This window comes from Agelaius tricolor, unplaced genomic scaffold (genome assembly GCF_023055355.1).
Source record: "Agelaius tricolor isolate 1412-34295 unplaced genomic scaffold, bAgeTri1.0.p SCAF_2, whole genome shotgun sequence".
Classification (NCBI taxonomy): domain Eukaryota; kingdom Metazoa; phylum Chordata; class Aves; order Passeriformes; family Icteridae; genus Agelaius; species Agelaius tricolor.
In genome coordinates, this window is record NW_027269262.1 from 37,783,082 (window position 1) to 37,855,170 (window position 72,089).

General features: G+C 36.9%; 1 long non-coding RNA gene across 1 annotated transcript; it reads left to right on the plus strand.

The window, feature by feature from the left end:
- Window positions 1-49,292: 49,292 nt before the first annotated feature.
- On the plus strand, window positions 49,293-58,570 carry LOC139600635 (uncharacterized). The gene is made up of 4 exons (XR_011682627.1): window positions 49,293-50,705; window positions 51,599-51,682; window positions 55,384-55,679; window positions 57,754-58,570. It is a non-coding gene; the product is annotated as an uncharacterized lncRNA (long non-coding RNA).
- Window positions 58,571-72,089: the final 13,519 nt, after the last annotated feature.

The following is a 72,089-nucleotide window of genomic DNA, read 5'->3' on the forward strand; positions in this document are numbered from 1 at the left end:
ATTTGGTGTTTGAACATTACTATTATTTCTCCACTTTGAGATCATTTGCCAGACAGAATGCAGCAGAGCTCCTGAAGACAGAGTTTGGTGATACTTCAGAGTATTTTGATTGGTTCTTGTTGAGAACTGTTCTATGTCCATGAAAAATTAGTAATACTTTTGAGATATTCATCAGAGAAATAAAAACATGATAGATGACTGTAAATTATCTGTAAACCAGTATTTCTAATACAAAACCACCTGAAATAATATTTTATCTTGAAATTTTTTTAACTGAGCTCTTTGCTTTCTGCAGCCTTCACCATTCCTTCATTCAAGAACTGGAAATCACCTCTCTCTTTTGGCCAGCTTCAGGTATTTCCTTCAGAATTCAATTTCTGGGAGTTTTGCATTCTCTTGTCGTCTTTGGAGTCTCAAGGTTAAAGGAGGTAAAAAAGATTGCAGGTAGAATGAGCTAAAAAAAAAGAGCTAAAAAAAAAGATTTTTTATTTTTTTTTAACTGCATAATTTAGGAAATCAGTGAAATCAGTAGGTGGCCAAGCAGAAAGGATTGTAAGCACGGGTAGGTAAGATAGATCATGCTGAGGTCAAAGCAAATACAAATTACTAGACATTTCCAATTTTTTATTACTAGAATCTTGATTGGTAGCTTAGCTATGTAAAATAAAAAAATATGTCTCTTATTTGAATAGAGAATCATAAATACTAGTGGTTGTGTACAGAAAGGTTAGTAAAATATGGCTTCTGTATGCTGTAAGAAACCCTTAGAGATATCAGTATTTATGGCATAAACACTCCAGCAGAGCAAATAGTCAGGAGACTTTATAGCAACGAAGGTTTCAAAGACTGCAGACCACCTTCATTAAAAAAGTTTCTTGGAGCTGCCGTGTGGATTCCCTTTCTGAGAATTTTCCACTTCAGAGGGTGTGAGACCTTGCATTTGTTGTCTTGTTGTTCATGAAGATTTCACCTTTCTCCACAGTATTGGCATTTCTCCACATAATTTAGGGAGGTGGTAACTGCCTAGTAGGTCAAGTCTTCTTTTATTATATTGTGTTAATACTTCTAACTGATCCAGAAATCCTGTTCCTTATCTAGAAGAAAAAAATCATCTTACAAATCAGATAAAAAACCAAATAAAAACTCACACTTACTGATGCCAAATGTGAGAAGAAATATGAGTTATAATTGAGTTTCTTCGCTATTCACATTATTTATAATCATGAGAGTATATCCTCCCTGCAGTAGCTGGAACAGACCAATGGAATTGAGATTCAAAGTGTTTTCTTCAAATTTTGTGTTTTTCTCATAATTACAGTACTTGTAGTTCTTTCTGCTGGCTGAAAAACAAAATCTACAAGCCCGGTAAGCCTGCAGCTGTTATCATACTAGTTTTCAGACACTGGTAAAATGTGTTGTGAAGACGGAAAATTCAAATCCTGATTATTTCTTGTGTAAGAGAAATGTCATTAAATAATTTTGTTGATATTTATTACTGAGAAAACATAGCATATTAGATTTAGACTTCTAAGATCTATTGGAAAAGGATTTAAGGGTGTTGAGATTGGGTATAATTTCCTGTTTGTATCACCAAGAACTATGCAGGACATTGGATAATAGTCGAAATGGTCTCCTTTGAGTCGTAGGAGACATAAAGGGTTTTAAAGAAGGAAGAATGTGGTGAGAGAAATAAAATTTACTAGTCAGGAGGCCCCCTGTCCTCTTAGAGAAATGTTTTCCTTTTGGCACAGCACTGAAATCTCCTTTGTGGACTTATTGTGTACACAACTGCAATAGATTGGTGCATTAATAGACAAGAGGATTTAAAGGCTTAAGAGACATGAAAACATTCCTACAAATACTGATATCTGATAAGCATGCAAGGTTGGGGGAAGAGTAGTAAAGCGGTTAAGGATGGTGAGCTAGGAGACAAAAAATTAATCTTGAGAAAAATTGGAGAAAAAATTTTCTTGGTGTGAAAATTATTTATAAAATACTATTATTTGAAGCCTCATGCTACAGGAAATTAATATATTGAAGATTTCAGCTCTAAGTTACTTTCTAATAGTAAACCCCCAAAAATTTATGTATGAAGATACGAAAATTAAAATTATACCATTTATCTAGGGATATCATAGGAAATAAAATGCATGCATTTGAAACTTTTGCCTGAAAGTCTTTTGATATTATTTCTTCCTTTGAGAAATTTTAAAGATCCTGTCCAAACACTGTTGGTAGTCAAGGTCTATATGAGACTTAAAAAGGGTCCATGCTTTTCTAGAATTGCTGAGATGGTACAGACCAAATGAAGATATTTTAAACTCTGCAACTTCTATTTCTCTAGATGGACACAGCTAAGCTTTTTACTTTGGAGGATTTAGAACCTTGGCTGACACTTGGCATTTTTTATTTTAAATGCATTGTCTTGTATATTAAGTCTGCTATAACATGAACTGTGGCTCTTGTGATTGAACTTAGATGGTTTGGTAAATGTGGTTTTCATTAAGTTTATAATTTGATCTCTATCACATTTGTTTTTAAGAATCTCTAATCACTAATTATAATGATACTTGGCCTGAAAACATGGCACCTCTTGAGCTTTTGAATTGCAGGCAGACAGTTTCTTCGAAGTCATCATTAAAGCTGTGTAAAAAAATTAGTTGGTATGTGGTCCTGACAAAGAAGAAAATAGATAAATGCTCAGTTTGAAAAATTGTTTGAAAAAAATTGTTTGAAAAAAATTTGAAAAATTATTAATGAAAAATAAATAGAAAAATATTTTTACCTTGACTGGTGTTAAGATAAAAAGGGACTTCTTTATCAGTTCAGATTAAGAAGGAATAAATGTATGTGACTTGATCAAGCTAGAATGATTTAAAATTCCTTTTGTACATATAAACCTGCTCATTCTCATCTCCCTTGATACTAAGGTTGCTGATTTGAGTCATCAGTCCTTCAGCAAAGGGGCTTGTGGAAGCACCAATGAGACCAATGATTCCTGTAAGCAGTCCATGGGTGTACCATGTTTTACCCCAGCTGGGTTTGAATTACCCACTATTACTGTGTTTGTGACTTCTGCAGTGAGAAGCATATGTTTTGCTCAGAGGCTGTAAAGGCCTCTTCAGCAAGCTTTTCTAGGCACTGTGTTTCCTTCTGGGCTGTTCTCTACCTAAGACAGGTCCTTGTCTAATTAAGAGAGGTCCTGTTTTCTTCTGTGGTAATGTTAGCCCAACTTTGGGCCTCTGTGTTCCATTGTCTGTTCGCACCATTTGATTGCACATTGGGGCCGAGCAGCAAGAAAACAAAGATTTCATATAAATCTCATGAATGCCACTGTTTTAAGGAGAAATCTGATGGCCACTGATGCAGCTGAGGAAAAACCCAGTCAGAGATCTAACTTGGTGAGACAGCAATGATTTATAAATTGTGCTGGGATAAACCCTGGAGTTGAAGCACTAGTTCTATATTTAGTTTAGAAACATATCCAAGAACAGTTTAAAACATATTAGTAGTGATACTGACAATAGTTTTGCCTTAATCATCAGGGTAGCAATTGGATAATTTCAGACTTTAAAGGTAATTCACTTGATTAAAGTAAACTGCTTATCTTTTCCCTTCTCCTGTACCTAGAGGAAAACAAATAAGCAATTAAATAAAGTATAATGAGAAATAATTCTTCTCGATTCTCCTTCTTTCCATTGACTTTGCTAAAAATTCCCCAAACTGTAATTCAGTTTGTGTCCATTGCCTGTGGTCCTGTTCACTGGGCTCCACTGAGAAGAGCCTGGCTCCATCTTCTTTGCAACCTCCTTTTGGGTCTCTGTATGCACTAATAGGATCTGTCACAGGAGTTCATGCCTCTGATCATCGTCCTCTGGGCCTGGCCATTGCTACCCACCTCCCTGTCCATTTGTCCGGTCCATACTCCAACAGCTTGTCTGTGAGCGTCTTACAGGAGACCTTTCTGAGGTCCAGATAGCCAATATCTACTGCTCTCTTCTCATCTACAAACCCAGACATTTTATTACAGAAGTTAATCAAATTGGCAAAGCATGGTTTCCCCTTGGGGGACATTCTCCTGCTGACTAGTCCTGATGACCTTTTTGTCTTTCATATATCTAGAAATATTTTCCAGGATTAGCAGCTCCATCACCTTTCCGGGGACTTAGGTGAGGCTGACTGGCCTGTAGTTCCCTTAATTGTCCTTCTTGCCCTCCTTAGCAATATGACAACTGGCTTTCCTCCAGTATTTAGATATTTCTTCCAGACAACATAATCAATAAGATTATAAAAAATGGCCTTGCAATGACATCTGCCAGCTTTTGCAGCACATATGGGTGCATCCCATTAGGACCCATGGACTTATGTATGTATACTGGAAAACATCTTTGAAAGGAACAGCTAACCCTGAACTCTCACTTTCCCACTCTCAGCAAGCTCTGTACCCAGCCAGGGACACAAAGCTGTCACTACCTTTCCAAGGTTATCTCCTTGCAGTGAGCAGGGAGGGTCATTTTTGACTAGATCAAGTTGCTCTTTTCAACCTGACCTTGAATTTTTCTAGTGCTGGGGCATTTACCACCTGTCTAGGCAACCTGCTCCAGTTTTCACCACTACCCTCACTGTAAAAAACTTCATTCTTATATATAATCTAAATAGGCCCTCCTTCACTCTGAAACCATTACCCCTTGTCCTATTGCAATAGGCCCTAATAAGTTTTTCCCCATAATTCATATTCTTAATAGAAGGTTAAAAAGCTGCAAAAAACAAAGCAATAAATATAATTCTGTGAAAGATATTACCCCAAAACTTGACTTCAGTAATTACATATAATTTTTTTTTGCAGATACAGAAGTTTCTTGTTTGAAACAGAAATTCAGGGGGCACTACTGAAACAGCCAGACTTCATCTTGTAAGTTTGGAGATGTTTGTTGTAAGAAAAAGCAGTATTGGAGGAATCCTGAAGTGCAAGACCCATTTTAGCATGAAGCAGAATTACAGACAGTGAGACAAGAATTTTAACATATCCCCCTGTGAAGTCACTTAGGGGAACTAAATGACAGTGTCATGGAAATGCTATTACAAGGAGGTAGTAGCTCTGTGTTCTGACTGACCTTACAAAGCCTCCGTGCTTCAAACACCTGAACCAAAAATAACTATTGTTTGAAAATGGCAGCAGCAACTAGAAAGGTCACTCACAAATTATTAACATCATTCCCCCCTTCTGCCACGTGTTGAAAAATATTATACAGAAATTTTGAAAAATTATTTTTTCTATTCACTATGGTAAACAATAGATAGATTTTAAAGTTTTTAGTTTATGTATTTTGGTGGAAAAAGGAAAGACATTTTAATTTAATTTATTCTTCTCTGACTTTCCAAGACTTAATTCAAGTCCTGTCATTTTGAGATGATAGGGCAAAAACTATGGAGTTTTGTAGTCAAAATTCGTGTTATGCAATCTGAGAGGTGCTGTGAGCTAAAAATATCTTGCTTGGAAGCTGGGCCACTTGGGCACTAGTCCTGCTGCCACTGAACTTGTAGCTTTTATAGAATGGATTAGCTTTCACAGCAGGAACTTGAGATCATCCTCTTTTAGCCAATAGTCAAGACACTTGGGCAGTGAAAAGTATGAGCTGTGAATTCTCCATCCCTCAGGCTGAGCAGTAAATAGGATCTTTGTCTCCAATAACCTGATATAAAACTATAATTTCCAAACCGTTAATTGCTTATTCATTGGGTAAAATAATTTCAAAAGGTAGGTTTGGTTTTTTAATGACTTGAACCTTATGGTATGTCTGGGTTGAAACAATGAGCCATTTCAAGTCAACTGTACTTTTGACAAATACACCACCCTGCCTCATAATATTTTATTTTTTTGAGGGAGGGAAGGGAGTGGTCTGGGACTTTGTTTTGACAACTTCTGGTACCAATATCTTTCTGTCTTGATGCTAGACAAAAAAAAAAGAGACATACCATTTTTCTTTTTAAGGGACTGGCAGAAGTCCAGATCCATGAGTAATACAGTCAGTGAGTCATGAGTTGAACCATTTCTATGGTTCCTTACCAAATACCTGTAATTTGTGTGAATTCACAAGTGAGGAAAAGGCTATAGATTTTATTCTACTGCATTAAAATGAGATGATGAGTTCAAGACATTTTGTATACTTGGACATTAGCATTTGTAAAATGGCTGATGCAATAAGCCAGCACAGAATCTGTATTTCTAGCAAAGTTACTACACTTTTCACTGTCATGGTACTGAGAGTGAAGAGACCTGTAGGCTATGAAGAGCTCAGCCTCTGGTCACCTGGGCTGCTCTCTGCTGCCCATCATGGGCTTTATCTCTGTCTCTCCATTGTTCTTCATAAGAAAATTAGTGAATCTTCAGTGATTTAGTTAAATGTTCTAAGTGGGTACTTTGAGACTTTTTTTGGTTAAAAAAATAATTACAGCATCTGATTTAGTTAAATGTTCATCTCTTTCTAAAAATATGGTCTTATAAGGAAAGATTGTCTATATTTCCATATTCATGGAAATCAGATGCAGAACTCCTGTCATACTGATGAAACTTCAGCTTCAATATTTTTCCTAGCTCAACTCTGAAAATGTATCTCTATGTCTCTCTCTGCTACTGATTCTTCTTCCTCCCACAAATAGATCCAATTAGAAAAGCCATCATATTGATGTAGTATGGGCAGACATAGATTTGCAATGACAACAAAAGTATAAAAGAGATGCCACTATTTTCAGCCCTTTTAAGAAGGAAAAATTGAAGTCAGTGAATCCAATTGTAGGGCTAAAAATGTAGCCCTCTGACAATAATTGGGATCCTTGGGATTCTACAAGAAGATAGGGGGATTATCTGCTACTTTAGTCATTGCAGGTATGCTGCTGAGTACACAACTGAAAACCAGAAAAAAGCATTATCATTAGTTCACAGCTCTCAGCAATCATGTCTTATCCAGCTTTTGTTTAATGCTCTTCTTATTTATTTGTCTGTGTGCTGTGTATGCAGCAGTCAAATTGCTGTAACAGATACTTTAAAAAAATGCAGGGCTACAGTAGAAGTTTGACCTTGCTATGCCTCATGATGGAAAATTCTGGTCACATATACAGAATATTTATGTAATTAGCAAACACAGGATATGATTTACCAGACAAAAATTACCTATAGTTAATTTTAGTATTTTTTCTGGAGTCCAGTACTGGCTTTAGTTCCTCTCTCTCTTTCTCTCTTTAATTTCTTTCTCTTCATTCATCCTAGCGGTTGTTCAAAATCCACCACCATGTGTTTATACCAGAAGACAAGGAACTAGTTTATTCCAATTTCCATTCTGTATGTATCATTTTCTAATAGAACTTTGTAACTTTTTGCAGACCCTGTGAGGTTATGACATTCCTTTTCAACTGTGGGTATCTAGGAATCCTCAGTACTCCCTTCCCCTCTGAGGTGGGATACCACAAGAACTCTGAAAGATTTTTTTATCTGGTGTTATTACTGGAGTCAACAGTAAAATGACATGTACAGAAAGAGATTTATGACTCCTTATATATAAGTTGCTGTAGAGATTATGGAATTTATTCTGTAAACTGAACTGCTTAATAATACAGCCATATCTTCACTGCTAAAGGCAGTTTCCTTTGATAAAGCCAACTGAAAACAGTTATCAAAGTATAAAATTCTAATTGAAGAAAACATGGGGGTGACTTTTCATCTTAGTCTTGCTTTTTATGATTGGCATAGGTCTCCCTGCCTGTTTTACCATTACTAAAAAAAAAACCTCCATAAACCCCCAAAACCTGTGATACTCTTTATGTTAAAAATTTTGGGAAAATTCAGTTAAATGCTTATAAAAGTAACTTAGACAAAAATCTCTTACAAATTAGTCAGTCGATATTCAACTGCTGACAAAATTTGAACCAACAATTAATGCTTTCATGTCACTTAAAGCAAGGTGTTTCTCAAGCTTTCTATTTATGAACTAGGTCTAAGCTCCAATAGTTTATATTTCAGGGTTTCGTATTTGTCCAGAAAAATCATCTATAAACATCCTGGGCTGGTTTGGGCTGGAGTAGAATTAAATTTTTCATAGTACCTACTTTGGGATTATGTTTTGGATTTGTGGTAGAAACCAATGAGTCTTCTCACGTCTGTGTTTCCAATTCTATTCTCCCATCCTGCTGGAGGGAGTGAGTGAGCAGCTGAGTGGTGCTTAGTTGACAGCTGGGGTTATACTGTGACAGATCCTTAAATAGAACCTGCCTAAGAAATAAAATCTAGTAAAGCTGATAGAGCGTGACTTCTGTCCGTAATACTTTTTACACCTTGCCTTGATTGTCTACGTGTATTTTTTGGGTTTGTGGTGTACATTGTCCATGATGGTTCATAGAAAAGCTACTTGGGAATGGAAAGAGGGCTGAATGGAGTGATTTTGTTTTATCACTTCCCTGTATGAAGAAAGTTATGGTACCCCTTTTTGGTTTGGAGCTCAGTAACGCAAAAAGGCTGAGAATGTGGTATTTTCTGTGTGAGTAGGGCTTGAGGATAAAGGACAACTATTATGTTGGTAGACTTGAGAGTGGTTTGAGATGTAGAAATGCTTTCCTTCATATGATAGAATACTGAGATGTTCTTGCACTAAAATAGTTTTACGCTGCTATTGCTTTTGAAATTCTATTTTCTGTATTCCCCTAAAATGTGTCCCTTTGATCAGCTTTGACATTACTGGCAAATTCTTTGCTTGCTAATTTGAAATAATATCTTCTGGAATAAAGGGATTGATTTCTGGAAGAGGGGTAATGAGGGATAGAAGGGTAGAGATTCAAGGTTTTTATGTTTAAATGTTAATATTCTTTCCAGTTGTATGCACCTATATTTGTTTATAGCTAGCTCAGTTACTGAAATAACATATAAAAGATTTAATCTAAATAAATTAATATGCTATTGAAGTAAAATAGCTCATGTTAGTGTGTCTTAGGTTGAGCTATTATTTTATTTGAATTGCCCTTCCTTTGACCCAGTTGATACTTCTTAGGCACAATAAAGCCAGTTCATTCTACCTATTTAATCTTTTTTTGTCCAGCTCCTTTTGTGTTTTTTTTTTGTCTCAGTTTTCTGGCAGGTTTTTTCTTCTTTAGACATTCAGCCCAGTTCAGGGATTAAGTTTCCTTTATTATTATTGTACCATTCACATTATTGCTAAATTTATGCACATTTTGCAGCTGTTTGGTTAGTGCTAATGAGGAGGAGGATGAAGCTCTTCTTCAAGAGCATGTGGTTCTCATTTATTCAACCAAGACCTCCATTGCCCCATATCCTCAGTAGACCATCCAGACATGAGAAGTCTGGTCTTGAAGTTTTCCTGCATTATTCATAGCATCAAGTGGTTGGTTGTTCAGATTGCAATTTACTATAATCAGTTCTCTGGGTCCTACATATCAAAAAGACTTTTAATTATTAAATAGAAGGTTATACACAGGCTTATCTCCCAGAAGAATTTTAAACCTCACTAACTTATTTAAATTCCCTTAGAAGCTATGAGACCTATGAGCAGGATTAAGCAGTTCTTCAATTACCAGCGTATATTACAAACACTTTTTTATTGTTTTCTCTTGAGTGGTAACCCCTTCTCTAGCTGTGCTTTTCCAAAAAAAGCAAGAGGTTCTCTCTGCTTTGCCTTTCTCCATCAGGACTGTAAAATGACAGGGTGCTGCCACTATCAGTCCAAAGCTGTGTGAGAGTCCCCATATTTCCTTTGCAGCTCTAACTGCGCAGTATGTTAGTTGTAGAGCATTTAAGTTTTACTGTTGAACTCTTGAACTCGAGACAGACACCAATTTTTTTTCCTTGTGAAAGGAGGTGGCTGGAATATGAATGCAATGCTTAGCCTGAGGGTGAGTTTGCCTTCTTTGCTGTAGCACTGGTCTGGATTTCTGAACTTAGGTGACAAAACCTGAGAGAGAACCATTCTTGCTGACCATTTATGACTCATTGTGGTGAAACTAGTGGAAACAGAAGCATCCACAAAAAAAAGCCCAAAACAAAACAATCCTTTGACAGCTTGTTCTTCCTTGTTGACTTGCACTTTCCCATTGATGCTTTCTCATTTTTTCCTTGGTCATTTGCTTTTTACTTTACAGACCACATCTGTTCCTTCAATTCCTTTCCAACCTGTCTTTGGCAACCCCAAATTCAGCCCTGATACCTGCATGCAAGACTCAGCTCAGTTCTGCTCAAGTGTAATGCACACAGGAGAGAGTTATGTAAAGCTTTCAAGAAAGATGTGATCCTATTTGACCCTTGAGCTCTTCTGCCAGAGGAGTGTTTTCCATATATGATTTCAAATTGCAAAATATCCTCAATACAGCACAGCTACTGTATATGTTATCTTTAAAATCTTATGTGACATTTGACAGGCCTGAGTATCACCAGTCACCCACTGTAAAGTAACACCACCAAAAACTGCAGTCACTTTTCCTGCAGCTGGAGGAATCCAGCTGTGGTAGTTCAAGACAAACAGCTCTCAGCTTAAAGCTACCATCTCCCTGGCAGGAGCAGCTGAAGTAATATGTATTCATTTTTCAGCTGCTCCAATTTAGAGCTGGCAGTGTTTGTGTGGCTGTGGTGACCTCTTATCCAGGTGGCAGTGCCCTACATGCTGGAGGCAACTGAGGCACTGGTGTGATCCCTTTTGCAAGGGACTGCTGGCAATTTGGTGAGAGGGAGCTGTACATTTTTAACTGCTGCTGCACCTGGAGCCTCCAGAGCTTCCAGTGTGCAGTTTATAATTGGGATTTATGAAAGTAGGAGTCAGAGGTCAGTATTCATTCAAACCATTAATGTAATTCTTGTGATTTTAGCATTATTACAGATATTGTATGTATGATTATTGCACATACTGTGTATGTGACACACTGAAGAAAGCTTAAATATTTTCAATTCAAATTTCACCTTCCCATTCTATATTATTGTATGCCTTGACTTTTTTAATAGTTTTTATTTAAGCTTTGGAATTTATCACCATAATTTTTAAACTAGTTGTCTTTTCAGGCACATAAAAATGCATATGTATATATATGCACATAAAAATGCATAAATATATAGAGCTTTATCTGTACATAGATGCAGATGAAAATACTTGGTTAAAACATAAGTAACATTGTAACTTGATTGCAGTAGAGCAAAGGCTTGTTGGAATATTTGTAATTCCTTTTGCCCAGTGCAGATTATGTAAAATTGCATTTCAAGGACTGATGGCTGAGTGATTAGCAGCAAAGTACACTGTAGTGGGAGGTCATAGAGGTTGAGTTCCCTCCCAGAAATCACTCAGTCTTGAAGGAAGTCTAAATGAGTTGAGCACTAATGCTTTAAAATCTCTTGGCTGGCCACCTGTCTGGGAAAGGGTAAGAACTGGTACTTGTCTGAGATTGGCTTGAAAATGGAATTGAGAGCCCAGAGTGATGCCCTTAAAAGAACGGAAAATAAATGTTGAATCAGGGGCAAGGCAGAATTAAATTTATTTGCCTATAATTCTACTTCCTTTAAAATACATTTTAGTTATGGAAAAAGTAAGATAGCAGTGGGTGTTGACAAAAACAACAACAACATCGAGCCAGCAAACACCCACACATCTTTAAAGCAGAGGAATCAAAAGGAAAGCAATGCTCACAGCAGATAAGCGTCATGCGGTCCGCAGCATGTAGCAGTGGCTGGTTGTAGCACCTACTTTGGCTTGGCTCCCAGTGCAATCCCTCATGGTTTGGCTTCATCAGAAGTGTAGCACCAGAGAAAATCCCTTGAAGTGATTCTAGCGAGGTCATTCAAAGAGCAGTGAGCTTAGATATTGAAATGTGTGCTAGAGGAAAATAACCTCAAGAGTCATACAGTAGGGTTTTTGAACTATACCTGTGACATTAGGGGGACAAGTTTCATGGATCTTTAATCTCTCATTTGTCATTGTCTTAGCAGCATCAGGAAATGTCTGTTTGCCTTGCTAGAGAAGAGTTCCTAAGGCAGAGCAAAATAAAAATGCTTTTGACAGCACACTTTCAGAGAGACATACAATGAACTATCTCCCTGAACCTACTCAGCTAGTTTATTTGAAACAGAAGAAAAATACAAAATTGAAACTAATGTAGTAACATTCCATAAGGGTTGGATCAGAGAGAATGGGATGAATGTGTGTGTAGTTGAACTTAAGCAATGCCTTGCTGCCTGAGGAAGGAGGAATCTTGCTTGTGTTTTTCCTCTCCCAGTTTTGGAGTCCTACCCTTACAAGATGCAGGAACCACAGAGGTTTCTTTTGGGATGTGGTCTGACTCACTAAGATGATAAAAAACACTTGTGGGTTTTTAAAAGTAGTTTTTATGTATTGCAATATGCCAAATCAGCTCGGAGGGAGGAGGGGAGAGAGATTTATGGGCTGGAACAGATGACCTCCAAAGGTCCCTTCCAAGTTTTCTGATTTTGGCAGAAGAGAATTTGATGCAGGAGGGGTGATCGGTTGTAAGGATGCGAGCTAAAAATTGTGGAGGAGAGCAGGTAGAGAAGGACTTTTTCCATTCAGCAGCAGTTAACTGATATTTGGGCTTCTACTGTTTTTTGAAATTGTACTTAATGTGTATCCTCACACCTCTTTGTTCTTCCATTTCCTTGTCCTGGTTTGTATAGCTATCAGCTGAGACTGGAGGCTCAGATCTTGTTACTCAGTCTCTCTGTAAACTACCATGGTAGCATGATTTTCTGTGTTTGGTGGGGTTTTTTTTGGTTTGTTTGTTTGGCTGGTATTTTTTTTTTTTTTTTGGTAGGGAGTTATTAAAACTTGCCTACTTTGGCCAACAGATGCCTTTTGAAAGAGTTAATATTTTGATATAATATTATTTTATTCCCTATTTATAACTATTAAATATTTCCTCATAGCTTCTGCATCTCAGCAGACAAAGAGAACAATTTTGTCTCTGAGCCTTTTCCAGTTTGCAGTGGTTGGCACGGGGCTGACCTCTATACATTGTCCGTGTTCTCTTGGGTATTTGAATTGAATAAGATGGAATTTCAAAGGGAATATGTTACTTCCTTTTCCTCTCCCACCTCCAATATTGTTCTGCTTTACCATAAATGCCTTCAGATTGGCAAGGTGACCTGCCTCACTTTCATCTAGTCACTTGAACCAAATGCCCTTTGTTAGAGTTGACAATTGTATAGTACTTGAGGGCAAGGCACACTGCATAATGCATAGCACACTCTTTTGATCTGTTATCCCTTGCATGCCCTAAAAATTTTGCTGATTTTTGAGACTTTCTGTGATATCTTTACTGCAGTGAGCAGTGAGGTTCTTTGCTTTTTGCATTTTCCTGCTCCATAGTGAGATATTTTAGGTACAGAATGAATGACTACTCTAAAAACCTGCCTGTCCAATATCTGGCCAGCACTACTTTGAGGAATGAAAACCATTATAGTGCAAATCATGGCTCATTTCTCTTGCCAACATCCCCAGTCCTCCTCCTGGCCTCCCCTTTTTAAAAGGTTAGAGAGAAGGTTACAGAAGGAAGTAATGGCGTCATCCTCTCCTTACATACTTAAGGAATAAGGACTGTGGGATATGAAGAGGAACATCAACTGAGTTTGGCATCCTATCTGTGAACACAGGGCTATGCCTTACATTTTGGGTGTATCCTTTTCCTACAAATGTACATTTCCTATATTCATAGAGGCAAGAGCAAAGCAACAGGAGTGCACCAAGTCTTCCCCAGAGATGATATCAGTGGTGATGTGTGTTGTATCCCAACCCCTTGCCTTTCTTTACACCCCCACTTTGGTGCTAGTATGCTAAAACCACAGAAAATTGTGATTGATTGATTTTAACTGCTCCTTCCTACGGAAACAAAGACTAAAAGAAAAGTCCCCTGGAGTACAAGTTAGATAACTGGTGACCTGAGACAGCATGCACAGCATGAAATACTTTTTTCAAGTAGGCATACAACTGTTCTTATTTTACCTTTTATAGCAGTGATGTCTCTAAAGGCTTGCAAAAACATTAAGAGCTGACTAGAAGAAAAGGAAATTCTCACTTCTCCTCTCTTCTCAGTCATCTTCAGGACTGTATGCGTAGTGTTGAAACCTTTTTGATCATAACAAAATGGGACAATGTGCAAACCAAAATACAATTGCTGCTGAAAGCAGCAATTAACCTTTTAACAGAATAAAAAGCATCTATTTGTACATTTACTTGCAAACCATCACTTAGCACTGTTGTGCATTTCGTTAATGGGACATTTTACACAAAGTTCCCACACAAAGCTATGATCACATCACAAACTCAGGAGCTGAACTGTGCATCAAGGCAGCAAAGAGTGATATGGAACAGATGGATTCTCAGATGTTCCCTGAGCCACAAGTCCTGCCTGAGTGTGTTTGTACCAAAGAGTTCATTAGAGCTAAGTGATGGGTGCAAGATGCAGAGAGCTGGGATGGCGTGAGAGGAAAGTTAAATATCTGTTGCGGAAGAGAGAGGTGAGAAAGCACTCTCCATAGGGAAGCTTCCAAAACATCCTTGTTAATATTTATACTGCCTAAAGGTGAATCTATAAAACAGTGGAGAAGCAACTGCTGTGTGCCTGGCTTTGCAGCCAACAGCTCTTTCTGGTTAAAGCAGCTGATGATTGCAGTGGGAGCAGTGTGGGCTTCTAAATATAAGCCTGTGGAAATGTTTGGATAATATGAGGCGAGAGTCAGGAGGAAACCCATGAGATTGAATCCTCACTGAAGTTTTTATCCAAAAAACCGGTTCAAAATGAGCCTGGTTACACCCCCAGGTAGCAGCCAGGACTTCCAGTAGCTGCAATGTCTGATTGCATAAGCATGAGTGGCTAGAGAAACTGTTCACAGGAGTGCAGTCCACACTTGTGGGGGAAATTTTGATTGAAACATACAAAAAACCTTCAAACAAAAGAAGATTAATAAAGGAGGATTATTAAAGGGGAAAAAATTCATCTACAAAATGGAACAAAAACCCACCAACATGCATAACTGCTGCAATAGCTCTTATATGTGCTCATTTGTTGCTATAAGAATGGCTATATATCAGAGCATGCTAATAGCAGGCAAGTAATTGTCTCCTGCCATAAGCTGATGCATCTACAATAAGTAAAACTTGGAGATTTTGTAGTTGTTTGTTTTTTAATGACTTTGTTCTGTTCCAGTCAGTCAATGAATAATGTGTGCTGTTTGAGAGAAGATGTACTGAATACAATGGAATAAAGGTAAGCCACAAATTACTTTTACTAAAAGCAACAGCTCTGATTGCAGTGTGATTTCCATTTCTGTCCCTAGGCCTGGGAATTTTTTTGGATAGGCATGTCACAACACCTCTGCCTACCCATAGGAACGCCAAGGACACAGCCACAAGGGGAATGGACTGTGTGGCTCCTAACTAGTTCTAGCAGATTCCATACTTCCAGAATATTAGGCGGATTCAATTATGTTATGGTGTATTAAAAATTCGGTAGTGACTATTTAGATGAGGAGTAACTTACAGCACTAACAAGTGTATTTCTTGAATGAAAAAAAAACCAAAATGGATTTTTAAATCTGGCATAATTAGAATTTATACCTAATTTTTAGATATAATGCTGATTTGATCTAAAAAAAGCTTGCTGGTTAACAGGATCAAGGTGTTTTGAGCAGCTCAGAGCACTTCCTAGAAATCCTTGTAAAAACAGCTTCAGGAGGCATGCAGCCTTCTTAGAAACTACATGAGAGCTCTGATGAATTAACATTGTCTTTTGCTGTGACGGAAAGACTTGTAAATGGTATTCAGAAGAATGATAAGGGTAATAGAAGTAGGTCAGCTTGGCAAATAAATAGCCTGACTTACCCACAGGCCTTGATTTGCTGGCGCTTTGAGATTCCAGGCCAGCTATGTTCCAAATCTGCTCATCCCATATCATATTTAATCCATACCATTTTTTTGTGGCTTGTCAAAGATTTATTTGATATACTGTGTGTATAAAAACTAATATTCCAGTGCTGAATTTTTTAGTGGCTAGTTTAACTTGATTCAATGTGACATTCCCATGTGTAATGACATCTTAGCTACCAGTTTCACATCATTAATTATGATATTGCTCCGTACTGTGACAAGAGGCCTAAATTAAAACTGGTTTCAAAATATATAAACCGACAGTTTTGCAGGGTCATTTGTTTCATGAAGTAATAGATATTGCAGGGATGAAGGAAATATCACTCCAAATTCTGTGTTTTCCTAACAATCTTTATGGAGCAATAGCTATTGGATAAACAGAAACAAAATTGATGTGAAGACCTTTTTTTCTTTTTCCTGTTCACCCCAAGCCAATGTTTCAAAAGCATCAGAGTTGTAAAAAGATTTTATACCTTTCATTGAAGAATTCTACTGAATGTGACCTTATATTATCCATTTAAGCATATGGCTATAAAGGGTGTTCCAAGAGTTTTTCAGCAGGAATTTAGGCAGATGCAGGCTTAGGAATTTAATCTAAATTGTTTAGGATTAACTAAAAAATAATCATGATCATTTTATCCAGTGAATAAAGGATTTCCTTAATCTGATTAGAAAACTGGATGCAGCAGCAGTACTTCCTGTGTTTTGGCATAAAGCGAAAAGGGACTGTAAGAAAAAGTGTTCTGATTGTGTGATTTTACCTTTCCTATGTTGGTTTCATGGTTTACCATATTATTCTGGGCACACAGTTTGAGAGAAATGACAATTTCTTGCTTCTTTTGCATTTCAGCACTGCAGGTATCTAATAACTCTTTGCTCCTTTTCTGCAGTGGGACATGCATTTGGTTTGTTAGCAGATGGTCTTTTTTCTCTACAGTGCTAATCAAACTTTGATACATTTGGATTTGCACAAGGGAAAAGCTGACAGGGCTGACTGAGCGCATCTGCTTGGCTGTTTCTTACAGTTCCTGAGACATGACTCAATATTCACTTAAGACTGAAATGCTGCAATTGGAGCATCAATGTGGTGGCAAAAGCTTCCTTTTTTGTAATCAACTAGGGCAGAGCTGCTGCTCACACATCTCCAAGTAACACTCAGGCTGACGGCACCAACTCCTTTTAATTGATGAATTGCAACATTACTCTTTAGCAGCATCTGAGCAACATCCTGTTTGTGAAAACCTGAGTAACCAGGGAATTCCACTTGGCTGTTCTGAAGTGGGCTGTTTTAGAAACAAGGCAGTCTCAAGCCCTGTTCTTCAAACCATGTTTTGACATGTTTGGTTCTGCATATATAGAGAGCTTTCAGAATTGAGGATTGAATCAAACTCCTGGTATTGAAATTGATACAGCAAGAATGTGCAGAAAGGGTGGTCCAGTAGTGTTTCTATGTGAATAAATACTATTTTGGTTGTTTCTTGTTTTGTTTGCTGCTTTTGTTTTTTAAACTTAGTGCCTGTGTCAGCAACATATATGATACCTGAGCTGCAGCCAGTAGCTCTATTTTTTTGCTAGTTAGACTCCTCTCTGCATCCTAATGTTGTGATTTTGGATGCTTGTACTGTGAAAAGTCAAGCTTTTATCTTTTCACATTTTTTCCTTTCTTCCCAGTGTATCAACATGTGAGAGACAATGAGTTCCAAGAATTTATGCTGAGCATACACAAAATTGTTATGCAGCTCTATCTTTTCACTTGTAAAAATAGAAATTCAGACTCATCTGTGGCAAAATAACATGAATGAACTCTCTGGTGACCATGTTCTTTGGCAGCACTGCTTGACAGAAATGCACATCCCAGCACAGAGGAAGGTCAAAACTCTGATAGGGAAGTTCAGTTCTGTGTAGCATTGAAAAACAGTTAAGGAACACAGTGATGAAAACTGTTCCCTTAGTCCCTGCAGTGCATCCATCATTTGGGGCTTCTTTAGCATATCTTTTGTGACTGTTCCAGAAAAGAGGCTTGTAGGAGGACATATGTTAATAAATACCACCTATTCTTTTGTTAACTGAAGACTCTCATATGATTTCCAATGTGTTTCATTTAAATCTCTAGATTCTGTCCCACAAGTGAGTAGCTCTGCTTACAAAGTTGTTGATGACTAGGAAATGTTTTAATACTCTAATGGTTAGCGAGAACATAGAAATAATCTGAAAAGAAGATGTAAAAAATGAAGAGAATGAATATGATAAGAAAAGACAGCATCAGAATGTGCGGTGGTTGTAAAGGCTCTCCTATTTCCAGTGAAAGGAACTCCAAGTAAATAGTTTGCTTTGTAATGGGCCCATAAATATTTCATTGTGTTTAAACTGATATCTCTAAATCAGCAATTTAAAAATTAATTTATTTGGGCTACACCAGATAATAAAGTTTTTATTTTTCAGTGAGGGAATTTAACTTGATAATGATGGATTGCCTGTTAGTTGGATTTAAGAAAGTAGAGTTTGGCTTGCTTACTTGCTTGGTTCACTTTCTTCCTTCTCAATTTGTGTTCCCTGTGAATGAACAATTCCAAACAAGTATGTGAAGAAGATGTATTTTGCGAGTCAGAAATAATTTGATGAGTATCATCAGAATATGGTAAATCATTCTTGAAATGACAAAAGAAGGATGGTTTGGTGCTTATCTGTAGACCATTCTTATGCATGTCTTGAAACTGCAGTTTTACCTGGAGTTTCTAGAGTATAAGAGAAGGCAAAGACTGATTTTTGAGACAATTTTTGGTTTTGATGCTTAACTGTATTTTCAGAGTGAGATAAGAGGAACATTTAGTTACTTTAAGTTGTGGTTAAGTTAAAAAATAAACAGACAACGTTGGCAGAAATTGCTCACACTGGCTAGATGCCATTGGCTTGGGCATCTAGCTGCATTCTGGGGTTATTTTCTCAAGTGAGCTGTGCTATAATGTTTTTCTCTATCCTAGAAAATACTTCATATACAACATACTAACAATAGATGAAGTTCTTTTGTTTCCTTGAGGTGGCTCATTTTTTCTTTTTAATTTCAGTGCAACATTCACAACTCAAATCATTACTTGAATAATTTTTGGTCCACTTTTATTCATACCAATTCTGATTTCTGTGCAGTCATCTTACAGGTAAGTATTATTGGAATATTCTGTATATATTAATTCATCAAGATGGCTGTATCTGTACTGATAAGTGAAAATAAAAATTGGTAAATCTTTAATAAGGCATTTTCTTTCTCTTTTAATACTAAGCCCTCCTATCAATCCAAAATTAATTTATAGTACTTTAAATTTATTTATTATTTATTTATATTTTGTTTGTTTTGGTTTTGTTTGATTTTGTTGTGTGTTTTTTGTATAGAAAATTATTCTGCAACATCTTAGAACAGGGAAGATATTCTTCACTTCTTAGTGTATACACATTTCAATGTGTATATGTATTTTATGTCTTATATAATCTTACATAAATTTATCTTATATTATCTTATATTCCAACATTTAACTTCTACTTGAAGTGGTATGAAGAAGAGCACTTAAACAGAGAAATAATTACTCTTTCAGATTACGTGTTTTCTCTGTTGCAGAGGAATACCATTACTTAGGATGGGATCTTTTGGAAGACAGTGTAGTTTAATCCCTCACTACTCATCAGAGACTCAGAAATTCTGTATCTGTAAGTGAGAATTATCCTTTCTGTACATGGCAATTGTGATGTTTCCCTGTTTCCACTTACATCACTTTGTTTGTCATATAATGTTATGATAAAATGAAATTTTCCTTATAGTGATTGTACACACTGCTGGATTTCAAGCTAGAGGATTTGGCTTATAGGACAGCCCAATAGTATCAGTGGAGTAATAAAAGGAAAGAATTTTGCTTTTTTTTTGCTAGCATGGAATATAAAAAATGAAGTTAAAAGACAGCGGTGAACCATCTGTGTTATCTAGAGCCTATGGCAAGCATTCCCTTGAGACCTGAGTTCAAGCATTTCATCATTTTGCTGTTATACATCAATGGTGACACGTAATTTTCCATGTTAAACTATTCTTTAATATAAGTCATAATATCTGAGTTGGATTGTCAGATATATGGTAATTTTAGGATGCACCAATATCTCTCTTTTCTTATAAATGTCCAGATTGATCCATATTTCCGCAGTTGATACAATTGGAAAGTTCTCAGATCAAAAAACAATTAGAGTTTCAGCCAAGTTTATTTTTTATATTTGAAGTAGAGCTGACAATGACAAGTTTTGTCACATCACTTAGGATTGTGCTATACAGTGAGATTCCCATCGATGATCACAGAATCATAGGATGGTTTGTGTCAGAAGGGATCTTAAAGATGAAGTAAAGCTGATGTTACTTCTCAGGGCATTAATTATAGATAATAATGCCGCACATAACTTTTTCTCCCTACAATTGTAGTTTGTTCTAGAGATCTTCTTTAACTAAGACTAAATTCATGTGCAAAGATGTACTTTGTGTTGTCTCAACAGTTATTGTTTGACCTCAGAGGTGTTTGCCCATCAGGGCCTGGGAAATGGTTTCGATTTCTTTTAATCTTTTGCACACTTCCTACACACAAGTCTTGGAAGAAAAATGAGAGTTCAAATCTGCAGGTGAATTTCTTATAAGTAATACTGAAATATGCAGTAAATTTGACCAAATACCGAAAAAAAAGATGTCTGACAGCTAAGGAGGCTAAGGAGTGTGGTTTTTGAGCAGTGAAGGAGAAATGAGATGGAAGAAGCAAGTGTATCCAGCCTCCTCCTTCACAGCATCTTTACTTGGATACTTTGTACTGCACAGACTTAGGCAGTAAGTACGGGGTGTGACTGCAAAGCAAATCTTTTTATGAGACATGACTGATTTCATTATGGGTTGGCAGAGTCTTCCTTGGTTACCTTGATATTTGGACCATAGTTTTCCATGTCTGTAAAGGCTTATGAAAACTTTTTAGGAGCTGGCTAGAAGAAAAAAGCATAGGAAATTCTTCTTCCTCCTCCTTCTCAGTAGTCTACAGGAGAATGAGTAGTGTCTAGGTTGATGTCCTTGTGCTCTGCTGCAGGGGTGGAAAACACAAAGTTGCCTGTGATCTTTAGTGGCATATTCCTGTAGCACATGTCTATTTGTCATCTGTTATAAATTTTATGCTATTTTTGAATGATGGAAAGAGTTATGGAGATGAAAGAGGTTCTCCATAGCCTCTAAATACTAAAACTCAATATCATGCCTGTGATTTGGAGCCCTGAGATTAATGTCTCACGTCCTTCTTTCATGTTCCCTCGCTTTGGATTAATGGACATCATAGCAAATAGAAGAAGTACACATAGAAATACATAGGTATACATAGATCAAATACAAATCTGCTACAGAAACTGTTGGTTTATAATGTTCCTGTTTAAAGAAAGACTTGGAATGTACATTTCTTAGTGCTTATCTTTAAATAATCTTGCTGGGACTTTTGAAATGTTGAATTAAACCTATGATGTGCTATGTGGTCATATTTTAGTATCTGAAAACCTCCTCAGCTAACAATTAGTATGTAAGCTGGAAAGGAATGGACTCAGAATCACCTGAACAATCACAGATTTTCCTCACAATTCCAGCTGATGCCAATATCTGAAAAAAAATCTACCTACTTGCTTCTCACCCACTGGGACAATTTGGGACGATAACATGGTTCGTGTCTGTCCATTATTCCGACACGTGCATTGGCCATATCTATAAACTCTGTGTATCTGTATGTGGGAGCCCATATTTGTAGATGGAAAAGGTGGTAGTTAAAATGCAGTCCAGATTCATACCTATTGTAAGAATGTATCACATCCAAGCATTTCAGTTCTAAAATTCTTCTGCACAGTCCAACAGAATATTAGGACCTTGAAAACTTTAGAGGATGTTCTGAGATAGGATTAGAAGAATAAGTGAGCCTTACTTATAGCTTTTCAAAGACCCTGGCCTAACAGTGTGAAGATGCATGTTCCTTGTGGAAATGGAAACCATGTTCTTTGTTTAAGAAGAAATTATGAGACCCTATTTGTTAGAATCCCATTACCTGTTCAACAATAGTTTCCTGAATGCAAGGTGCAGCAGTCTTAAAAGGCATGGAGATTACTTGTATACCCTCAGGTTAGCTGAAGAAGCATAATGACTGTATGAAAAGAACTAGCCTTGAAAAACTGCCTTTGTAGGTCTCTGCAATGAAATTATGTTGCCTCCATTTGACAGACAAGGGGAACTGACATGAAGGAAACGTTAAAGCAAGTACCTATCTTTAAGCAGCTTTCTGAGCTTATCTTTCAAGAGCTTGCAATGTAATTGACTGAAAATCTATAGCACTGATGACCGTTGAAGCACATTTCCTGATCATGTTCCTGTTTCCTATCTTAGTAGAAAGTCTGTCGTCTCCATATCTGCAATTTCTTAACACAGCCTGACTTATCCTGAGGCATCTGGAGCCAAAAGTGAAGTGGTTGTGAAGATCAACAAAGAAAACATTTGTGAAGTGTAACTCAGCAGCATGTGCTGCTGGATCTGTAACACCTCTGGTATTTGAATAGAACCTTAGATCAGAATTTTGGAGATTGTGTGAGAAAGATCCAGGAAGATGTGTTGTCCATTCAGTTCTTTTTGTCAAATATTTTTTTCATGTTTGCATGAAGAAAAAAAATCTTTGAAACCTATCAGCTTATCAATCAAACCATGACTTTGAGGATCAGGAAAACATTGCCTTATCTGGACTCTGGCAGCAGTATATCTATGTTATTGTTTCTGATATTAAGTTAGAAGCTGTGTGGAAGAATCAGGGACAAGGACTGCTCAATGAGCTTGTTTTTCACAGTAACACCTCTCATAAATTTGGAAAAAGGGAATTTATGTTAATTATCTCTAGAATAGTATAAGTGGATTTATTAAAAAATATTAAAACTTTGAGGAACATACTACAACCACAATGAATATATTTATCATAATGAATATGCAATCAGCAGCTGAAATGGGACTTCAGGAGTGCTGTTTGGAATGTTTTAAAGCATCGGTGTCACATAAAAATATATGTATCTTTCCATATTAATCTTTTGTTCCAGTATGCTGCTTTGAAGTGCTGGGGACTCTGGGAGAAGGCAGCAATTGCAGATGACTGACAAGAAAGTCTGCTATTGCTCAGAGGCATAGTGTGAAGAAAGACTATATCTGAAAAACAACAACTAAGAACTCAATAGCAATAAGGATCAGCTCCCTAAAGCACTTTCTCTTACTTCCCTTCATATAAGTGATTGGGGCAGTGGGATGGCTTCCCTCTGGTAACTGGGGGTTGTCAAGACCCTGTGTTCTAGAAACTTCACAGCTCTTAAAGTGGTGAAGCTGGAATTCAAACAAAATTCTCATCTAGGCTTATGCACACAAAACCACAATGGGAACATGGAGAATCTGAAGCCCAGGTTGGATATCTACCACTTTTAATTTGTTATCCTAATTTTACTCAGATCATACTTCGGGATATTAAGCAATTAATCACATTTTAATGCCTCAAGCTGAACATCCATAAAATCATGTGCTGTTACTGACCACGTGGGAAAAATCCAGAATAAGTGACCTCCTTATCTGGTCCATTAAAATGCTGCAACAATGGAATCCACATCTTTTTCATCCTGTTTCACCTTGGGATTGCCACTGTTACTTGCAACACTTTTCTTTATGTCTCCATACTTCTGTGTAATGCTAGGGTAAAAATCCTGTAGATAAAAGTCTCAATTTGTGGTATTGATCAAATGCAAAACTAAGGAGAAAGAGCACTCCTGTTGTCACATGTTTAAAGGCTGATAAGTTACTACAGGATGATTTTTCAGCCAAAGAAAAGTGTAGCTGGGGGATGTGTTAGCTTAGTGTGGGAGAGGAATCTGGGAGCACTTCTAAACTCCAGATTTGGAAGGTGTTTCAATGGCAGTAAACTACAAAAAGCTGCCTGAAGTGCTCCAGCATGTGTTTTTCCTTATCCACTGGCAAAACTTTTATCTTGTCCTTCAAGTGGATGTCTTTTGTCCATGACCTGCTCTGCCCTTGGCAGTGATAGTGCTGCATGAGGAGGAATAGAGAGGAGATGCATTTGAATATTGCAGGATCTAAAATCCCTGCTGTCTGGGCCGTTTTCCCCATAATGATGTGGAACTCTGCTTGTACTTTCCAAGGCCATTCTGGATTTTATGTTCCATTCCCATATACACCTTTTCATAAAAAGAGTTTCTCACGGTACAGGACCATCTTATTTTAGATTGAGCAATTTGATTACCTCTCTGCAGCTGTTACAGGCTATTCAGAGCATGACTTTTAAGAAGAGCAATGACAGGATGATTCTTATAGCAGCAATTTTAGGTCATTCCACTCGCTTGTCTGCTGGTTTGAATTTGGGCTTTCTCCACTTGGCTGCATGTACATATCACTTCGAGTACCAATAGGGTGTTACTTCAGTGAGATTTGTGGAGTTTTGTTTTTGGTTTTCATACACAAACATGTATGAAATGTTTGTGTTTATATATATTTTGTGCTGAAACCCTCCACAATTCTCTGTAATGATCTTTACAGGATGATAGGAAAGTGATTCCAGCTTTCAAGTAATTTGATAGGCTCTGTGTACATGCATAAGTGCTGTCATTAACAGGAATGAAAGGAAGTGGTTTCATGGAACAGAGACATGGAAGCAAATGGCACCAGTGTGACTGGTGCTACATGTGGTTATTTTGCTGCACGTGGCCAATTTTGTCTGCTTTGATGTTGCTACAGAAGGAAATGCTGCCTCACTGATGTATGTGAAACTGTAAACGTATTGGGGGCTAGGCTTTAACTGATCCAGATGAGTTACTTGAAAAGATGTTTTTTATCTTCAAAGTCTACATTTACATGTTTCTTCTTCATAATAACATTTATAGCCCTTTACCTTCTGATTTCTTTCCCAGTTTTTATGAAAAATCTTTTCTTGGTAATAAGATTTTTACATAGCAATAGCATTGAATATCTGTACTTTAAATATTTTTATTGATGTGATGTTATCTAAGAGATTTTAGCATGATTATCTTCAAGGAGAGCTTTGAGGAAAAATTAGCATTTTGTTTTGTTCATATAATTTCTCCTGGTTTGAATCTGAACTGTTTTGAGGCATTTTACTTAAAAATATCTAGACCTTATTATATAGGACACACCTGTGCCACTCTATTACTGCAGAGTTTACTAAACAGAGAGGTGGACACACCAGAGGCTGGTGACTTCATTGATTGTAAAGAAGAAACTTAACAGTTTAAGCTACTTTTTAGTCCTTTTTTCAGTAGCTGTGGTCCAACAAGATTCTGGAGTGTTGTTCTAAGCTAAAAGCAAAGTAGTGTCCAGTGCATTTTCTGTTTTTACAGACCAAGAAAAAGAACTCGAGCTGCAGGCTGTCATCTGTCTGGGGTCAGCAGCAGCAAAGATTGCCTTGGTAAGTCTTTTGGTTAGAGCTTCTGGAAACTCTTTGGGCTTGGTTTGATTTACTGCTTTTCCTCTATTTCTCTGAGTAAAGGTTCTTTAAGGTGAATGAAAAGGCCCTAAAATTGCCTTCTCTGCAACAGGCATTGCTGCTGAGTTCACTACCAGCTGAAGGTATGTACAGCTGAGCTAAGCTCATGATTCCTCGCAGCCAAAAGGGACAATCCCACTCCCTTCCAGTGACAACTCGCTGACAGCTCTTCTTTGAACCAGTTCAGTTTGTTTCCCTTTCCTTAGGGAAAATGAGTTTGCTGAGTTTAATTGAATTAACTTGGCAATGGGCAGTATGTTCAATGTGCACCTGAAGTGTCATGAGAGGCAGCAGCACATGATATAGGGTAATGTGTCAGGTAATGTGCAAAATTGTGACTTGGAAAGATGTCTGGGAAGCTATTGGTTTACAGCAGGAGCATACTGAGTTCTGAACAGGCTTACCAAATGTAGTACAGAGCTGACTAAATGCTCTTCTACTCCTTTCCTTACTCAGCCTCCAGTGTAGTGGTAGATCATAAGAGAATCAATTGCATGAAGTTATTTTTCTCAGGGCTGATTTAGAAAAACACACTGCCTTTAATTTCCACTCTTCCACAGGAGGGTCCACCTTTGCTTTTTACACTTTCCTTCTCATAAAAACCTATCATTTTTAATCTCTTCTGTGGATTAGAGCTTTGGCCATGGGCGTGTGATAAGGGTCACAGTTTGCATATCCCTTGGGTCACAGAAACAGCAGTATTTTGGCTTTTTAAAACTGGAGTTCTAGGTTTTTCTTTCCTGTTTACCAATGTACATTATTGGGCTTTATTAGTGTGACTTCTGTTCCCACAGTGGGTACTACAAAACTCAACCTGAATCCCTGAAAGTGCCTTTAGAAATTACTTTTCTTATTGCACCATATACTGCCTTATAAAGGAAAATTCTCCGACCTGGGGACTGCCTCTTGGCAGAGAAACAACATTGTCTAATTTTCCTTCTCTGCTTTCCCTATTTGCAGATATTTGAGAGAAATCAGGACTTTGAGAGAAATCAGGACTTTGAAAGAACTAGTTGAATTTGAACTCTCCCTGTCACTCATTTTGTGTCTTCTTAGCTTTGTTGCACTTCACTGAGCAAGTAAACAACATAAAATCAAAATAAGAAATCCAGTATTATCTATGTATCCCATTACATTTTTCATTGTAGCAAAAGCTGTCATGACTAGTGAGAGCTGATAGGAGGTTACACTGCTGCCTGTGTTTTCCCATCTTTGTTATTAGTCTGCCTTCCAGTGGTACACAGACATCCTGATTGAAGTTGCTCAACAGACAATTTGCCAAAGAAAAAAAACTTTCAAAGTGGAGTCCTTTATTTTCCATAGAATCAAAAAGTCACAGGGCCATTCTTATTATTAACCACTCATTAAATAGAAAAGGATCTAATTAACAGAGTTGTCTGTTAACCATTTAATTGTGCACAGTACTCATATCCCCTCTAAAGATAACCAATGATATTGGCCTTTATACTGCAAAACATCAGAGAAAGAATGTCATTAAACCACTGTTTGTACAATTGTGAACCATATGAACAGAAAATCTTTTTGGACTACACCTTTTAGATTTTTTATAAGGTTGAATTTTCCAATTTGATTTTTCTCCTCAGGGAGCATATTATGAACTGCTTAAATTTATACTGTGCACATATTGTATCAATTTTGTTCTCTAACTGAGCTACTTCTAATTACCTATAATCTAGGAAATTTGATTTTCTTGATTCTCTAACTTCTGTTCCTGTAATTGTAAGCAAGTGATTTTCTATTTGATCATTATACCTTAAAAACAAGCACTTATCTTAATGTTGTCTCTTAATCAGAATCTTTTTTTGTGGTTTCTTTTTGTTTGTCTCTAGTTCAAAGTATTTACATAACACATGGTAATGAATATCTAAGGACCCTTCTCACTCCTGGAATATTAACTGGCCAACCTGGGCCTTCCTGGCTGCTGTCCCTGATGCCAAATGTGAGCAGGAGCTTTTTGTAATGAGACCAGGACTTCTGTTTCAAGAAGTAGTGTTAAACACAATTGCAACAGGTTGTCAGCAGGTTTTCTGGGCGGTAGAGGGAGGAAAAGTAAAAGGTTAACAACAGAAGATCATCCTGTCTCAGTAATAACATGTTTCTCTTTTCTTGGGTGGTTTGATTTTGATGACTTTCTTGGCAGTGTTTATTCCTAGCCATTAAAAGGCATTTCCTTCCTCTGGTTTTCTCATTCTGTCAAGTTCTACATGTGTATAAATTACTGTCAATATTATTTCTCCCCAGCATTTCCTCTCCTTTCACTATACAAATAATTTTGCATAAGAAATATAAAATGGAATTTCATTTCCCACTGACATTTTACTTGACAGTCTCCTCAATATATTTCCAGCATTCTAACTTTTCCAGTTTCCTTCATAATAATATTTCTCTTCTTTATGTTAACATCAGTGTTCTATCTAGCAGGAACTAAATGCATGCAGTTAGGGGGGTCATTTCACACCTGTCATAACTGGTTGATTTAGTTTTGCTTAGAAATAGAAATTCACTTGATTCTGATTTGATAAATTTATGTGTCTTGACTGTAGTTTGTCAGTTGCAGAGGCTTATATATCAGTCACATTAAAATAAATTTATTTTCTTTTAAACAAAATTTACATTAATGTTTTTCTCCCTCCATTTTTTTATGCATTTTCTTACCCCTTTTACATTCCTTTCCAGGAAGATAAAGTAATTTGTAGCTTAATGATGTAATTTGCTTTTATATGCCCAGGAGTCTTTTGTAGCTGAAAAAAACAGTGATATCAAGAACAGGTTGCTCTACAGTTTAAGGGATATTGTGAGAATGGGTCAGAGCTGTTTGCTGTGCCAGTCTGCTATTCTTTTGCAGCTGGAAAATATCCTCTTGGCTTGTGAAAGCCCCTAGGAGGGTCTCAGCAGGCAGGCAACTGGAGTGGCTCAGCTTCACAGGCATCCTGGGGGCTGCTTAGCACATCAGAGTTGAATGTTACCTCTGACAGAGGGAGACCACACTAGAGCCACACACTAGAACCTCTGTTTTTTTCACAGTCAGTGCTTCTGTGTCCCAAAGCTGGCAAAACTTCTTTTGCTGGTAGTTTGATGGCGCTTTGTGAGCTGTGATAGTTTCAGTAGTTGTAAATCTGTTTAATTTCATAAACACATGAAGGGAAGAATGGATACAGATGACAGTCTAATGATTAACTGTACAGGCAACATTTCAATTTATATGCTAAAGTAAGTTAAGTTAAATTGGATTTATTATTCCCCTCTATGTTATGCTTGTCATGGAAGTAAAACCACAATTTTCTCGATGTCTCTAGTTATCTCACAAATAAGACATTAGAGCTAAAACAGAAAGAAGGGGAAAATGGAAAATATTGTTTATAAATATATGATCAGCTTTATTGCAAGCAGAAAATGCTGCAAATTTGCACCATTAGTTCCATAGTCTCTTGCAGAGTGAATGCTTAACAATTGCTTTAACCTAACATGCAGTCATCAGTATGACTCTCCTGCTGATGAGAGTATAGTTCAGTTTATTGATGCTGGAGACTGTTTTGGCAGGATAACCTATCTCAGGACAGATTTGATAAAGTTTGAAAACTAAATTTAATCAAGGTAACACCAGCTGTTTACAAACTAAACTAAATTGGAGAATTCTTTTGTTTCACTTTCAGACAGATATTGCATGGTCAATACTGTATATATGGTGAATAGTCCATTCAGATATTTTGGCAAATTCACTTGGACTTGATAGAAAAAGGCACCAAAATCTTCAGAGAGAATTTATTATGGATATTATTTGGAGTGTATTGGTTGTCCAGTTTGATTAGTTTTTATTTTCATTTTACTACTGATGAACATTTCAATCCTTTGCATGGTGAAGAGGGCTAATGTACTCCATTACACCAGAAAAATGTGACTTTTGTCTACAGAGTGTCTTCAGATCTTGCTAAAGCTCATGGGAGTGCAAAGTAAATAATTAATAGGAGACCTGGAGACAATAGAAGCTATTCTTTGCTATGCTAGGAACTAGAATTTTAAAAAATGGCCTAAAATGCTAATGTATTAGACACTATCCACACTTAAGGTATTGTTTGAAAGGCAAAGGAAGGACAAAATCCCAAGTGAGGGAGCTGGGCCTTTTCAGTCATGAGAAGAGACGACTGAGGAGGGATCTCATCAATGTGTACAAGTATATGAAGGGAGGGTGCCAAAAGGATGGGTCCAGGCTCTTGGTGGTGCCAAGCAATAGGACAACGGAAAATGGAAAAAAACTGATGCAGAGGAATTTCCACCTGAATATGAGGAAGAACTTCTTTACTGTGTGATGTGAGTGACTGAGCACTGGAACAGATTTTTCAGAGATTTTGTGGAGTCTCCCTCGCTGGAGATATTCAAGAACCATCTGAATTCAATCCTGTGCTCTAGGATGACCCTGCTTAAGCAAGGAAGTTAGACCAGATGACCCACTGCGACCAACCCACTTCCAACCTTACCCATTCTGTGATCCTGTGAACCCAGATTCACAAACAGCACTGTGGTATTTGAAAGGCTCAGAAAAACAATCATAAAATCCTGAATGCTGGGCAAAAAGCCAGAGAAAATGCCAAGTGCAAGAGTATGTCTCAAAGCTCCTTTCCCTCCAGATGTCACAAACTTATCTGCTTTGAGGTACGGAAACTAAAATCCATCCTAAGACACACTTTGGCATTAGTTTTGAAAGAATGGAGCAGATCTTCCTTCTATCCATCAAGACAGACTTAGGCAATGCAACCATTCTGCCAATGTGGTGTGTTTTATCTAATGATCTGTAGGAAGTGCAGAAGGGAGGAGAGTAGGACTGGCTGTGTAGTCCAGCAGTTAGGACCCTTACTTTGTGGGGAATGATGGTGGGGAATCTTGTCTATCAGTTCTGCTTTCACAATCATTTATGGAGATTGTTCTGTAAGCACAAATCTGAATCAGGGCTTCCTCATCCTATGTTGATATTCAGTTGGTGTCCCAGCTATGACAACTTGGACTGGGTTTACTCATTCTAGTGTTTTAGTTCTAGGCCTATTTATCTTCCTTTTTCATTTGTTTTTATTTTTGTTTGTTTGTTTTGGGTTTGGGTGGATTTTTTTTTGTTTTGATTGGGTTTTTTTGGTTGTTTTTTTGGTTTCATGCGGTTTTTTGTTTTGTTTCACTTTTTTTTTTTTTTTCCCTTTGTGAGAGACCCAGTTCAAAATGGAAAGTGAATTCACCAGACTTAAACTGATGGCCTTGGCAGGTGGTGACCTTTTTCCTAAGAGATAGAAGATGAGCAAGACATGAAATCAAACTTCACCATTCTGGGTAAATATTTGACTAGCCAAAGTATTATCTATTATCTAAAAGCATTTAAAATAAAGATAAAAATAAACCATTTTCTGAGGGGCCTGGTTTTTTTGATCTGTGTAAGGGCCATGTAAGATCAGTCACCACATTCCTCTCTGCCTCTCACTGCTGGCCATTTCCTGGCCCATGGACACCATTGCCCTGATCCTCTGGCAGCCCATTCCCACAGCTCCCCAGTCAGGACCTCCAAATACATCACCACAGGGGTTCAACTTCTGAAGCAACTGGTGGATATCTGAGCAGAAATCCCACCTGCAAGGTTTCAGGCCAGAAAGGAACAGTTGTGAGTTATGCAGGGAGGTGTGTAGGCTGAAAGGCATCTTTGAAACTGAAACTTTGAAGTAGGGTTATTTCCTAAGTCTTCCGTTGCTTAAGGAAACAAGGATTCCTCTTTGTTCTTTGAAAATAAGATGTTTTTGGTAAAATCCTATTTGTATCATCAAGTTATTTCTCTGGCTTCAGGAGGGTCCTGAGTACAGATCAGGCTTGGAGGCAAAAGGGCCTTTGTGAGATGTACAATGTGTGTTATTTAATTTTTTAATAAACAACCGATTGTTTGCAATATAGGCAATTTTTTATGTTATGTTTGACACACACAGTTATATAATGATGACAGAAGAGTTTCCATGACAAACCATGAAAACACAACTGAGCTGATGTCCTGCTCACTCTGTTCCCAGAAAGACACCAGTGTGTCTATTTGAAAATGCATGTCTGGAGCATGTGCTCTTCTGTGTGCAACATGTTTTTCTGTAAATTGTCATCTTGTCAGACATGGTGTCTTTTTTTCTTCTATTTGTCCAGTTACTTGCTCTACCTGCACCAATCAACTCAGTCTGATTTCCCTAGAGCTTTTAAAGAATTTTTGCTGATAGGGTGACACTTAGGGACATTTAAGCACTTAGTCTAGAGCCTGACCCTTTTACTAATATGTACTCAGATTTGGATTGGATTTACTATCTCTTAGTCTTTTTGCATAATAATGCTACTGGAAACAACTGTACTCTGATTATCAGAGTTCCTCAAGAGTTCAAAAAGTTGTTAATTTGGTTTCTTTTTAAAACCTTGTGCTTTTACTCATGAAAGGAAAAACTAAGGGTGAGCAAGAAGTTTTAAGCTGATATGGTAATTGTTAGAACTTTTCTCTGGGCTTAATACTTCAAATAAAAGCATCTGAACTGTAAAAAGTGAAAAATAACATGTGGTTCAATATAAAAACAGCAAACGTGCATCCCAAACCAAGATTTTGTCTGTTCATTTAAGCTCAGACTGATGCAAAGGGTGAAATTTTCCATCTTGAAGTTTCTTTTGCTTCTGAAACCCACTATTCTAAAAATATGTTTTGAATGGCAAAATGTTTTTTTTTTTCTTATTCTGACAGATAATTTCTCTATAGCTGCAGTGTTTCCAAGTGGGAATTTCAGTCCAAGTCAACATTATTACATGCCACATGTTTGTTTTCTGTAAAAAAAAAAAAAGATTGCCTGCCTGCAAAAATGATTTCTGGCATGGTATTGACATAGGATGTAATGGGTTTAATAATTTTTTCTTTTTTCTCTCTTGGTCAACTAAGATAGCTTAGTTCCTTAAAGAGTTTTTATATCTTGCCAACATTTCCTTTGCTAGGGCAATATAAAATAGCATTTGATATAGGGTTAATTTTTTTTGTAATTGGTTCTACCACTTTTTCTCTAGTTCAACATTCTTTTTCAATTAAAAATTTAGTTGTTATATGTTCCTCTGGGGTAAAAATTGTCTTGATTTGTCTTTATTGATACATTTAGAACCAGAATACATAATCTGTTTTTAATGGCACCTGGTAGAATTTCTATAATTGGGGAAATAGTTTTTTATTTTTTTATTCCCAAAATGTAAATGGACTGTAAATTTCTTACTCCTGTGCAAATCAGCATAGACCTGCAGAAACATATGACTTCTAGTTTTTGGTAAACAGGAAAAATAAGAATATATTGGTGAGGTTTCCCAGGAAAAAAAGAGAAAGACCAAACAGTATATTGTCACAAATATACATCCAGAAGCAAAGGTATTTCCAGACCCTGCAGATGAAAAACCTGAGGATTGAGAAGATTTTCTTCAGCCATATCCTTGCCGGGACACTTTGGTATTCTCTGTCATTGCAGATTTGCTTTCTGTAGAGCCTGTCAGATTCTAACATCCCTGTTGCAGTGGGATCACACATCAAACTACTTTGACCATCACTTGCTGAATATTTTTGAATTTAACAACTGCCTTTCTCTTTAAGTTTTGGTTTTGCCAACCAGCTACCCAGACTCAACCTTGCTGATGTAGGAAGCAAAACACCAACAGTAACAAATCAGTCTGAGTCAGTCTTCTGATGTCCCTCACAGCTGATAAACAGAAACCTTATAGCTGGGACCACCAGTTTCTTTGGCAGAGGTGGGAGGGCTCTGCTGCAGAAGCTCGTACAAGTCTTTTGCTGGCATGAGACTTGTGGACATGGAATGCCCAAGGAATTTACTCACTGTTGTCGAGAAGCACAAGGCCAGTAATACATTGTTCTTAATGCAATGCTGTCTCCCTGCTCTGTGCCCTCCTCTGCAGTGTCATCTCCTTGCTGTTTCCCTTCTTTGTACACCAAAAACTCACATTTGGCCTCTTAGCTACAGCCTTAGACCCTGCTGGGGACTAGTTTTCTGTTGATTATATGGCATTATTCTCAGTCTGGTTTCATTATCTGCCACTCCATTGTATTATATCTGTACTGTAGGTCTCTACAACTGGACTCTATACCTGTAATGTATTGTTCATTTCACACTGCCTAGTTTTGTGTTTTGGGAGTCCCCAAGGGCTTATTTTTCAGTTAAGCCCCACCTTACAGAGTATCTAGGCTGGCCAGTTTGAGCATCACCAGCTAATGTTCTCAGCATTATTAGCTTTAGAGTGAGCTTTGGCACCACTTGCAGAATTTATCTACTGTTGTTTTTTCATATTTTCTTTAGAAAAACAGTGAGTACAATTGGGTTTTAATATAAGTTCTAATTAAATAGTCTTATCTGGGTTTTGTTTTTTGGTTTGTTAGCTTAATAGGACCAGTGAATTGTTTAGCATACAGGATGAATGGTGCTCACCATTCATGACCATCTATTTAATTTTTCACTTTTATCTTCTTCATTCAGTATTTGGCCTTAGATTTATTTATTTCAAATTATAAGAACATGCACTGAGGGTGGAATTATTAATTTCCTCATGGATTTTGCTTCAGTACTCAGTATAGTGCATCATACTTTTCTCAGTGCTTCTGAGGCATGTGTTCAAATACATTTCCAAGCAACTCCTCTAAGGTACAATGTTATGAATATTCCTCTTGTACTGAGAAGAAACTGAGATACATGGAAGCTTAGACTGCATTTTCACTAGAAACTAAGCTGATGCTTTTTTTTGTAAACTAGTTAAACCCTTTTGTGAGTCATTTCAGTTTGTGATATAGAAAACTATTTTTATTTCTTTCTCCCTGGGTAAACTTCCTACCATGTAGGAAGTTTGGTGTTGTACAGGCTTGTGGAATGGTTCAAGAGGAGAAGTGACTGATGGGATTGGACTTCTCTACCTTTCAAGAAAGGTGGGCGGTTGGATTTGTCTACCTGTATCTCTCCAATTTCACCCCAAGTTTGGATTTGTCTACCTGTATCTCTCCAATTTCACCCCAGCTTAGAAGGAACTGCATTTATAGCCATCACTGAGCACAAAGGCTTGTTATTTCCACAAGATGTTGCTTATTCCAACAGGAAATAATTCATACAAGTTCATGGTGCTGTTTAAACATCTTGGTACATCCTCATGAAGTCTGAGTGCTGTTACAAATCTGTCTTTTTTGTGTTTTGAATTAGTTTTTTGAACTGATACATTTCAAACTTTTGAATGGTGCTTTTGAATTGGTGTTGTTTTTCTTCATAAGCTTCTGCTGCAGCTGAGGTTAGTGAGATGAACAGGCAGCAGTACATGTTCTAAGGAGCAAATTGACTCTTCATTATCAAGCAGAACACAAATTACAGTTAAGAAAGACTAATTCTCAGCAATTTGAATCTTCCTTAGCTACCAGATAAGAGATCTGTTTTCAGCTGCCTCATCCAAAATTTCCCAGCGCAGAAGTTTTTAACACAGGCCAGGTAATGACCATTGTGGGTCCCTTCCAACTCAGGTATCCTGTGAACCCTTGTGACAAATACAGAAGAGTTTGCAGTGTATCTAGGCTATACATTTAGTCATAATTTTTATTCAGCTGGCTGATATTGATGATGAAGGGGCGAAGCCGAGTCTCCTGTGACAGATTGCTTTGAGGACTACAGTTTACTTCTGTTCCCATCAGGTGGAAGAATTAGTTCAGGTGTCTCTTGCAGGAGACTGAGCACAGTAACATGGCTAATAACATTGCCAAAGCTCTCTAAGGAGCCCTGCTGTGCTGTTGAAAGTCACCAGCTAGAACAGTTGGATCTCTCTTACAAATCACAGGAACTCTTCACAGTGAGTTCACAAAATCAATTGACAGTATGCTCTTGCTGTGGATGACTTTCTAGAGACTGGTCAGCTGTGAAGACTGCACTGTAAATTACCCGTGGTGAAAAGTGAAATCAGCTTAAGTGATTTGCTTAGCACCACCCAGGATCTTTTAGGAAGGTGCTAGAATGGGATCTGCTTTTCCAGAGGGCATAAAGTTATAGCAACTGAGTGAAAATTCTTCCAGTTTCCCTTTATTCACTTTTTCTTTCTAATTCTTACAAAGAAACAGGAGCTCTAAAAATGGAAGCTTTTTTCGATCTTTACTTATTCTTACAATGTACTTATCTTATGCTCTGAGAAAGGATCCTTCAAAGAAATATAGCCTGCAATCATAACAAAAGCTGCATTTGTTATTGTCCCTATCCTGCTGAAGTAGGTAGATGTTATCCTGAGTGCTTGGTTTATTGCATCTCATTTTGCACAGTGTAAAAGTACAGTTTCTAAGGGAGTTGCCAGCCAACCAGAAAAATCTCTTTATAAAAGATCCTGGACAAGCCAATAGATTTCTATACACTGAAAGTCTGGTTATTTATTTCCTACATGAATAAAACTTGATGAAAGTGAAAATGTTTTAGATAATATCTATATTTTTAAATGGTTGTAAGGTCTAGCCTTATATAAATTATGCTTGCACTGCTTCAAAAAATGGTGATAGCTGCTCTCAGATGGGAAAGAGCAACTTTTTAGCTTTGTGCAAATGGTATGTATAATTTTGGCAGCTTCTGTTTCTTTAGCGTTCAAGCACCAAATACAAAGTTTCCAAAACATGTAGCAGGAAAATATGTTTAATCCACAGAACAAAAAATGCATAAACATAGCTGCTCTGATAAACGCTTCTTTTTCCTGCTGTATACTTTCTTTTTAATGTGAGCACAGTGTTTGGGAATACCAAGTTCCCTCTATTGTGCTCAACACAGGAGACATGACTAAGAAATTACCTATCCTCTATTAAGTGAAATTTGACTAACTAATGAAGGGAAATGAAGCAGAGATATTAAGTCCCTATAGCCCTACATCCTCCCTTATCATGGGATACTTTTAAGGATCCTTTTAACCAGTGTTGTCTGTAATGTCTTTAGCTGGTGGATATCTCTAAAGAAAATTTTGTAGTAGTCTTGTAAAAGAGTTTTAAGAGTAGAGCATTCATTCCAAAAGATCAATATAAGCTATTAATTGTGAAAAAATAATAATAATGAGCTGGAAATACTCATTTGGCACCCATTGGAAGCAGAAGAATTGCCTGTTAGCTTGTGAATAACCATTTAATTTTCTCTTAAGTTCCCCTGCTCGTGCTTATCCTGAGTTATCACTTGTCACACTCTGTGGCCATGTGGGCAGTCAGGGAGCTCCCTACTGAGGGCCATTGTGCAGGCACAGGAAGCTTCTTGTGCTTCTGTCTTGGACTGCCTGGCTTGGCAGCACATTGGGATCCCTGCCTAATGCAAAAGGGGAAAAAAATCCTCAAACATTTTACCAAGGGATATGGACTTTTGGTAGGGTAGGATCTTCCCAAGGGAAGAGCTGCCACTGATTTTACAGTTAGAGCCTTACCTGCATTAGCTACTGTAAAACTTTCTGTTGAGACTAATACCAGCTAAAGGTCATCACTGACTAAAAGGATACAGGTTGGCTGGAGAGGATATTTGGGTTTTGTTTATTTATTTATTATGTGTATCTTTGTATACACCAAATGTATCCCCCTTATCCCCCTGGGTTATTAACTCCTCCTCCCCTCCCAAGATATATGCTTATATTTTTCTCTGGAATATGCCAAAGTCTTCCAGAAGTATATTACTAGTGCAACTCCTATCTTTCATATGTTGTTTACTCTTTTCTTATCTTCTTCATGTAAGGAGAGGTTTTTTTTTGTAGTAGGTTTCATTTTGACACAAGTCCTTTAGAAAACAAATATCCTGCTGTGTCTTTCAGGTAGGCTACATCAAAGAGGACACTTTGCATTTAAAAGGCAGTAAAGTTTGCAAAAGTTCTTAGTTCTTTTCAGATTTAATGCCAGAGATTTAAACCTGCCCTGGGCAAAGCTCAAAAAAGCAAAAGTTATTTAGTTTCGTGGTAGAATATGCCTTTTTCACCTGGCGAGCATAAAATTAAAAAAAATAATAAAAAATTATACTTTAAAATATCAGCTTTTCCTTCTGGCTATTTATGGTGTTCCATTTTTCTATCTAGTTATCATTAAGTACCCTTTCAGAGTACACTTTTTGGGAAGTTGGGAAGATGTGAATGGTGGTCTGAAAAAACTGAAAAATTACAAGTGAAACACGCAGGACCCTTGCTAGGAAGCTTTACAAGTACCTGTAGGAGGCTCAGATCAATCCTTAAAAGAGTGATTTCTGTAAAGATTCATGTTACATAGATAGCTAAATCAAATCAGTAATTTGATTTATGCAAAACATTTGTGGAGTTTGAGGCCTGTAAATTGACAGAGTTGAGGAAAAAAAAAAGAGACTAGAGAACTGATAAGCAGAAACCATATGTTTTAGTTTAAGAGTGTGCAGTTTTTATCTTGTAAATAAATTTAGATCCAACTGTAAAGTTGGCCTGTGGACTGAAATTTTTTTGGCTACAGTATGTGTGAGGAGTTCACAAAAGAAAATTAAATCTATACTGAAGTCATGTGCATGCACAAAAAGAGAGGCTACATTTTAATTTATAAACCACTAAGGAGTAGCTTGTGCATGTTATCGGTATTGGGTAAAGTGGAAGAAAGTAAAACTGAAAATTTTCTTTTGGTCAACCTGGCCATTAAAATTATGCATCTGTTGTTTTTCTGCTGAAACCAGTAATTTAGTGGGATTGTTACAAAAAAGGAAATGCATATTCCTGCATATTATTGTATGGTTAGTGGTTTTTTTCAATTTCAAGTGACGACTTGTACTTGCTATATGTTTTATTCTAATAAACAATGACATGGCTGTATTGCTCTGGTGAATAGAAGACTTGTTCTCTGTTAGAAGGCTAGTGACTGCTGCTAATATTTATCCACTCCCTGCATTTACAGCTTTGAGAAAACTGGAGTGTCAGTGGGCATTCTCCATAGCCACCAGCATACTTTTGGTTTTCAGTTCCAGTTAATAAGGACATGCCTTCTTTTCTTTCTTCTTAGTTTGGAAGACAACTAAAAAATAACAGAGAAATTTTTCTTGAAAATTAATTTTTGCAATTATTCCAAAAGAACATCACTAGCCTTCTATCAAACCTAGGATAATTTTGTTAGCAATACAGGGTGGACCTGGAAGGTACTAATCAAACTTTCCTATTCATAATTCATTCAGCAGATGAGCATGGTAGAAGATAATGATCTGAAAAAGCTCTTAACTCTATTTAACCTCCTTTACCACACAGGATGAGGGTTTTTGTTCTGCAGCATTTAGCAGAGCATGTGTTCAGAATTAAACACATGTTTAGGTTCCTGGTTCAGTGAAAATTGGTTTCAGTATGGTTTTTAGGTATAATGGGAGGTTTAATGAGAGGCAGAATATGGTTAGTTCAGTCATATAATTGGGTTATAGCTCAGCACTGTCAGTGGTCATTGCAAGTTCAGAGAGGTCTCTTTCACAGAGCTATGAATTACTAACTTGTGTTTTCTATCTCTTTTCTACTTTATTTTAAACTAATGATCTGTGTTGGAGCATTAATGGTATTGTTAGTTAAGTATAATACAAAGAACCCTTTTTTTGGGAGCTGCATAGATTCTGGGGGCTAATAGTGGAGGGTTAATTTTTTCTTCCTTCTAGCTGTTTCTGAGGAATGGATGCTGGTCTTCTCCCATGGAAACCTCTAAAAGAATGTTCACTTAGGTATAATGCAGCTAAACACCTGGATATTAAGGATTGATATAAAAACTCAAGGTAAGTGTTCTCAGTAATACTTCCTTTCTTAAATTTCCTTTTCTGTTGTGTTTTTTTTTTTCCCCACATTCCCTCCAAATATCTTTTTCCCAATTTCATATATTAGATTTTTATTTTCTTCTCTTTTCATTTGAATTCAGGTTAGGCTTGAGTTTCCCTATTCTTCCTTGTTTCCAAATGTATGTGTTTTGTTTATTTGTTTGTTTGCTTTTGAAAGAAAAGAATGCTGGAAGGTGATCAAAAGGGCATTTTCTTTGCCACCTCCTCTGAATATGTACATGGCTTTGACAAGTAGGAAAGAAAACCTACAGAATGTCCATGGCATGTAAAATGTACCATAGAATGAATCATTTTCAGCAGCTTTGATGAAGTGGGAGATGTTCTGATTGGAACTGGAACCATCCACCTACTTCTGTTCATTACATTGACACTGCTCTGTTCTCTTCTCTGAACTCTGAGAGTTACTTATCCACCCACATGGTTAATCTACAGAAACCGTTCTGAAAGGTTTGTTCCTTACCCTATAATCTTTTATACCTTCTACCCTTTTTGTGTCAACAGCTAATTTAGAGTATTTTTAAAATTAAGTAATATATGTTAAACCATATCAATAGAGGGTCTGACTTGAAGCTTTAAAATTCAAAACACTAATATTTAAGTAAATAAATATAGATATTGCAACTGTTTTCTTATTTTATTTTTATTATAAAATGTTTTAATTAATTTTAGAAAAAAATAGTTAATATACTTTAATCTTATTTTCTCTAGACTATTTCTTTCCATTTGGTAAAGGCAATGAAATGAAGTATTAACAATTTCAGAGCAGAAGAATATTAGTTGTGCTTTTGAGAAACAAAAGTGTGAAATCTCCTGCATGTGACATGTTTTTTATTGGCTTTTTGGTGGGTCTCTCTTCTTTGCCCTGTTCTCACTTAATTTTTAAAACAACTTTCCACCTAAAAAGAATTGCAGTATATAAGATGTTCACACACTCTTACTTGCAACAAATCTGCTGGTTGAAGTTTTCACACCTGCTGGGAATTACGTGTGTTGCCCGTCTCCCCTGCACTCTGCAGCTGAGGCTGCTCACCAATGGTGGTTCTGTCCCTGCTTTCCATCTACAAAATGCTTCCAGTCCCCAGGGCCAGCTCATTCTACCTGGAGTTGGTTCATCACAGCAGGCAGTCCAATGTATTTTAAACCAAATTCCTTTGCCCAAAAAGACTTAGTAAAGCAAACCTGCCCTAATAGTAAGAGAAGTAAATTATTCCTGAACTTCATGCTATGATGGTTGTGTTGTTTATACTCCTTATTTAGCAAATAGGGTGTTTCTGCATGTCACACATGAGCAGTTACTGATGAGGAGACAGTCCCCAGCAAAAGGTGTGATGGAGGTTATAAGCCTCTGGCATAATTTAGTGATTGATAATTTGTGCATGTTTTGTATAAAGGGCCCCTTTGACATTCCCTTTCCCAGGTGCCTTGACTGGTGGATGTAATTTACTGAGATGGATGCAGATTTGTTAAAGCACTCTTTTACATTTTCAGCCCTTTCATGTGGTGTAAAAGGTTGAGAGAGTAGATTAATATATACTCTGCTTTCTGATTCACTGGTTTTTTTCAGAGAGAAAATGTACCCAGACAAGCTTGCCCCTGACATCTAAATAAGCAGTTTGACAACAAAAGTTGTGGACAGCTAAGCACATCTGGAAGATAAGTGCAGAAATTATAAGCCTGGTGCTATAACTGCATTCAGACTATCCTACATATGTGCCAAAGTCTTCCCTCTTCCCTTGCTCATGCTTTCATAATTCATGGCTGTAATTCACCTGGGGGTCGCTGGTACTCTGTCAACAGTTGATTGTTCTAATTACTTAATTATCTGCTCTGGTGAAGTGGTAAAGCCTTGACATTTCACATTTTCCCTAGGAATATGCATCTGTGGGATATATCAGTCTCTGTATTTGGTAAGTACAGGGAAAAATAACTCAGTTAATCCAGTTTTTCACTCACAAAGTCTACGCTGTTATTGAGTCCTTACACTGGGCTACTGAGCCCCTTGTTTTCTCAGCCTGGAAATCTTTGTGAGAGGTTTCCTCTTTAAAATTAATCTACTTAGTTATGAATTTTCTGGTGGTAGGCTAAAAAGGATGTGTCAAGTGATATTTTTGCAGGCTAATCCAATTAAATTGGAAGTCACTTTACACTGGGTTCCTGTGGATGGCAAGGGAGAAGCGTGGCCTCATCAAGCAAGAAAGTTATCTTGCTTACAGATACTGATGTTCAGAGATCATAGTGGCAACTGCTGAGTGACACTTCAGGAAGAACTGTAATAGAATATGTGATTACAACTTTGACATTTGGAAAAAATGACAAAAAAAACACTTTTCTGCAATAAGTAGGCTTTTTTTCCTATGTTGTGGATTTTCCTTGCAGAAGAATAGGATTTAACAAAAGTTAAACTTTTGTGCAGTAAATGTTTCTGTAGTAAAGAAAAATGGAAGAGTTGAGGACCCTAAATGCCATTTACTGTTAAGAATTGTGTCTTTAATGTATCTTTTGGTTTTCTTTAAATTCTCTGAGAGTGGGAAAGAAAATGTTCAATGCTTGCGTAAATGCTTTTTCATTGCTGGGTGATGCCTGCTATGATAAATGGAAGGTACTAAAGAAAAATGCTTTATGAGGTAGCTAGTCCTTCAGTTTTTGAAATAAAATTACTCCTGAAAGCCTAGAGAAGACTTTGTGTTAGCTTTGACTGTAGAAATGAAAAGACAGGTAGAATGCAGTACAGTGCTATTAGTTCTACTAATGGCAGTTAAATAATGCCTGTGCTCTTAGTGTAATGGGACAAGTACTGCCAATTTTCTGTTTTCTTTCACTGGATGAAAAGGAAGAGTATAATTTTATTTAATCAGGTGGATTTATTTGGATGAATGCATGAAGGGAATAGGGTGCAAAAAGCACTGCTTTTTGAGAGGAAGGATCAGGTATAAGCTCTGTTCAGCTCCCTGGAGAATTTCAGTAGGTGTAACTACCAGGATTCATGGAACCAAGTCAATAAACTCCTGAAGATCAATGTCTCTCTCTCCCTCCTCCCCTCTTTACCTCCATATGTAAAGAGGCAGCATGCCCATTGTAAAAATAATCACACACTTTTGCCTCATGTTAGTGCCCTGAGTCATTCAGAGAAAAGTCATTCTTGCACTGATGATCCCAGGAACAAAGCTACAGGAGTAGGAACAAAGCTGCCCCTTGTGAGGCCTTAGTGTTAGAAGTTCTGCTGGTTGTTTGGACAAGAGAATTCAAATATCAGGAGAATAGGAAATGCCAGAGAAGAAGCTGGAAAACATTACATCTATCAGCCTTCATCAATATTGTTGTGATTTAGGCCCAAGGAGCATGTTTCTTGATGCCAGTATAATTTTCAGTCTCACTGAGCAAGTGTGCTTTCTTGATAAAGCTCTGGGTTGGGATTGGCAACCTGAAGCTTATCTGAGGCACTGGGAGATTTGCTGAAAGTCACTTATCACCAGTCTATGCCACATTTTTTCTAAGTTGTTAAGGCTTTAGGTATTGATATGTGAATTACTGTCTAAAGATAGCATTTACATATGAAAAGTCTATTTTGAGATGTAGATATTGGTGTTTCCACAATTTTGAGATGTAGATATTGCTATTTCCACAATTTATTACATTTAAACAAGTGCCTTTTAAAAATAAAACAAAATAATCCTACAGTTATGTTCCTGCTGTAAATCTGGGATTTGTTGGGAGACACAAAGAGGATAAGGACATAATTTGGTGTTTTTACTTCTAGACTGGTGAACCTGGAAGTGCTTTTAAGTTCCCTGCTAGATCAGGGCAAGTTTTACTGGATGCCAGTCCTCATCTTCTCTGAGCTTTTATTTTTTTGTGGATAAATGGCTCATGTGCTTCCTTCCCAGCTTTTTTCTGCCAAACTGGTTGGGGAAGGGGCTGCTGAAATTTACTTCCTAGAGGAGACCCCTTTGGGAAGTTCCCTCCCAAATCTGTCCCAAGCCCAGGACACATACATATCTGGAGTTTGTGGTTTTGTGACACTGTCAGACCAGTGAGACTCTTTATGACTTCTGAAGGTGGTGGTCTTACCTTACTGCCCTCCTACTACCAGCCACTGCAAATATTCAGATTCTTTACTGACCCCGTATGAAGACCATTACAGGAAGTTAACGTCAGCACAAAACTGTTCAAGTTCTCTTGCCGTTATGCTTTCTTCTGGTTCATTGTGTGAAATTGGCTTATTCTTGGATCCATTTGAAACTGTAGCCCACCAAGAGAAAAAAAAAATGCAGGGAAAGGCAGTGAGCTCCATTTCTACATTCATTTTGTGGCAAGATATGTGAGGGAAAATATAATAATAATAATAATGAAGTTATTGGGTACCGTTTCATATTTTTAAAACAACAAAAAAGAAAATTTGTACAATTTTGTATTTTTTTGTGTGTTTGTGCTTGCTCTCTGAAGTGAAACCTATTTTAGAATATCTTTTTAAATAATCTAGAAGGAAACTGGAGATCAGAAAATTTGTCTTTGAGAGTGTAGTAGGCTATGTGCAAGTTTAGAAGGCATTTTTAGAAGGAGCTTTGCTAAAGGCACTTTTCCTTTGACCTGCCTTATTCAGTCTTCTCATTTGACTGTCTGGAAATGGTTTGTAAGGATGAAGAGTTATTGGTTCTTTCTGATGCTGTGCTGCTGTAGGCGAAGTGCATAATAGAAACACGTGTATCTGCATCTGATGGAGCAGTGGCATCAATGGTATCAACAGCAGCACTGTGTTCTCTGCATCATTCCCTTCTGCCAGGTGTGGAAGAGGAGGAGGAGGAGGAGAAGACAGTCTGTCACAGGCGGGTTTCTGCAAAAGAAGAGACTGAGGAAAAGTGGTGGGGCTTCCTACACAACCTGCTCCATTTTCTCACGGTGCCGACTCCCACACTGCCTGGGGTGCTCCTATTAGGAGCTGTCTGCTCATTTCCAGTATCTGTCTAATTCCTTAGAGGACCCTGTTAAGATGCATGGGTCATGCAGAAGCAAAATTTAGTAACACTCTAAAAAGAGGATGAGTGCTAAAATGAAGGCTCCTTCTCAAATACTGTATACCAGGTGAACTCAAACTGTGGCATAGCAAACTACTTTTTTTTTCAAATAATGAGAAACAGATTTCAGTAACAATATACATTCTGGGAGGATCCACAGAAGTATTTTTTTTGGAAAAAATATTAAGTCCTTGATCCCTACTTACTATCACAGCCTAATAGACTCCATCTTCTCCCTTGACCCAGCTTTAATTTGGGCTTACCTTAAAAATAATTCTCAGAATTTTCTTGCCATTTCTTTTTCCTTATAAACTAACTAAATATAAGATGTTATTTGATAACAGGATTAACTTTAGAAAAAATATTAAAAATATTTTGATTTATGGGGAATGTGCAAATGGTTGCCAATGGGTATAATTTATTTTCTGTTGTACTGAGTGCAGTAATACTGAATTTTTTCTGTTGGTTAAAAGTCCATTTTATGCATCTCTATGACATTATTTATAAATTGACAGGAGTCAATTCAAAATGTTGGATATTTTTGGGATTTAAGAAATGGTCTTGTTTTTTTACAAATTATGAAATGTTCAGCCTTCACTTGCATGCCTCAGCAAGTCCAATGCAGCAAATGTTTCGAAGGAAAATTCTGCTTTAGGGTAGCCCTTATATGTGCCTTCTCTCTCTGCTTTTTTCTCTCTGTAGTCTCCTATAAATGCTCTCATATGTGTGTACTGGAAATGGACTTACTTTTTAAAAAGATGAAGAAAAACAAACTGAAGCCCAAAATGAGTAGTATGCTTTTATACTACTGCTTTTAACTTCCATAATTTAAAATTCCATAATGTTTGAATTAATATTGTGAGACGAGCTGGTGGAAGAAAAAAATGATTTATAAGATGAAGTTTAAGGAGACACCAAAAAGATCATAAGCATAGTCTGCACTGGCCTTTGCAGCTAGTAGTGCTGTCACTTATGTTGTGCTAGTGAATTTCATAGCAGTGCTGGCTTTTATTATGAGTGTAGTTGGGGCTTAGTAGACTAGAAGGAAATAATTTCCATGATCAGGCTGTTTTTGTTATGAGTTTCCCTGCTTTCCTTTGACATGCCTTGTTATTGTTGGTTATTTCTTTTAGAGGACAGGAGTTTTGTTAGTTTTTATCCAAATTAATCATCTTTCCAGTTCCTTGGAATATGAAAGCAAAATGTTGGATTTTCATTATAGGTGCAAACAAATCTGGGAGAAAGCAAATACTTTGGAATAAAGTATTTGGCTAATTATTATGGCTACATCTTGCAAATAAAAGATGTGGCTTAAACTCTTTCAATGATGGCACAGAATCTGCGCTCTGAGCAAATATTTAGATTTCTGCAGTTTTGGGGAAGAAGGCTCCCCTTTCTTTTGGTTTTATGGATAAACTGACTGATACTAATTTTAAAACACAGAGCTGTTGAGCCCACCCATACAATCACAGAATTCTAGAATAGTTTTTTGTTGGAAGGGATCTTATTTTAAAATGCGTGTGCAGATAGGGAATTTTGCAATGTTGTCATGCAGTTTATGTATTCCTCATGGCAGTGGCTGGGAGATATGTGAGATGTGTGTCCCTCTGGCAAGGTGGCAGCACTTCCAGGAAGAGACACTAGTGGCTCTGATGCTTTACCAGGAAAAGAAGAAGCATCCAAAGATCTCTTAGACACATGGGATGAAAATTATTTTCTCAGATCATACGGGCAAACTCTGATTTAGCTTCATTTTAGGTACTTTAGTTTTCTTAAGTGCTGATATGGTAATTTATAATTTGTAGCTAGAAATCTGTTCCTGATGAGAAAGCATGAAAAAATTGTTAGAAGGCAGTGTTTTTCTGGTACTCCGCTTCTGATACTCAATCAGACTAATTAAATCAATTCAGCTTTGCAGCTTCTGATAATGTTTAAAAGGAATTAATTTGCTTCTCTCCTATTTGTTTTGAAGTTATGTTGTCACCACTGATGACTTCTTGCATTGGTTTCAGTTATAGAACTTAATATTTAGCTAAGATCTTGAACACGTGGTGAAGATCTTAATGAATAATTACACTATTCTACCCAGCTTTTAAAATGATGCATTTGTTTTGAGAATCATTCATTTTCTTTGGAAAGAAAAGCAAAGCAGATTCTTTTCCTTTAACTTGATGTCCTTTTCTGTTCCATTTTAATGGATCATCTCTGCTATATTTCTTTAACTGACCCAAATAAAAGATCGTAATATGGTACCGAAAACAAGGAGGAAGGTGTGAGAGGGAATTAAAAGATTATTAGCATACAGCAAGTCACTGGAACTGAAGATACTTTGCAACCATTTCCTTGATTGTCCCTTTGGGAAAGAATCATATCTGTTTACCTAGCATGTTGTTAGCTCAGACCTCTCAGGATTTAGAGGATATTGAAAACAGCAATGTGTGGAGGCCAGATATATGCTAGAAGGATAAGGATGCCTGTGTTTTGCCATGGGAAGTGGAATTATATCTCATTCCTGTGCACAACAAGCTATTTATCATGCTCAGAAAACAGCAGTAGGTAACAAACTTGAAACCTTCACAGCTAGGAGACTGTTTATTTATCTCAAACCCTTTTTTCTTATGAAGAAAGGATTCTCACCTTCATGGCATGTTGCATTGCGGTTTACTGTGGAGTGCTGCAGTGATTTCTTATGTTAACTTGTTGCATTTTATCTAAGGGTAACTGTTGTACACTAATTTGATGTGTCCAATTATACAATACGGGTCTGAACTCATAAGTTTCTCTTTCCTTTAGGCTGTTTAAGGTGATTTCACATTTGTTATTAAATTGCTGGTCCTTTTAGGGAAAAAAAAAATCTAGCCTTATTGGGGATCCAGCGATTTCTTTTTTAAAGACTTCAAAATAGGTCAGCTAAATGGAGTGTGAATGGGGGACACGGCTGAGGCCTCTGGTCAGTCAGATATGAGGAAGATAATGGACTCCATTCTTAATCTGAGTGAAGGCATTCTGATTTTTTAATACCTGTGAAGAAACTCTGACCTAAGGTAAGTCTCTCAGACAGAAATGTTTAGAGGTAATGTTTCTGTGGGGATATCTGGGCTCTTGAAGAAGATCCCAGGCTAGCTAGGCATGCACTAGTTTAGTCTAGTGTGATAGAATTCAAACTTCTGGGGAATGGGCTCAAATCCAGCTTGGTGTATGATGCCACGACAAGTTCAGGGCTGCTAAAAAAGGCCAGATACTACAGCACTTAAAACAATGTTGCCAATATGTTTAAAGTCAAAGTATATCATTCCACTAGAAAGTTTGATTCTAAATAAAATAATAATAAAATAATAATCATTATTACTAATATTAATCTTTGCTAATGATGTAGAAGATGGCATGAAGTAAGTAATAAATTCACTTTCTGTATAAGCTGAAAATTGTTTCCATTACATCTTTTGTGCTACAAAGGAACTGGCTTTGTGCATGTAAAGGTTTTAGCTATTTTTAGTAGTAGTAGACATTCAGTACAATGCAGTTATTGCATGTTTTTAATTAATAATTCTCCTGAAGGGGACTCTAGTTACATGTCCATTATTAGAATTAAATTTTACTGTCTCCATCTCCAGAACTGGTTATATCTGTGCTAATAGAGAATCATCTTCTAACAGCTGGTAGCTCTGTTGGAAGTGAGTAGAACAAAGAGTGATGGATCCATTTTTCTCCTGATACTTCTCTCGGCCAACCCAAGAGACAGGAAGACTTAGTAGACAATACAAAATAAAATTCTGGCTCATACATAAAATTCCCTTTGGTTTTGATTCATCCTTTGTTATTCTCTTCATCATTCTTTTAATAATTAATTTTTTTTATAATGGGGATTTCATCAAAACTCCTAATGTTTTTCTTGGAGATGGTAATTTACAGTGTTACATAATGATTTTGTGAACAGTTTAAATTTCTGTGTCTGTGTGTGGGTATGGTGTTATGTTTTTTTGTGGTTTTTTTTCTCTCCTTTTTTAAAAAAGGTGTGCTTTGTACTCCAGTAACTTCATTCTTTCCATATAACTTAACTTTTGACAAGTGCAGAAATGACATTCCAAGAATGAAGGGAAAAGGAAAGCTAGCTGGATTTTGACAAGAATGGACCAACCAATAGCAAAAATAATTTACTTTCTTTTGACATAAATGTGTCAATTTTTGAAAAGTATTTGAAGGCTGCCAAAGCTAGACTGATATTAAAAGCTTTACATTAACCTGACTTTCAGAGAGAATTGAAGTGAACTTTTATTTTAGGTTTGTCCAAACAGTATTTTCTTTCTAGCTCTTATCTTAATGAAAGATTTTACACTATTTTTACAGTTGGTTGTAATTTTTCATTTGAAAACCGTTTTCTGTTCAATCGAAGATGTTTCCCTGTGGGAGTTAATTTTTTTTAACCTTTCCTTTTCCATTTCCTTTCTGGGGAATTTTTCACAAGCAGCAAAAAATTATCAAATGCACATTTTCACGTCAAAGTTCGATAAATTTGCTGTAATGTGAACAATTTCCTTTTAGCTCTGCTTTTGAAATCTATGACTGAAAAAACAGAGGCTTCTTAGCTCTTCCAAATTTGGTTCATAAATGCATTGGAAGATTAAGATCTGTGGTGTGTTTAGCATGTTTTCTGCTTTCACCTAAATTGTTTGGAGAGAGAATGCTGCTGTGGATTCTCCACAGAAATATTTATACAGATATTTCACTGTCTAAAATCCTTCAACTGTGTATTTCTCCATATTCCTCCCTGCTGTTTTGAGCTGTAATTTCACATATAATTATAAAGAATGTAAATTAGTTTAATCATGGGCCAAATTATATTTTATTTACTTGAACTAATGTAAATATAATGATTTTTAAATACATAGAAGGCTGCAAGATATTTTGAAATATATCTGCAATGCATATGTTAACATAGAGTCAGTACACATACATAAACAATTCTAAAATAAATTCAGATGTTAAAATCCCACTAACATTTCTAAGATTTATATTGCAATGCTGAAGCCTTCTGATTGCTTTAAGGAGATTTAAGTTTGATCAAGTTCCAAAAAGGTAGTTCTGCCACTTCTGCCACTTTTCTTCTTCATAAGGTTGCATAGAATTTGATCAAGAAATAGAATAATCTGTTTTATCAGAATAGAAAGAAATGTTAGATTTTAGTGAGTTGAATGTGTTATTTTGCTTCATTTTTAAACTGTGCAAGCTACAGAGAGAAGAAAAGCAGAGGTGAGTCAGTGTGAATTTCATATTTGTCAACACCCAGATAGGTTTAAAGTGATGCTGAATCTATGGCCTTATTGTTGAATGCATTTTACTGCTGTGTTGCTTTAACCCCAGCCATTCACCAAGCCCTACACAGCTGTTCACTCACTCACTCACTCCCCTCACCAGCAGGACCAAGGAGAAAATCAGGAGGGTAAAAGCTGGAAAACCTGTGGGTTGAGATAAAGACAATTTAATTGGGAAAGTAAAACCACACATACAAAACAAGGAATTCATTCACTGCTTCCCATGAGCAGGCAGGTGTTCAACCATCTCCAGGAGAGCACAGCCCCATCAAGTGTAATAGTGACTTGGGAAGACAAATGCCATCACTCCAAATGTCACTCCCCTTTGTTCTTTCTTCCCCACTTTATACACTGACATGATGCCATGTGGTCTGGAGAATCCCTTTGGTCAGTTTGGGTCACCTGTCCTGGCTCTGTCTCCTCCCAACCTCCCATGCACTCCCAACTTCCCTGACAGTGTGGCAGTAGAAAAATCCAGAACAGGTCTTGGATCTCTGTAAGCCCTTCTCAGAAATAAAAAAAAAAAAAACCATCTCTACATTATTACTATTGTGTTCAGCACAAATTCAAAAAACACAGCCCCATATTAGCCACTGGGAAGAAGATTAAGTCTACTCCTGCCAAAAAACAGCGTAACAACATATGTTACTTATATTCTGGAATTGTGTTTTTATTTGATCACTTATGTTGGAATCATGATGCAATAGGGAATGTGCCTTCATTACCCTGAATATTTGTTTCTTGAAAAATGTAGCCATATATAGATTGTATCAACAGAAAGATTATTGGAAAGTGATTTAGAGTGATATGGGTAATGATGATATAATCTTCTATGGTAAATGAATGCAGATTTTTCTTACTATTTTGGAAGGAAAATTTATTGTCTTTGTTTGTTTGGGTTTTATTTGTTTTTATTTTTGTTGTTGTTATAATGCTCTTGGTCTGAGGTGTCCTACCATTTGCTGAAAGACTGCCAGGAATCCACACAGTCATGACAGACCATCACACCAGAAGTGTTAAGTGCTGGCAATATCCATGAGCAGTGAGTGGAAATTTTGGAAATCTCTTGATATGACTGCCCAGCATGTTTGATTACCTTTTACGCTGACACTCCACAGTCAACTTCAGCTTTCTTCTTTTTTTTTTTTCTTTATCACTAGTAGTTTATACTAAAATTTCCTGCTTAATAAATGCCCTGAAAGCCTCTAGAGAAAATTCCAGTCTCTCCTGAAGCAGAACCACACTCCTGACATGTTGTAAGGCCAAGAGGCCGAGTAGGAGCTCTCCACAGGCAGGCACCATGGCTGGTGCACAGGCTGCTCTACCAGCTGTCGAGTTACAGCTCTAACTTCCAAATTGAAGGCACTGTGTCCCTACTTGCAGCCCTTTCTTCAACACTTCATTCTCTTGGGAGAGGTTTTCCAGCTTTCTCAAAATGGCATGATCATTGGACCTTGACAGCTGCTCCTTTAACAACCGCTATGCATCTGACCACTGACCTTCTGGCTTCCTGTGCATCTGCTGTTGGTCAAAAAGATCAATCTAAGCATGTGGAGTACATGTAGATGTACTTTATCTGGCACTAATTAGCTCCTTCCAGTTCAACTAATCAAATACACACACATACACCGGTCCTCTGTTACTACTAATTTTAATTAACATTTCTATGAGTGATAGGCAAAGGAATTTCTGTTATTAATTAGTGGAAGAGCATCTCTTGTGAATACTGTTATGTGTCTGGCAAAAGAAAGGAAATTGTAAAAAGAGTGAGGGACATTCATTAATAAAATCTTGGTAAACAGTGCATCAAGACACCAAATCAAAATTTTTTCAAGTTTAATCTTTGAATTTACCTTATGTACAGAAAAATATCCTTCTGATTATGGACTATGTGCAATAGTTAAATTTATTTATTTCTTTATGATGAATACATAGGTGAAGGAAAACTCTTTTCATAAAAATGGACCTGAAATCACAGTGACTAAGCTGAATGGAGAGAGGATTGTGGAGTTCTGGTTGGTAAGACCCTTCTCCAAACTGTTCCCCTTTCCTCAGCTTTTAACTGCTGCCATCTTCTTTCTTTTGGCATTAAAAAAAAAAAAAAGAAGCTGGTACATCAGGATGTCTTGCTATGTTTTATATTGAGGAGAGAAGGAAAGTGTGATAAGAAGCAAATACTGTCCTTAAGATTTCCTAAATTGCCCTCAACAGTATGTGACAATTTCTGTGACTATCAATTGCAATGTGCAGTAGCATATCAAAGGGCACATGATGCCTTGAGTAATTTACTTGTGTTTCTGTGCTGTGAAATCTATATTCAGAATATTGTCTTATCCCTAGGGAAAAAGGGGAGAGGATGGGGACAAAGCCCTGCAAGGAAATATTAGTACCTCTACTTGCAGTTCACTAGAGGTTTTCTGCTTGGTTGGTTTGGTTTCCCAATGAACTAATCTGCCCTTGATGCTAAGACTATATGAATGGACTTCACAAGTCATAATTCGTATACATAACCTACTGTCTATTTAAATCCCTTATTTAATCTTTTATCCAGCTTCTTTTTTTCTTAGTTTTAAATCTCTCAATGTAAATGTAAGGATTTGTATGCTTAGTTTGTTTCTTTCCATTTTTTTAACAATCTTGAAGACTTTCCTCTGTGCTTGTGACTGCTTCTCATATGAAAAGATTAAATATTCAGAGAAAGATGTAGAAAATATATCCATGTGTGGGCTTTTTTGTTTGGTTGGTTGTTTTTTTTCCCCATGGGATTGATTTTTGTTGAGAAATAATCCTTCTGTTTTTCTTCCATATATATCAGGGTTTACCTCTAATCTTAGAATCCAAAGCCTCTAAAATTGCTTTAGATTTATTTTTTAATTTTCTTTTGCAGATTGGCATGGATTTCTAACATCTGATTCAATATTACTTATACTGTAGCTTTAAACTTAAACATCTGAGAAAAATGAGTTATGTTCAGAGTAAAATTTATTCCTAAAAAAAAAGAGTTTTTGACATTACTTTCATCCTCTGAATTGATTCCTTTGACCTTTTTCGTACATTTTGTTACTATTGCTGGGTAATGTGGAAGGAAGGAGAAGCTGCATTATGTGAAAAGGTAGATAACCAATATTTTTGTAATGTTTAATTTGTACTGTATTAATGTGGGAATGATCCTAGTTAAAACCACAGAATTTTAATGGATACAAGTTAAGAAGAGAACTTTGAATGAAATCCAAGTTTGTGATCCTAAGATCTATAGCAGCAGACATGGACATAGGTTTCCTGCTGTCTTAGATGCAACAAACTGGTTTTACTCCCTTGCATTTTCCTTCCTCATTCTGCCTCAGCCAAAAAACAGAAACACCTTTCTGCTTCTCATCCAGAATGTGCACTAACTCACCCTTTCAAACTAAAGAATTTTCTCTTGTTCCCACTTTTGTGGGTTATTTCCCTTCTCTCTCATGAAATACATGAATATCCCCGAATACTGAGTATCAGCCCAGAGCCAGAGTTTACATAATATAATTCTTTACAACTTGTGGGCAGAGCTGCAGCAACCCCTACCCAGTGCTGTCCAGGTGTGTTGTGTCTCTTATTGAGCAAGGTAATGTCTATGCACCTTTGGCAAGGCTCTCCAACATGAAGGATTCTATGACTCTATGAAATAGCACTAAACTCCACTAAACGTGCTGCTGAATGTTTTTGATATCTTTTCCTTTAATGTAGCCATTCACAATTATGAGTTAAATCATGTCTGCTTGGTATTTACTGAGAATAACTCCTTTTTTTTTTCTGGTTTGGCTTTGGAGTTTTTTGACAGGTTAATTTAGAGAGATAGTCCCAGTGATGTTAAACGCCAGTGACCAGAACAACTGGTTATATCCTGAATGTCCCTAATTTCAAACAAAAGGAAGCCTATTAAGAAAAGCACTGAAGAAAAGAAAGGCTTTGAATCTTTAATTCAGCTTGATCTTAGTAAACTTTGTAAAAAAATCTCAGAAGTTTCTTCACCTCTTCAAGAAGCTTCTAAGTAATCTCAAACTCTTCTTGGTTTCTGGAACTACTTTGCAAAACTGATATTTCTTCTTGAAATCCAAGCTGCTGTATATTTCCCCAGCATCGTGGAAGAGCAAGATAAGCAAACAAAAATGTGTAAAACTTAGTGTCCCACTTTGTGTTGTTTCCTGAGTCAGTACAGAAATTAGCTACTTCTTTGAATGGCTATAAAGCTGGGAAAAAAAATCAAATTATACACTCATAGGATATCACACTGAGTAATCTTTGAGTAACAAAGCTTTTTTAAGATGTCATTAAGTTTTTGGAGGATTGTCTCTTCCATTCTGTTTATATTCTTGTTCCATTCATGTCAGTGTTTTTAAAACTTTTGCATAATGATGTAGATTTTACCTCTAGGACAGATTATAAAGATAATCTAATCAATAACATGATCAATATGCTGTGCTCCCTTTGTAAGAAGGAAGAGACAACCAACTTGTCTAGTTAAAGCTAGTGGCCAGGGTTAGCCAACATCAATTTCTGACTTGTTTTTATTAGGGATTTCTCTGCTAATTAGAGGGAAGGGAGGAAAAAAGTCGAAAAATCCTTTGCCGTGTCTTTGAAAAATGTTCTTTATGGATCTTTGCGCTGGGATTTTTTCCATTAGGTCAAATAAATTCTTATATTTATTTAAAAAAACAATAAAGTCTTGGTTAATTCTCATTTTCTTCACATATAGTTTCTGATATGTAAACAACCTCTGCAATTTCTTGCCAAGATTTCCTTACCTATCTTTAGTGATATGCCAGAGAGAGCTAAAAGTGCTTCCCTTGAACACCTGGGATCAATAGGTGGTTTGGAGCTTGATTAGGTGAATCTACCAGCCTGAAAAATTCCCTTATGAAATTTGGCTTGCAGAAAAATATAGAAGTGCTAATGATGGGGAAGATATGTTACTGGCTTTGGCTGCAAACAAGTGATAGGAGCCTCTTGTGTAGTTTTCATGCTCTCTTAGCAGTTTGTTACCTGCATTTTGGCAAATAGCTTCCATCATCTCTAGCTCTTCTTGCCAGCCCTTCTTCTGGCTGGTGTAGTCAAACCTGTGAGCTCAGGCAGGGCTCCTCTCTCTCCCCTCTAATTGTTCTGCTTTGAAACCATCTGTCTAATGAATTATTGTAGTGCTTTTGTACCATGAGGAAAATAAGTGTGAAGCTGTTAACTTGCTATCCTTGGATGTTGTCCAATAACTTCCTCAGGATAGGTCTAGCCCTTGCCGAATGGATTTTTCTCACCTTGTCACACATGCTATTACTGTTGTTTTGCTTAGGTTGAACAGATGCTGTGTCTACATGGTTATATCATGTGCAGCTTTCAAAATTACTCACTGTCTTTCAGTTCACTAAATTAATATCTCTTCTACTCAGCTTTTTAATGTCTGCCACTCTGCAAAAAGCATTTCTCTCTAGCTAGTGATAATTAGATACCTAGCTAATGTGCTCTGTGTATTTACTCATTATTAGGGCTTAATCCCAAAGTGACAATACTGTCTCTGCTGATAAGCAGGATGAAATCCCCATACCTATTCTACTCCATTAGCTTTTCTAATCATTTTAAAGCAACAAAAATCTCCTTGTTCTGAAGATTTCTGAGTGTGATTCCCACTAAATGCACCATTCCTTGACCTCAATCTCTCTTTAAAAGGTGACAATTTTAACTTTCTTTTGCAGTCTTCGGCATGGCTGACTTGTCCACTCTGTATCCAGTTTACACGGTGGGATGCTATCTGGAAAGTTTCCAGTTTCCTTGGTGAACCACAGGGTATGTGTGTGCCAGAGCAGCGAGAATGAATGTGCCGCTGGTCCCCAGAGACACTGTAGCACCATCTGTGAAGAAATGTTATGGAAGAGGCTAATTTAAGTTTTGCTCTGGTTGGATAGACAAGAAAAAGTACCTGCCAATATTTGTAAAGGTAGAGAAGATCAAAGACATAGAGCAGACTTGTGGAAATTCTTTAGAAGCAAAGGTAAGAATTTGGGTTAGTTTCATGTTAGAGAAAGTACACAGGGAGTTCTGGAAATTTAATATAATGCAGCTTTACTGTTAACCAGCATGTGAATGCAGGAGATCACAATCACAGAATCATTGTGGTTGGAAAAGACCATCAGCTGATCACCACATTATCAGCTAGAGCATAGCACTGAGTGCCACATCCACTGGTTTCTTGAACACCTCCAGAGATTGTGTCTCCACCACCTCCCTGGGCATCTATTCCAAAGTTTAATAAACCTTTCCACCCTTACTTACATTTGCATTTATCACTTTTAAATGTTTGTCTGTTCGTCCATCCATCCATCCATCCATCCATGCATTTGTAAATGTACCAAGACACTCAAGTTTTGTATTTGCTCTGGTTTTCTGGAGTTCAAAAAAGCACTTTGAGACATTTCAGTGTTAAATATTAGGATTTTTGAGTAGGCTTCACAAAGGAAGATTTATATGGATATTATCTAAATTACTTTCATGTCTTTGTAAAATTTACACTTTAAATACGTAATACTGCACATCACTGGGCTGCTAATAGGCTTGTTTCTTTCAAAGCTTGATTCCAATTTATTTTTAGCTACATGCAGTTTTTGTGGCTTAATGTTCTTTTGCATCTAAATAGAATTTTTCTAAAAATTCCAGAGAGTAAAATTTCAAATAAATGAAATTTAAATTGTACAAAAATATGAAAATCAAAATAAAAAAGTTAAAGCTGAAAGTATGCCACCTAGCAATTCTATTCAAAATTTGCTATGCAGGTTTTCAGAACTTAAAGAACCAATAAGCACTTAGTTTCAGAGTCCCTTATATGTGAAAATTTTCAGAACATTTATTCATTTGCTCTCTAAATCATCATCATCATCACCTGTTTTCTTTCTGTAAACAAAGCCTTGTGGTAAGATGTTTGGCTTCTCTTTATGATAGCACTACATATCCTGAATTTTGTTCAATTTTGCGATAAAAGGTGAAGTGATGATTTTTGGAACTCTGGACAAAAGTCCTTAGTTTGGAAATATCTTTACTGTCATAAAATGCTGTGAGATGCATGCACTTACATTTTCACTTTTGAAGATAGAGTTTATCAAAAAAATGTTGCTCCATACAGGGAATGCTTTGTGTGAGTGTCTTTTCACTATAAAGCTTACAAAAGTCTTATCAGCTGCTGTAAATGCAGTGTTGTTTTCTTTGATTGTTTTTAGTGATCAATACCAAATATACCAAGAACTTCTGTGTGAAAACTTTAGTGTTGTTTATAGTGAAGACAGCCATTTTTCATTACATGCATGTTGGTTTTCTGTAAGGTCTTCTTCCTCTTTTCATATTTTAACTAAATACTGTGAGGGAGTACAAGCAGAATTGTCTCATTAAAGTATGAATTTTGCAGCTATGAAAAGCATAATAATTTTTAAACCTTGCATCATGAGTGTTAAATTACTTCAAAGGCTTGTAGAACATCATCCATCTGAAAGGAACAATTAATGTGAAGAGATTCACGATTATGGAGTACCAGGGTTTAATGAATTTAACATTTCCTCTAAATGCTTTTAAGGTCTTTAAGAAGGTTCATGTCACCAAAAAACTTGATAGAAAGGAAAACTTGATAATTTGAGGTAGCCGCAAATTAACCATCAAAGTGATTTTAAGTTTTTTTTTATTAATGTACGGAGTTAAGTAAAAAGGCATATTAAGATTTTTCTTTATCCAAGAATCAAAATTGAGTCTGTCTCTGGTACTGTCAGGAAAAAAAAAAAAAATAGATTTTTGCTATAGCTACACTTTCTCTTAACTTCACACTTCATTTTAAGCCAGCACAGAATCCTAAGCGTTTCTTCTAAGAGGTGACTGCACGGGACAGGGAGATGATAAAACTACTGAAGGATAGCAAAGCCCTCTCTACACTGTATTGTGACTTTTCAGATGGGTTTTCCTAGGCAAAATCGTTGTTTTCCAGTTGGACCACTGAGTATTAGAGCATTTTAGATTTGAGTTTGTAGTGTATAAGATAGGAAATATTAGAATTGATTTGACATCAATTATTCCTTTGTCTGATATAGATATACAAGTTTTGGATGAAAGAATGAAGCAATAGAAGCTTGTGTGCAGGCCATGAAATTTACTGAAAAGTTGTTATACCCAGGAGAATATTGCTTCTGCCTAAAAGTTGGAGTTCCTCTGTTTGACCTATTTTCCTCAAATATTTTTTCAATTTGAGGTGCAAAAAAGCTCTTTGCCAAGGCTAATTAAAACATTCTCTTCATATGGGTGGTAAACCAAAAGGCTGGAATGCTCTCTCACAATGCACACTGGAATGCTCTTCTGCTTTACTTAGTTGTTTTAATTTATTTATTTTTATTTCAATGCTACATTAAATATTTTGGTTTTGGAAGCCAGGATACCAGAAGAGGTAGGGAAATATGCAAGATTCACTCCTGAAGTCACACTCTGAGATTACTCAAATAATGATGAACAACCATTTACCTTCTTGTCTTGCTATGAAGTTCAAGGTCAAGATATGCTGATATTACACTTTCTAGGGAATTTGGAGGTCTGGGAAGTCATGGGCAATTAATGCCTTTGAGAACATGAAAGAACTGCAGATATTGCTGGAAATTCTTCCAACAGAAGCTCTTACAAGGATACTTAGAGTGACATGTAGTATATCATTTTTAGTAAAAGAACATTCCGTCCCGGCTGCCTGAAGAAGCCATGAGAAAATGCTGAAGAGAATCATGCTGATGAGACAGAAGCCAACCTCAGATCTATATTCTGCAGATCTGCTTCATTTTCAACCCCAAAACATTTGAGTGTCAAATAACAAACCAATCCCTAAATTAGTTTCCAGTGTTCCTATGGTTACACAAAGTTTGTTATGGTTTCTCCAGAGGAAAATTTCAAAGTAAAATTTTGACTTCGGATTCGCTGCTCTGCAGAAGGTGAGTACTGCTATTCTGTGCTAAATTACAAGTTTAGCAAATATTCTGTGCTAAATTACAAGAGTGACGGATAAAGCAGCTTGCTGTGTATGAAACTCATGCTATTCAGAAAGAGCAACATTTTGGCAAGGTGATTGATCTTCCTGTGACATGGTTTTGGAGAAGGAGGCAGGTTTTGTCAGTATGGTATTGTCACTATGCCTGCTTGAACTCTATGATTTCTGTTGGCTGCTGACTCAGTAAAATGTTTGTCACAATCTAGAACAGGATATCTTCCAGCAACTATACACAATGCATAATCTTGCAAAATATTAAAATAAGATTATTTTCATGGGACGTGTTTGAGATATATATATATGTATATAAATTTATATATATACATGCATAATTAAAAATCAGATGGATATCTTTAACTCGTGTAAAAGGCTTGCTTATATTCTTGGAGACTCACTGGTAGGTTAAAAGAGTTTTATTTTCTTTCTTTCATTACTTTCTCCCATTTGCAATGGATAAAGGAAAAACGTGAAGAAGAGTGGAAAATTTAAAAGGAGTCAGACAGGAGAAAGGAAAAATTTCATCCCTCAGACATTCACTTAACTGTTTGCTAATCAAAAATATGCAAAGATTAATACTGTCAGTGTTAATTTCAGAATGCGGCATTTTGAAACAGGGTATGTGCTGTATCTCAGTGAAACTGTGAAGCTTTGGGCTGATGGACAGCTCAAATCTCTATAATTACAACTTCCTGACCTTTGGATCCATCTGTGGGTTTTAAGCTCAGCAAAGAATCCTGTGCTCATGCTCAGTTTTGAGAAGCACTGTCATGATTCAGAGATCTTGCATAAATGGGGCTAGGTGTGGGATGAAAATTAAATTTTTACCACTCTTACCACACACAGCTTACCACTATGATGTATTTTTTCCCCCAACATAGAAAGAGCAAGAGAATTCATCTAGTCTTTAGTCAGTAAAAGTAGGGGTTTCTTAGGAAGCAACCTTCATGACCAAGTCGAGCTGGCAAGGCATTTTGCTATGCACCTCTTAGACAACACTGACTCACAGAGACTAAAACTTATTACAAACCCCCTTGGTTTTGAGAAATCCTTTTTGAATATCTTTGCCTATGTCTGACTGAGAACTCCAAGAAGTTCATGTGGCAAACAAAAATTTTTCTCTCACAGCACTGCAATGTTGCAGTCCTTTCCCTGCACCTAAGCTGTGGTACTGAGGAGTTGCACTGGGGTGAGTAGGGCTGTGCAGCTACTAAGCTTAAGTGCTTAAGTGTACCTCCTGGCCCAAGTACATGAAACTCCATCAGGCTATTTATATCAAACCACCATGTGCATATATTACCTGTGCACCCAGCCTTTACTAGACACTTTTAATTCCACTGCATCATATTGTCATATAAAGTATGAAGTGGTGTAGGTCATTTTACACCCTGAAGAGGAAGGAGAAAGACTGATGATAGCCACAGCAGTGCCTGTCCTTCACATTTCTGCCACTCTGCAGAAGTGGACTGCTGACCACAGCAGCTGAGTCATGAGGACCTGCTGTGTGCAGACCATTGCATTTTGTTGGATCTTAATGTCCCGATGTATGAGATGTCAAAGTGGTTATCAGGGCCAGTGGTGGAGTCCATCACACCAAAGTTCCCTCCTTCATTATTCTTCTGGAGGAGATCTCATGAGGAGTGGCTAAAGGAGCTGGAGGTTTTAGCCTGGAGAGAAGAAGGCCTAATCATCCTCTATAACCACATAAGGGGAGGCTGTAGGAAGGTGGGGCCTGGTCTCTTCTCCTAGGTAACAATTGACAGGCCAGGAGGAGATAACTTGGATATTAGGAAAAACTCCTGAACAAAAAGATTGGCCAGGCATGGGAGCAAGCTTCTCAGGGTAGAATCATCATGCCTGGAAGTGTTTAAAAACATGTGGATGTAGCACTTAGAGCCATGGTTTAGTGGTGAATACAGCAGTGTTAGATTAAAGGGTGTGGTGAATGGTCTTCAAGGTCTTTTCTAACCTAAGCAATACTATGATTCTAAGAGGATCTCTGTTCTTTCCTCTTTTTAAAGCAGCCACAGGAGGTTTAACTGTAGCTTGGGACACTGGTAGGAAGAGAAAAGGGACATTGATGAAGGAGAAGGTTATTTGAATAAAATCTTTGGCTTCTAATCAACTTTAACTTTTATACCTAGAACTTTGTTTATGGATCCTGGCTATATTCAGGATCACAAAGCTGAAAGCAAAGCTGGTTTATTTAGCCTTAGGGGCTTTTGTGCCCTCATTCTACTTACAAGCCAGTCACGATTTGGCCCATAAATTGCTCAGTGCTTTGCACTTTCAGAGGAATGATTAAGAGCACTCTGTCTACGAATAGGCTATTTGTACTTCACAGTCATCAGCAAAACACTCCTAATAGATGCGGTAGTGTTTGGCTTTGACTTGCCCTTTGCAAAGTTCACACAGTCTGCCATCTGAATCATAGACAGCAGATGCACTGAGGTCTGATCTTGCTGCTATTTGCCAAAACTGAAAAGATATTAAACATAGGGCAAAAACACAGACATACCTGACACTGCTGAGAGCAGGACATGTCGTTTAGATTTTCTTCTCAAGTATTATCTTTTTGTACATGACATTTGAGGATGAGTTATTATATTGCTTTGTTTTTAAGAAAAAAATGGATCAAGCAATGAGTGTTCATGAGCTTCTTCTGTACCTTCTATCACATGCTTTTTGTCAAACTGATAAATATCAAATATTGATTTGTGTTGTTTTCTTGGCACTCCTCTTGGATTTGTCAAGTTTAATGGATCTTCCCCATGATGCTTTATTTATCATGGAATCCATAGTAATTTTCAAGTGAAATGACAGCTCTTATGATTGAATGGGAACTTCAGCATTAGTCTGGATGAAATTTGCCTGCTATTGATTAAAGTCAGGTGTCTCTATAATTATGGAAGTGATCTATCATCCCTTTTTTTGGAAATAATGTGTCAATAGTAATCTCAAAGAATAGTCTGTTCATCCTGTGTATTAGAAAGGTTTTATAACTCAGCACTGGAGATTGACTTTATACAGCTTGGTACCGGTGCATGTTGCCACTTAACTCTTTGATACTGGCACCTCTTGGCACAAGATTAATAAATACTTTTAAGGAAATTACAGGAAAGGATATTGTATTGTATTGTATTCAATGGAAGTCCTCCAGAAGCAAAAGACTGCATTTGGCACTGCTTAGCAGCCAGATCACAGCATTCATGGTCAGACTAAATAAGCAGGAGGAGCTCCTTCCCATACTAAGAAGTAAACCTCAGTCATTCTTAGCTTAGAATTCCCAATATCAGGGGTCAAATATTTGTCTAAAAAGTCACTTTTAAAAATTAATCTTTTTTTCTGATAACTGTCTCATAAAGTACACTTAACAAACACCAGTGTCAAGGCAAATACTTTAAGCATAATTATCTAATTTAATTCTGAAATGAGCCAAAATGTTATTTTTGGGAAGGCTTGCAAGCAATGATCTATTTCTTGTATGGAAATGTTATATTGTTTAGGAGAGCATACTGCAGTGCATTCCCTGAGGGGGTAGTTCTCCCTCAGACTGTGTGTGTGTGTTTGTGAATGTGAGTGTGTGTAGTTTCATTCCTTTCTGCAGCTTCTTTTAATTGTTGGGAATATTTAGTATAACTTATTATGTTTGAATTTTTGAGGTCTCTATTTGTAGAAGTTTTCTTTTTAGAGGGAGCACTATTATTTACTTTAAATAGATACCCAAAGTACACAGTGAAGTTATATAATGTCTAAGAAAATACTTATTTTGGATTTCTCATATATGTTGATATTCTGAAAGAGTCAACATTAATACGACTCAGATAAACTCAGAAAAGCTTGCTCATGAACACATTACACTAAAATCATAAACTTTTTTTTTATTGTTCTGTGGTTGGAAATGCCCTTTTAAAACTGCTGTAGTATAGTCATCTTGTGAGCATTTAGAACAATCATCTGATTCTTTGTGGCAGCTAGGGGAAAAGTACAACATTTTCAGTTAAAAGGTCTGTGTTAGGGACTTGTCCTGACTTTACAATAGCAGAGACAATTGAGCACTAGACAAAGAAGGCTTTTGATACAGTTTGACTAGTTCAGTGCTTTCTTCTTACTATGTGATGTGCTGACAGCTGAATGATTTATGATGCCTCATAAATAAGAGGCAATATTGCTACTTTTTTAAAAAAATCATTTTTTATTTTTAAGGTAAATAAATCTTTGATTGAGAAACAGATCCTGTCCAGAAAGATGGGGGAAGTACAATTCAGAAACTACTCAAGTTTCATTCACAGTCAAGCTTCCTTCTTGATCCTTGCACGCCTTTTGCACTGACACTCAAACCCTGGCTGGGTCTGGAAATGTTAAAATGTAGGCTCATTAACTTTGGCTAGCATGCTGATAAATCTGGGTGAAGATTTGAGCTGGTAACGAAGCTTGCACTGAAGAATTGCTTGGTGCAGCAGTAAGAACAATGTCTTGCTGTTTCACACGGAGGTACGAGGTCCTTAGAGGAACGAGAATGATACAGAGAATCCTCCAGGGAGAAAGATAAGAGGAAAGAAAATAGGAATATGGAGAGAATAACAGTTGAAATCCATGGAGGAAATCTTAGCAGCACATCCATGAACGTGTCTTTCATAGCCTCGGAGAAAACCTATTGAATCCTGTCTTCTTGTTAAAGTTTTCTGATATTTCAATAATTTTTCTGTTAGACTGAGACTGCTTGCTAATAGTGTGTAATTAACTCTTCTACAAACTTTACCTGGGCTGCTCTCTCAGCTTACTTGTATGATGCAAATATGTTACAAAATAAACACAGTTCTCTTTTGGGTGTAGTTTAAGATTCTTTTGTCATTTGAGTTGAGAGGTTTTTTGGTGAGGTTTTTTTTTTTTGTGTGGGTGGCAGGTTTTTTTTGTTTTATTGTTGTTTTTGGGGTTTTTTTGTTTTTTTTCTTGTGGAGGGAAAAGAAGAAAAAACATGGCTGTATATCTGTGTATTTCACTGCATACTCACTAATCATAGTGATTTACAGAAACAATAGATTTAGATATTCTCTGCCTATTTAAGAGTGTTCAGAGAAGGAATGAAAATGAGTTATATGTTTGGGGTGTTTTTGCCAAACTCATCATTCTTTATCTATTTCTAGGTATCTCAGAAACCCATATTTAATATGCTGCAGTGATCGTGAAGATTTCAGCTTAATTTTAAACCAGGGCTTATAGTTTCCTCTCCAATGAACTTCTTGAGTATAAGATATAGTTTTTGCATGATTAACTCTGTCTGCTTCACCTTGTTATTCGCAAGAGACACTCAAATGACTCTTTAGGGCTTTTTCCTATTCTTTTTCTTTGCAGATGAATATGACCTAAAAATAAAATTGATCAATTGCAGCCTAAACATCAATGACTTCTTAAAAAGGTAATAATGTCATTACAACATCAACAGCACAGAAACAGTCTGAGGTGCACACGTTTTCAATGTCTTTTTGCATCAAACCCAGAAGCACTTCTAATAATCCATGAATGCTGTGGGGACCATGAAGCCAGACTTGACTGACAAGATTCAAAAGTTAATAAAAAGAAATACTGGAAAAGAAGGAAGTTTTTAAAGGATGTCAAAAGATGTGCATTTAGCTAAGAGATTAATTTTTTCTAGGGAGAGCAAAACGTTCCTTTGGCATTTCTATCTAATTAATATTTTAAGAGAGGTTTGTCACTCTGAGATACCATACTTAACTCCTAGTAAGTGTAAGCATGGCAGAGGAACAATTTTACATTCAATTCTACTCTATTTGAGCAAGTCTGGGAAGGAACTGTTTAGGGACACAGACATGGATAAATGGCTTCACTATTAATCTCAGTAACATTTTGGAACTGATTTGGACACTATCATAATTTATTTTTAGGAATGTCTTTTACACTAACATTTTAAAAAATGAAGTCAGAATTTTATTTTAATATTTTATATTTCAATGAAAATTCAGAATATTTACATTAATATTTCTTGGTTCATTTAAATTAATATTCTTCAGCAGGAAATACAAAAATTTAAATGTATTTATATCCATTAAAGATGATTTAACTGAGCCCATTTATCTTTCAACTATCTTCATTGACACTTTAGAAGAGGAAGGTGGATTTAACAAAAATCTCCAGTCCTTCTGTCACTAAATAATACTTCTGGGATAATTTAGATTAATGGACTTAGAGCTGGATGTTGAACACAGAATGACACGTGAGGAAGGTAGGCATGTACACTTTAAGTATCTAAAAATTTCAGTCTAAAAGATGGCCCTAAGGCAATATGGTACACACTTATTGGTATGGCTGATAAGTTATGATATAGAAATACCAAGTAATATTACATATTTTAATTACCTTGCCAATTATGTTCCAAGGAGCTAATTATTTTACTCATATTTACTAGATTTGCTAAGCATACAAAGGTCTCCCTTGTTTTTTCCTGTTAATAATATGTAATCTACAAACTGGCCTATTCATGTTTAATATGTTAAACTGTTGGTGTATCACTGTAGCACATCCAAACTGCTCCATAACATACACAAACTTGTGTTAGACCTGAAATACAGGATTGTCTACAACTTTTTTGTGTCTTGACAAATTTTTCTCAAATTTCATGGAACAATGTCTTTTCTTTTTTTTTTTTTTTTTTTTTTTTGCCATTTGATAGTGTTATGAGTAAAATAGAAATTTAGCTCTGAATCTGTGTCTGAAGAATGAATAGCTTTCAGAAAAAGAACAAAACAGAATGTGTTCCTGCTGTTGCTACCATTATGGTCTTTCTCAAATGCCAGGCAATTCATGAGGAGACCACAGAGGGAGGAAAACAAACAAATTGCATTGCTGTACTGCAAAGCTCATTGTAGATTTTGTAATTGTAAGGTTTTTAACTAACAACTAAGGCTTTGAAGTATGTTTTTTGTTAGAGAAGTACTATGTCTGATTGAAGGTTTATAAATGTTTTTGGTAGGTAGCAATTTTACAAATGAGTACATACTCCCATTAAACTCTGACATACCCAGCAGCAAAGGACAACACTTTTGAACATCTCTGGAGGATGCTAAATGAGAAATTTGATATATGAATATTTTCATAGGTAGCAAACTCTGAAAAATATAAATGATACCCTTATGTGTGACTTACAGCCTGAAATCAAAGATATGGTTTAAGAATAATATGGTCTATGTGTGAACAGCCCAATGCACAAAAACCTTTTTAGGTAAACAGGGAATGATGACTGCTTTTGCTGCAGAGTCTGGCACATCCATTCACACCGGTGGAAACCTAGGAAGGGTAGTGACACAAAGAGTCACAGAGTCACTGAGCCCAACAGGGTCATTAGCTAAGTTGCTGTAGTACCCTGCTCTGGAGTGTTGAAGTAACACCTCAGAGGCAACAGAAATGGTACAGAATTTTTCTTCATTTGGTTACTGAAGTAGTGTAGGCACTAATGTATGTATTTCAGGTTTTTTGTACTGCTGCCAAGCCTCAAGAAAGTTTGGAGAGATCTTATGGGAAGTAGGAGAAGAAGGCTCATGGAGATTAACATGAAGGTTAGTTGTGGTTCACTCACCTTGTTTTTTTGTCCTCAGCTTCTTAGGTAAGGCAGACAAAGAATAAACACAGGGTGGACCAGGCAGATCTCTATTACAACCAGCCACACCAAAAAATGCAAGTAAACACCACTGTCGTGTTCGTATAAAATCCACTGGCTTACGGTATCCTCTGAAACAGTATGGGAGAACCATAGAAATCTCATGGGAGAAAAGATATGGAGAGAAATCAGTTTTCAGAGTGTGAGACTTGAGCAAAGGCCAACAATTAGGAAGTTAACTATTACCAGACTACAGAATCATAGCATAGTTTGGGTTGGAAGGGCCCTTTAGAGATCATCTAGTCCAATCTCCCTGCCATGGGCACTGACATGGTCCACTACATCAGGTTGCTGAAAGCCCTGTCCAACCTCACCTTGAATGTTTTCAGGGATAAGACATCTACCACCTCTCTGGGCAAACCTGTTCCAGTGTTTTATCACTCCCACAGTAAACAACTTCTTCCTTATATGTAGTCTAAATCACCTCTCTTTTTTTTTAAATTCATCACCTCTTGTTCTATCTCCCTGCTAAAAATTTGTCTCTATCTTTCTAAATTCTTATTAAGCACTGAAAAGCTGCAATGAGGTCTCCCCAGAGCCTTCTCTTCTCCAGGATGAACAGCCTCAACTGTCTCAGCACAGAGAGTCTGTTCCAGCAGTTCCATGTCTTTCTTGTGCTGGGACTCCAGAGCTGGATGCAGTGTTCCAGGTGGGGTCTCACCAGAGAAGAGGGGCAGAATCACCTCCCTTGCCCTGATGGCCACACTGCTTTGGATCAGCCCAGGGTATATTGGTTTTCTGGGCTGATAGTTCCCATTGCTGGCCCATGTCCAGCTTTTTATCCATTATTAATCCTGTGCCCTTCTTCCTAGGGCTGCTTTCCATCCCTTCATCCCTCAGCCTGTACTGATACCCCAGTTCATTATTAGTAAATTCGAAAGAGTACATTTATGTCTGGTAGTTGTGTATGCAGAGTAACTGCACTGATGTCCATTATATGGGTTTTTTTTCTTTTTTATTCTTATTTTGAAAGTTCTGTCAGCAATTTAAATTCATAAAATTCTAAATTCAGACTATTTAGGTTCACTTGGAAGTGGAGTGTTTTATTTTGGTAGGTCTCTTAATATAATTCTACTGCAAGGTTGAATTTATCTGAGACATAAAAAGCAGTCTGCATTTGAGGTGGAAGTTAGCTGAGACTCAAAAAGTAGTCTGCATTTTAAACATGCTCTGAATTTAGCTGATAGTAGTAGGCAAAAGGTGTTTAAGCTTCTTGTTCTCTATGGATCTCCTAATTTTGCCCATTCAAATTTTCCATGTTATGGATGTTGTAGATGCCTGGTTGGAAGTTTTCTCCAAAACAGGTTGTAGAAATACGCATCCTAGAATTGTAAAGAGTCACAAGTGCTATTGGCTCTTAAAGGATAATTCTCTTCAGTACAAGCTAAGAATGTCTGTTTGAATCACTGTCAACACTTTGACTCTGCTAAGTCAGGGATCTCTGCACTATACTTGATCATGCACTGAAAATATCATGGCTTACTATAGTATGGGCTGAGTGTGGTTTTCCAGTTTTTATTGAAATTGAGACGTAACAGTGTGGTTATATCAGTGAAAGCTGATATAAGCTGTCATAAATATCAATCCATCAGCTTAGCTCATTAATGTGTTCTACCTTTATGTATTATGCACAACTCAAAGTCTGTGTGTATGAATCTAAGGGAAGTGTTTTAAGGGAAACATTTTCTTAAATAGCCCTATTGTTCTTCAAATGTCTGTCAATATTAATGTTCCTTACTTCTAAGACCTTAAAAATTAAAAAGGATTTAGCTTGGCCCTTGCTTCTGTCATATGCAACAAGTTCCAACAGCTTCATTAACCTATGGAAGATGTTTATAAATTCTGACACAATTGCTTTGGTCCCTTGCCCTGTGTGCGAGTTTTGTTAATGACCATCCTAATGATGGTTAGCTCACTACTTTATGCTCTGAATATTATCTGTTCTATATTCAACTGTCCAGGACTGAAAATAAGAAAATATTATTTACTTCTGATAGTTCAAACAATCCCCTACACAACATCTCCTCCCCATCTTGGTTGGGGGGAAGTGCATGCAAACCTGGCCTCAGCAGAGGAGCCCGTGGGCTATGGACTCCCCTACCTTGAACCCAGCCAGAGATGATATTCAGGACAGCTGCTGGGCGTGGCTTTCTTGTGAATACATTCTTCTCCTTCAGTCTTGTTTACTTCTCCCCAGACCTGAGATAATTGGACAATAGTGTCAAGTTCCCTTAGGTGGCTTAATTCATAGTCCAAAGTTCCAAAAAGGAAGCAGATCCGGGCAAGGATAGACTTTGGTGGTCGCAGCTTATAAAGTTTTGTCATAATGGGCAAAAAGTCCTTTATAACAATGTTTAAGTGATTAATCATAACATTTCAGTCTCTCAAAGTAGGTTGTTTAGGTTGCTTTAATGTGTTATAGAATCTGGAGAACAGGGAGGAGCAGCCATTAGCCCATGGGCTATTTCTAGCCCAAAATGTTGGGCTAGAAAAGCCCAAACTCAGCTTGTTTCTGCTGCTTTTCCGTGGTGCTCCAGATAAGTCTCAGGAGCAAGTCATGAATGTTGCTTCCAACATTCCTGGTGCACCCATGGTTCCTCTTCATGGTATGATGCATGCATTTACTGTATTAAGGCTTTTCACATGTCAGCTGGGCCCTCAGGCAAGAGAACAACCAGGAGGTGGCTGTTGCCATGTCCTGGCAGCAGAGAAGATCTGTTCTTTGTGAGCAAAATCTTCACATGCAGCTGCAGTGCAATAGGATCTGCACACAGATGGGGGGGCACTGCCCCTCAGATCATGGCAACAAACCCTGAAGTTAACTGCAGATTGTCCTAGTTAGACTTGATGCATAGATAAGGCTTCAGACCAAGTGTTCTTCATTTATCAGCAGCTTTTTCTTGTTCTTTTCTTTTTCTCAACCACCTGCCTACACTGACATCTGCACCTTAGAATTTTTACTTCATGCTGCTTCACTGCTGCTCACCCAGTGGGAGTCTTTATACTCCTGAGATTACACAGTCTTCTAATTTTTTTATATCATGTATGCAATTGAAATTATCTTTATGGGTTGAAATTATTACTTGAGTTGTGTGTGAGCTTTGAGGAAGACACCTGTAAAACTGCTAATTTGTAGAGGATTGATTTCACTATAATTTGGAGGACGTTCATGTCCACACTGAAACTAGTTTAGACTTCTTTTATAGTGAACAGAGAGAAAAGAGCATTTCAAAATTATTTTTAAATTTTAGATAAACATTTTAGACAGTATTCTATTTCTTTTCTATTTGTAGGAATTGGGCAGTGAAGGACAAAAATGTCTCTAATGCATCCTAATATATATGTCATTCTGGTACCAAGCTGATCTCTATTCTCTTATACTTTATGAGAGCCAAGTCACACTGAAGAGAATCCTACCTTTGAATTCTCTAGTGTACATTTGTATTCCCCAATTAAATTGTTAATTAAATATTGTCTGTTACACGTTTATCAACTGTGCTGCTGCATACTTTTATGTAAATAGCAGTAGCTATCCATCTTGGTTTGCTTTATCTGATGTGTTTTCATCCTCTATTTGTATTTTATTAAGAATACTTAATCTAAGCAGTTTAAATTACTCATTGGACATGAATAAATCATTAATGTGGTTTTACAGTCTTTAATTGCAAGTCCCATAATTGTAGCTACAGAGAGAACTGTTTAATTAAGAAATGTAAAGTTAAGTGCCATGTCACTGATTTCACATGCTCCTCCCTCCCCCTGTTATTTCAGCCAAAGTTTTCTTTCTGGCAATGTTTATCCCTAAACCTGGAGAAATGAGCTAAATCAATGCAATTGCTTATGAAATAAAGTACTATCAGCATGAGCAAAAATGGAAAAGTCTGTCTAACTAAACTACAAGTTTTGCCACTTGCTATATTCAATAGCTTATCAAGACTTTGGCTGTTTTTCAAACTTACTCAAATACACAATGTCACTGGTTACTCATTAGATGAACAAGAAGTTCCTCTATTTTTCATATGTCTGATCCTGAGAAATACAAAGAGCTATCCAAAGCACAGAAGCTAATGACAATGTCAGACTGCAATTATTGAGGGAAAACAGCCTGACAGGTCACTGCAAGCCTGAGTGGCACTGTAAAGCCACACTGACAGTTAGGCTTTTGTTTCAGAAGGTGGAGGAGGTACAGAATGTAACTATTTTAGGTTATATTCTCACTCCACAGGGAGAATGCAGGGAGAAGTTAAAGTGACCTATCAAGGTGTTGGAAGGGTTTCTGAAATGACAGTGTTCACCACCTCACAGAAAGGAATGGAGTGGCAGAGTAAAGTTAAGAAACCTGGGAAAATCAGTCTTTTGGAAATGACAGGCAGGGTCTCTTGGGAAAAAAGGCTAAGTAATAAAGCTCTCTCTTTATACCTTCTCTAAATATGTTATGAGAAAATGGAATATGCTTAAAAAACAGTGGCAAATACTCGTGCAGAAGTAGGGATATGAAAGCATATGGAGAGGTTGGGTTTTTTTATTATTTTGGGTTTGTTTTGTTCTCTTTTATTTTATGGCTTTTCTGGTTGATTGTCTTTTCAGTATTTCTGCAATGCTTCCTGTGGTACTCATTTCTTGATTATGCTTTCAATATATTTTGTGTACTCTTTTTGAGTTTGTGGCCATTCACCCTTCTTCCATTGCTTCTCAAATTTAATCAGTAATGACTGAGAAGGTACTTTACTTTTTGTGTACTCAAATTTTTTTTTCTGTGTCTGAGGAGCAGAAGAAGGGCTAAAGACAATAAAAAAAGAATAATATAAGTGAATACTTAGTGCAGAGAACCAAACTAGCATGTAAACTGCCTAATTGGCCAAAAAGATGAAAAGATTCATGGAAAAATTAGAGAAATAAAGGAAAGCATCCATCACTCTTCAGACAAATGATAGCATTTGTTTTGGAAGAATAAAGATATATTGTAATTAGATTTCTGATACATTAATTTTTAATACGGGCAGAGAAAGAACAGTTTGGAGATTCTTTCATTAACTTGGCAGCTTTTAATTGGGAAACTGTACTGTCTTTTTATGTTCAAGGGCCTAAAAATAAGAAAGAGACACTTTTTGAATCATTAATTACTTTTGAGAAATGATGTAGGACAGGTTAAATCCTAGGGGACTGAAGAAGAATAAACAGTATCTAGAAAATGTAGTTTAGGATGAAGAAAAAAATGAGCAGAATGTGCAGTGCTAGGGAAAAGAAAAAACATGCTCTAAATGAATTATGAAACAATTTATAGAGACTAGAGGATAATGAAATAAGAAGAAAACAACTAGATGAATTTGACAAGAGCAAAGTGTGTCAAAAAATCTGTTCCTTTTCTTCAGTGGAAAGCGCTCACCTAGTGGATAAAGAAATAGAGCAGCCTGTGTCATTTTACCCTGTAAGAATTCTGATATCCCCTTATGTGATATGAGCAAAATGACCAGTGACATTGCCCAGGTGAAACTGCTGATGAGTACATGTGCAACTGGCTCATCCTCTGTGCCCCCCACCCCACACTCAGTGGTTTTCTCTCAAATTGAAAGGGCCTTCCTTGGTACAGCTCTATCTAATGTTTTAAAATTTGTTTTTAGAATGCAACATACAGTTAGAACACCTCTGGATTTAACTGTGTTGGGTATATATTAAATATGGCAGGAAAACACCAGAATAAACTTTGAGAAATGATGAACCAGCTAATC